Raw genomic sequence first — 72089 nt, 5'->3', positions numbered from 1 at the left:
TTAACATCTAATATTATATTGGATTTAATTCTCACTAACAGAGATGAAATGGTAGAAGATGTTGAAGTTACAGGAACCTTGGGGGCAAGTGATCATGGAATATTGGAATTCAATATTATGGAAACACAAGCCGTAGAACAAAGTAAAACTAGAGTCTTGGACTTTAAGAGAGCTAAATTCAATAAACTTAGAGAGTGCTTGGGAAGGATTCCACGGATGAGAATCCTCAAGGGGAAAACAACTCAAGAAGCTCAGGACATTTTGAAAAGCGAGATTATAAAAGCCCAGTCTAGCACAATACCAATGAAGAAGAAAAATACCAATGAAGAAGAAAATAATAGGTCCTGAAAGAAACCAGCATGGCTGCATAAAGAACTCTGTGACAAATTGAAAGACAAAAAGGACAAGTATAAAAAGTGGAAAGAAGGGGAAATAACTAAGACAGAATACCATCAAATAGCCCAAGCCTGTAATGATGAAGTGAGGAAAGCTAAGGCTCACAATGAACAAAAGTTTGTGACAAAATTTAAAAGTAATATGATGTTTTTTTTGTACTACCTACAAATCACAAGTGCCATTGTAATTCTATCACCACCACCACCACCACCATCATCATCATAATCATCATCTGAATTTATTTATTTATTTATTTATTTATTTATTTATTTATTTATTTATTTATTTATTTATTATTTGGATTTGTATGCCGCCCCTCTCCGAAGACTCAGGGCGGCTCACAACAAGTGAAACAATCATGATAATCCAATTAATTAAAAGATTTAAAGATTTAAGAAAAACCCCATATACTAACAGACACACACACAAGCATACCATGTATAAATTAAACGTGCCCAGGGGAGATTTTTAATTTCCCCATGCCTGATGGCAAAGGTGGGTCTTAAGGAGTTTACAGAAGGCAGGAAGAGTAGGGGCAGTTCTAATCTCTGGGGGGAGTTGGTTCCAGAGAGCCGGTGCTGCCACAGAGAAGGCTCTTCCCCTGGGGCCCGCCAACCAACATTGTTTAGTTGATGGGACCCGGAGAAGGCCCTCTCTGTGGGACCTAATCGGTCGCTGGGATTCGTGCGGCAGGAGGCGGTCTCGGAGATATTCTGGTCCGATGCCATGAAGGGCTTTAAAGGTCATAACCAATACTTTGAATTGTGACCGGAAATTGATCGGCAGCCAATGCAGACTGCGGAGTGATGGTGAAACATGGGCATACCTAGGTAAGCCCATGACTGCTCTCGCAGCTGCGTTCTGCACATTTGTTCCTAGCAAAATTATCAAATTGAATTCATGGTAGTAACAATAATAAATATTGATTGATTATTAAATGGTGTTTTATTCAATACTATATAAAGTAGTACCTCGTGATATGAATCCCTTGTCATACGAACTTTTCAAGATACGAACCCGGGGTTCAGAATTTTTTTGCCTCTTCTCACGAACTTTTTTCGCCTTACGAACCCGCCACCGCAAACACCGAATCTGGAAGTTTGGCAAAAGTTTGGGTTTGGGTTCGGGTTCGGGAGAACACTGAGAAGCACCGCCACCCGGCAGTCACCTTCACAGAAGAGTTGTGGAGCTGTCGGCCGGTCGGGAGGCTCAAACGGAGGTGAGGAATCCCAATAGGGAATTCCAGGGGCAGAGCTTTGACGTCACAGAGACGTACTTCCTGGCCGGCCAAAATGTGGACTCAAAACTCCACCCCTGGAATTCCCTATTGGGATTCCCCACCTCCATTTGAGCCTCCCGACCATCCGACAGCTCCACGGCTCTTCTGGGAAGGTGACAGCCGGGCAGCGGCACCTCTCGGTGTTCTCCTGAACCTGAACGCTGAACCCAAACTTTTGCCGAATTTCTGTGTTTGGCATTCGGGAGAATGCGGAGAAGGTGACAGCCGGGCAGCGGCGCCCAGCCGAGCGCCGTTTTTGCTATTTTTTGTGGGGGGCTTGCACGCATTAATCGGTTTTCCATTGTTTCCTATGGGAAACATTGTTTCGTGTTACAAACTTTTCACCTTATGAACCTCCTCCCGGAACCAATTAAGTTCGTAAGACAAGGTATCACTGTAGTTAGATCATCAAATGTTTAGGAATAACTTCTTATGCATAAAATGCTTTTCTATTTTTATTATTATTTATGTATTTACTGTATTACAAACATTATATATTAATGTATTTATTTTAACTCAAAATTACAGATTTGGGGATTTGTATGTCATTCAGAATCAGATGATTGTATTGGTTAATAGGGCCTGTAAATAAAATTTAAAATAACAAAATATAACAACACAATGTAATACATTTGAATATTGTGTTCAGTGAAAATCCTACATATTTGCAATTCCTTTGCTCTTTTTTTAAATAAAATTATACTACTGCAGCATCATGTGTCTCTTATTACTCCTTTCTTATATGTTTTTTAAACACTTCTTTTATACTTTTGCTGAGATAGAAACAAAAGATGTCCAACATCCTTTCAACCTTATTCTTTTCTGTACATTTTTGGCAGAATCTTTCTTTGTCTGAAATTATGCAAAATTCAGCTCCCTTTGTGCCTTTATAAGCACAAGTGCATAACCAATTTTAAATTATAAAAAATATCAAAATACCTATATCATAAATATTCAATTTCTTCTCCACATTTATAACATTATCAAAACTTTATAATTTGGTCTTAATTACGATGTTCTGCAAACCAATAACAACAAATTAGCAGGATTAAATAAGTTCCTTGGATGAGAAGTGAAACATTTTCAAAGAAAATGACCAAGAAAATTATGTTGTCTTTTTGAAAAAACATCTTGGGGTCAACCATTGCAGAAGAGACGGAGTAATGACACGGACACAAGAGCTGGATTTAAAACTGGGTCATTTTTATTAAAATAAATTAGCATAATTTATTCAACTAAATTAGCATAAATTAACATATTTAAATATGACCCAAACAATGGACCTGCAGGGTCAAACAATTGCTTCCGGGGCGGAAATGACGTAGCAATCAACATTCCTGGGCAACTATGGGCGTAGCTCGATGCTAGTCCAGGTGAGGGACCACTCCCTCACCTGAGACCCTGCCAAGCACTTGCATGAGGGGGGTCCCGCCGGCTAACCCCTACCCGGGGGCTTCAAGGTGCGGGACCCAAAGACAGGTTCCCCACAACTGCTCAGGTAGCACCCCACCATGAGCTTGGAGAGAACCTGTCAATCATCCCCAAAGATGCCCAAGGGAGAACGCGCAGTTGCTAAACCACCACCCAGTTTTCCGCCCCTAACCTGCCTACCCAAATGACCAAAGGTAAGCCAATTAGCCTAAAAAGGTGCAAGCACCCCCTAACCGCTTATCCCCTTCCCCAGTGTGGAATGGGCGAAAAAACGGCCCAGCTAAAAGGCCAAACCGCAAAAAATTCCCATTCGGCCCCTTAGGGCGACCCATAATAGCACACTGCAAACATAGGGAGGGCGAGCGGGTGTCTGCTCTTCTGACGTGGCCCGGGCGAACAGGCCGAACCTGGGCCTGCACGCCCTTTTATAGGGCTGGCAAGCCCCGCCCGGCCACGTCAGCAATCAGGCCACCCTGGCCTGACTCTCGGCCGAAGCCTCGCAATCTCGCGAGACTTCAGCTGAGATCCAAGATGGCGGCGGCCATGTGTCCGTGTCGTCCCGACCCTCCTGCAAAAGGCACCTGCCGGTAAGTCTGCTGGTGCTATTGCAGAAGAAATGGAGTAATGACACGGACACAAGAGCTGGATTTAAAACTGGGTCATTTTTATTAAAATAAATTAGCATAAATTAACATATTTAAATATGACCCAAACAATGGACCTGCAGGGTCAAACAATTGCTTCCGGGGCAGAAATGACGTAGCAATCAACATTCTTGGGCAACTATGGGCGTAGCTCGATGCTAGTCCAGGTGAGGGACCACTCCCTCACCTGAGACCCTGCCATGCACTTGCATGAGGGGGGTCCCGCCAGCTAACCCCTACCCGGGGGCTTCAAGGTGCGGGACCCAAAGACAGGTTCCCCACAACTGCTCAGGTAGCACCCCACCATGAGCTTGGAGAGAACCTGTCAATCATCCCCAAAGATGCCCAAGGGAGAACGCGCAGTTGCTAAACCAACACTCAGTTTTCCGCCCCTAACCTGCCACGGAGCGGGGGTCAGATCTCTATCTTGGCCCCCCGACTCCCCCCTCTAACTGCGCCAGCTCACGCAGAGACACTGCAGATCCTGTAAGAAAAATGGTGTTCCTCAGTTCTGACAGAGGAAGACCAGCAGCCAGGTAAAGCCACAGCTGCTCTATGGTGATGCGGGGATGGGCCACAACCACCCCGCCTAACCCTCTGACTACCGTACCCAGGGCCTTAACTCCCCGTCTAACCCGGTGAAGGGCCCTAAGGGAAATGGCGTCCCACCAAGCGATCCCCGTGAGGATCTCGACCACACCCCTTGCGTGGAGGGCCGCACAGTGCGAAGCCACCGCAGGCTTCGCGAGCCTGGCAGATCTAAAGTAGACCCCCAGGCCCACACAGGTCCTTGCCACCGAGGTGCAAGACCCACCACCTGGGCGCCGCAATGGGATGCAGCCCTCCCAGTACCATCTGGGCGCAGCAATGGGATGCCGCCCTCCCAGCACCAACTGGGCGCAGCAATGGGATGCCGCCCTCCCAGCACACATCCAGGCACAGCAATGGGATGCCGCCCCGGGCACTAACTGGGCGCAGCAATGGGATGCCGCCCTCCCAGCACCAACTGGGTGCAGCAATGGAATGCCGCCCTCCCAGCACACATCCAGGCGCAGCAATGGGATGCCGACCCCCGGCACCGACTGGGCGCAGCAATGGGATGCCGCCCTCCCAGCACCAACTGGGCGCAGCAATGGGATGCCGCCCTCCCAGCACACCTCTGAGCGCAACGATGGGATGCCGCCCCTGGCCACCGACTGGGTGCAGCAATGGGATGACGCCCTCCCAGCCCCACTGGGCACAGCAATGGGATGCCGCCCCCCACGACACCGACTGGGCGCAGCAATGGGATGCCGCCCTCCCAGCACCAACTGGGCGCAGCAATGGGATGCCGCCCTCCCAGCACACCTCTGAGCGCAACGATGGGATGCCGCCCCTGGCCACCGACTGGGTGCAGCAATGGGATGCCGCCCTCCCAGCCCCACTGGGCGCAGCAATGGGATGCCGCCCTCCCAGCACACATCCAGGCGCAGCAATGGGATGCCGACCCCCGGCACCGACTGGGCGCAGCAATGGGATGCCGCCCTCCCAGCACCAACTGGGCGCAGCAATGGGATGCCGCCCTCCCAGCACACCTCTGAGCGCAACGATGGGATGCCGCCCCTGGCCACCGACTGGGTGCAGCAATGGGATGCCGCCCTCCCAGCCCCACTGGGCGCAGCAATGGGATGCCACCCCCCCGACACCACCTGGGCGCAGCAATGGGATGCCGCCCTCCCAGGACCAACTGGGCGCAGCAACGTGATGTCGCCCTCCCAGCACCTCCTGGGCGCAGCAATGGGATGCCGCCCTCCCAGGACCACCTGGGCGCAGCAATGGGATGCCGCCCTCCCAGCAATAGCGGTAGAAACGCCCGTCCCACCGCACACCTGTCTCCCCAGCCAGACAACCAGGACCCAGCCGCCACGACGGCAGGGTCCCCACCCCCGATGGTAACTTGTTGCTGAGTGGTCTCGGAGCGCTCATGACCCCAAGCAACACCGTCGGTCGCGTCCTGGCGGGGTTGAATAGAAGGGGACCAAAGGAGGAACCTGGCCTAAGATCTTACCCGGACCCTCAACAGGCCGTTCGTACCCTAAAACAGGCCGTTGACCGCCGGCGAGCAACTTCCCGAATCCTCCATATCGAGAACGCCGTTACCGCACTAGTGGCAGCGCCTCTCGAGAACGAGCGTTCCCTAATGGCGGGATCCATACTTGGCCTGGCCAAACCCTACACACTAGCACCCACCTAACTGAAGTAATGAGATGGAAGGCACCAAATTGACCTGGCGGCCCGCGATGCGGCCCTGGCCCAACTTTCCCGCACTGTCACAATGCGGAAGTCACCATAAAACCAATAACCGCGCCCCCGCCTTAAACAAGGCGAAGCCGGCCAACCTGGACCTAATAGTCCTAACCGAAAGGCCACGCTGCCTAAGCTGGACACAAATATGGCCAGGTACACAACTGGGGCAGGCCAGTTATAGGGGTAACCCGTATACTGCCTGCAATCCCAAACAGTTCACCTGCCCGCTGCTAAGCCCCCCAGAGTGCCAGACACTCCCGAGAGTGCCGTAGCCCAGCAAGCCTCTACTCTCTACTGCCCAGGAGCCCCCCGGCCCCAAGGTGAACAGGAAAAGCCCCTGGCGACATACGTGCCCGCAGGGCCAGGGTCCAAAACCGGGACAACTGACCATGGGACAAGGCGTCAGCAACCCCGTTATCTAACCCGGGGACATGCCTAGCTAAAAACAATGTGGTCAGGGACAAGGACCTGTGCCCCAAAAAAAAAAATTGGCGGACAAGCCGCATGACCCTGTCCCTCTTGGAGGACAGGGCGTTCACAACATGGACAACCACTAGGCTGTCACACCAAAATGCACAGTCTTGCCCCCAAACTGCTCACCCCAAAGCTCTAGGGCCACTATCAAGGGGGAGAGCTCCCAAAAGGGTCAAATCCTTAACCAAAGAAGAGGCCCTCCATTCTGGAGGCCACGCAGACCAGCACCACTGGTCACCCAACACAACCCAAAGCCACGAGTACATGCAGTATCAGAACACAACTGCAATTCAGCTTCCAAAAGAAGCTCTTGCCTCCAAAAAGACAACCCATTAAAACGTTCTAAGAACTCCGCCACACGCAGAGGTCAACCCTGACCCCTGCACATAAGCGGGTACGATGATGGGGCAAACGGAGCCCCCTCATCGCAGTATATAACCTCCTAGAAAACCCTGCCCGTCACCACGACCCGGCAGGCAAAATCAAGTATCCCAGCTAGCTCCCGGAGCTGCCGAAGAGGACCTTCCTGCAGCCCCAGAACCATACCAAGGTCATCCCTGATTTGTGTCAACTTGTCCAGGAGCAAACTAGAAGATTGCACCTCTGAGTCCGATTCAATACCGAGGAAGGTAATCCCGGTGGCGGGGCCCCTGGTCCCCGTAGAGGCTAAAGGCACCCCCAACAGAGCGCAAAGGGCTTCAAAGACCCGCATTAGAGCAAAGCAGTGCTCTGCACGCGCAGTCCCCGCCATCAAGAAACCCTCCAGGTAGTGAACGCCGAGCCCAGACCGCTGCGCCTCCTGAGCGCCCACTCCGAGAAGGTGCTTGAGCTCTCCCAAAAGAGAGCATGAGACGGAGCCACCCGTGGGTAAAACCCCGACCACATAAAAACCACCTATGAAATGGAAGCCCAACAGCTCGAAGCCGTCCGGGTGTATGGGGAAGAGCCGGGATGCTGACTTAATGTCGCATTTATCCATAAGGGCTCCAACCCCACACTGCCTTACCATGGCCACGACCGCATCAAAGGATGCGAGCCGGACTAAATAAAGTTCGTCAGGAACGAAATCCTTCACTGACTCCCTTTTAAGAAAAGACAAGTGGTGAATCAACCTAAATTCATCACCCACCTTTCAGGGGACCCCCCTAATGGGGAGACCACAAGATTCGGGAAGGGCGGCTCTGGGAAGAGCCCAAGGCCCCTCCCCACGGCCACCTCTTATGCTATTCCGGACCGAACAATGCCGTCATGTCCTACAACCAACTTGAGGTTGTTGAACCCAAAGGCTTGCTCGAACCCCCCATGTAAGGGATCCTGAATCCCTTGGAGAAACCTAGGAAGAGAGCGGCCGCTCTCGAGCGAGGGTGGTCGTCCCTCAACCAACCCCCATGTTGTTGTTGTTGTTGTTGTTTTTGTAAATTAATTGGGCTGGGCCCAGTTTCCCCCCAGTAGGTGGGGTTTGTACCCTGGACCCCCTCCCCTCCTAACCGTCCCCTTTTAGGGGCAGGGGCACATTGAAGCGGCATGGGAGCCCCGCCTTCCCGCACGCATGGCTGTACATACAAAAGGGGGGAAACAAGCCCCTCTGCAGCAAACCCATGACATGCAGCGAACGGGTCCCACACTGTGGTGGCCCCCATGTCCAATCTCCCTGGCCCCGACGGGTAAGCTGTCAAAAGGGGCGGAGGCCCTATGGCCTGCGTTGGCGGGGTCAAACCCCCCACCCCCGACACACCAGGCCCTGGCAAAAGCTGCCCCAGGGGCCTGTGCTCCCGCACTAGGAGCCAGGGGGGGGAGGGGGCAAACCTGGTTACAGGTGTCCCCCCCCGAAAAAAACCCAAGAAACTGGGACCGAGTGGCAACAATATTTAAATAATTAAGTTAGACCATAACTGTACTGAAGTTTGGCCATGATTTTACTGAAATAGTAAAGGCTTGGAACAAACTTCCAGCAGACCTGGTATATCCGGTTCCGGGTGAGCAGTGGGGAGCATGGTGGGTCTGCTGCTCCTCTGAAACAACGGAATCATCAGGAAAAATGGGTCAATCCAGGCTCAAGTCGGTTGGAGACGGGTCAGAGTCCGCTGGCCACTTTGTCCCCCTATTTTTATGATCCTGAGGGCTGGGAAGGTTTTCCCGCCTGCTGGGGGGGCCGCTGAGAAAGACCGCGGCAATGAAAGGTGGCCAGCTGAGACGCGGAAATGGCGGCGGCGTTCGGTGGCGTTTGGCGTTTGGCGGAGCTCACAGAGAATACAGCATTTGGGAGTTGCAGCTTTGCTGGAGAGAGGAGAGAGGAGAGGACGAAGGAACACCATGTCACTGCCGAGGAGGTGTCGAGGATGCCGAGGGAGAGCTTATAGAGAGCGCGGCATCGGAGGAACATCTGGCCAGCGCGGAAAATGGCGGCGGGACCGGACAGAGGTCGGAGGCTCGCAGCACCGGCGGAGAGGTGTTGAGAGGAGCTATGGGGGGCTGTGGGGAGTGGAAACGGCAGAGGCAATATGGGGAAGAGAGTCAGCGGGGAAGAAACGGAGCCCCCGAGATGAACGAGGACACTTAAGAGCAATCAACTTAGCCTCCTCCCGTTGGCACCAGTGGGTGAGAGCTACTGGGGGCCAGGGGGAGTTAAAAACTGGAAATTATTCCATGAACTCTCTTCCCCTCCCTCCCCCCCCTCCCCCCCCTTTTCCTCCTCTCTTAATCCTTAATTTGTGATCTGTATTACTAAAAGACTATACCCCTTCCGGACTGTGGATAAATTGAAGAACTTCGCCCCCTTGTGGACTGTTTTAAAAAAGACATCAGGAAGAGAGAAATTAAGACCAAGACTCTCTTAAATTAGATTAAGACCTAAGACCGTTGAAGACCAGAAGAACATCATGCCTGGACTGACTAACTTCTGATGATTGAAGAGTTTTTAAAGATCTGTTTATACTACCATCGATATCAATTTTATAATTTTAGCGTATATTTTATATATTTATATTTTAATGTTTTTAGTGTTTAAATTGAACTGTCTTTTTATACTATTATTAATTTAATTGATTTTTAACGAAATTGGGGCTTTAAGTAATGGATGACTGGGATAAACATACTTGTGGTTACGAATGGAATGACTGGTACGATTGGATGGGCGGGGGTGGGGGGGGGTATGGTATGGATGAGTGTATCGATAGTAGTGTGAATGATATGTCTGGCCCACCTGACGCCCGGGAGACAGGAGAGGGAGGGGCACCGATCTCTGGGGTGGCAGGGGGTCGGAATATCCCTGTGTTGCTGGGGAGAGGCAGATATGGCGGGGGCCACAGAGTTAGCCGTTCCAGGGGAACGAGGGACCGTTGCTTAATAACGGTCCCCTGTTCTGGCTCTGTGAGCCCAACCTTGGGTACTGGTGATGAGTGTAACTCTGGCCCTGGGCTCAGGTTGCTGCTGTTGAATGCCAGGTCGGTGGTTAATAAAGCTCTCCTCATCCGGGATTTGATCCTGGATGAGGAGGCCGACCTGGCATGTATTACTGAAACCTGGCTGGGCCCGGAGGGAGGTGTTCCTCTCTCTGAAATTTGCCCAGCCGGGTTTCAGATATGGCATCAACCGCGACCCCAGGGGAGGGGGGGAGGAGTGGCTATTGTAGCCAGGGAGAGCCTTTGCCTGCGTGGACTCATTGCTCCGGAAATAGCGGGTTGCGAGTCTCTCTTGATGAAGTTGGACTTAGGAGTTCAGGTGGGCTTGTTTCTCACGTACCTGCCTCCCAGCTGCGTGTCAAAAGCCCTGCCTGTGCTACTCGAGGAGGTAGCCGGGTTGGCGGTAGAGTTCCCCAGACTTATTGTCTTGGGGGACTTCAATCTGCCGTCACTCGGCGAAACCTCTGGGTTGGCACAGGAGTTCATGGCCACCATGACAGCCGTGGACCTGACTCAAGTAGTTCAGGGTCCGACTCACGAGGGAGGGCACGCACCTGACATGGTATTCCTTTCCGAGCAATTGAGTAATGGTCTGAGACTAAGGGGCTTAGAAGTGTTGCCTTTGTCATGGTCAGACCATTTTCTACTACGGCTTGACTTCCTGGCTCCAATCCTCCCCCGCAGGGAGGCGGAACCAATGAAGATGTTCCGCCCCAGGCGCCTGATGGACCCAGAGGGCTTTCAGACGGCGCTTGGGGTTATTCCAGAGGCACTCGTCCACAGTTCGGCGGAGTCTCTCGCGGAGGCCTGGAACACGGCTGCAGCGGGGGCTCTTGACCGGATTGCGCCTTTGCGACCTCTCCGAGGCGTTAGACCCCGTAGAGCCCCATGGTTCAACGAGGAGCTCCGGGAGTTGAAACGCCAAAAGAGACGTCTAGAGAAGCGATGGAGGAAGAGTAGGTCTGAATCCGATCGAACACTTGTAAGAGCTTTTATTAAGACTTACAAAGTGGCGCTCAAGGCGGCAAGATGCGCGTACCATGCCGCCTTGATTGCATCAGCGGAATCCCGCCCGGCCGCTCTGTTTAGGGTGACCCGCTCCCTTCTCAACCAGGGGGGAGCTGGGGAGCCCTTGCAGAGTAGTGCCGAGGATTTTAACACGTTTTTCGCTGATAAAGTCGCTCGGATCCGGGCCGATCTCGACTCCAATTGTATAACAGAGTCGACTGACAATGAGTCAGTCGAGGTGACTGGGGCACGTACTTGTCCACCTGTCTGGGAAGAGTTTGATCTGGTGACACCTGATGAAGTGGACAAGGCCATCGGAGCTGTGAGTTCCGCCACCTGTTTACTGGATCCGTGTCCCTCCTGGTTGGTTTCGGCCAGCAGGGAGGTGACACGGAGCTGGGCCCAGGAGATTACCAACGCTTCCTTGGGGAGGGGAGTTTTTCCATCACTCTATAAAGAAGCGCTTGTGCGCCCCCTCCTCAAGAAGCCCTCCCTGGACCCAGCCGTACTTAACAACTATCGTCCAGTCTCCAACCTTCCCTTTATGGGGAAGGTTGTCGAGAAGGTGGTGGCACTCCAGCTCCAGCGGTCCTTGGAAGAAGCCGATTATCTAGGTCCCCGGCAGTCGGGTTTCAGGGCCGGTTACAGCACGGAAACCGCTTTGGTCGCGTTGATGGATGATCTCTGGCGGGCCCGGGACAGGGGTTTATCCTCTGTCCTGGTGCTCCTTGACCTCTCAGCGGCTTTCGATACCATCGACCATGGTATCCTTCTGCACCGGCTGGAGGGGTTGGGAGTGGGAGGCACTGTCCTTCAGTGGTTCTCCTCCTACCTCTCTGGCCGGTCGCAGTCGGTGTTAGTGGGGGGCCAGAGGTCGACTCCTAGGTTTCTCCCTTGTGGGGTGCCTCAGGGGTCGGTCCTCTCCCCCCTGCTATTCAACATCTACATGAAACCGCTGGGCGAGATCATCCAAGGACATGGGGTGAGGTATCATCAATATGCGGATGATACCCAGCTTTACATCTCCACCCCATGCCCAGTCAACGAAGCGGTGGAAGTGATGTGCCGGTGCCTGGAGGCTGTTGGGGCCTGGATGGGTGTCAACAGACTCAAGCTCAACCCGGATAAGACGGAGTGGCTGTGGGTTCTGCCTCCCAAGGACAATCCCATCTGTCCGTCCATCACCCTGGGGGGGGAATTATTGACCCCCTCAGAGAGGGTCCGCAACTTGGGCGTCCTCCTCGATCCACAGCTCACATTAGAACAACATCTCTCAGCTGTGGCGAGGGGGGCGTTTGCCCAGGTTCGCCTGGTGCACCAGTTGCGGCCCTATCTGGACCGGGACTCATTGCTCACAGTCACTCATGCCCTCATCACCTCGAGGTTCGACTACTGTAATGCTCTCTACATGGGGCTACCTTTGAAAAGTGTTCGGAAACTTCAGATCGTGCAAAATGCAGCTGCGAGAGCAGTCATGGGCCTACCCAGGTATGCCCATGTTTCACCATCACTCCGCAGTCTGCATTGGTTGCCGATCAATTTCCGGTCACAATTCAAAGTGTTGGTTATGACCTTTAAAGCCCTTCATGGCATCGGACCAGAATATCTCCGAGACCGTCTCCTGCCGCACGAATCCCAGCGACCGATTAGGTCCCACAGAGTGGGCCTTCTCCGGGTCCCGTCAACTAAACAATGTCGGTTGGCGGGCCCCAGGGGAAGAGCCTTCTCTGTGGCGGCACCGACTCTCTGGAACCAACTCCCCCCGGAGATTAGAACTGCCCCTACTCTTCCTGCCTTCCGTAAACTCCTTAAAACCCACCTTTGCCGTCAGGCATGGGGGAACTGAAACATCTCCCCTGGGCACGTTTAATTTATGCATGGTATGTCTGTGTGTGTGACTGTTAGCATATGGGGTTTTTTAAATATTTAAATATTTTAAATTGTCTGATTGCTTATGATTTGTTTTTTACATGTTGTGAGCCGCCCCGAGTCTTCGGAGAGGGGCGGCATACAAATCTAAGTAATAAATAAATAAATAAATAATAAATAAATGAATCCACAGCAACAGAATTCAAACATGCCTGGGATAAACATATATCCATCCCAAGATAAAATACAGAAACAGAACAAGGGCAGACTAGAGGGACCAATGGGTCTTTTCTTGCCGTTATATGTCCATGTTTCCATATAAATATATGAAATAATTTCAACCATCATCAGTCTCATTATTATTATTATTAATATGTTCTTGTGTACACCATGGTTCTTATTTTACACATGAAGGAACCGGGGCCACCCAGGCCCCAAGAGGGCAGCAAAAGGCCTCTGCCCAAACAGGCAGCGCAGCAGCAGGAAGCTGCCGCCAAGGGCCCAACTGTCCTCCGTTTTTATTTTATTTTATGTTTTATTTTATTTTTATTGTTTTTCGTGGGCCACGAACCGGGAGGGGCCGCACACGCGAGCCCTCCGCCCGAGCCCCCCACGTCCCCAAGGGGGCTACCAGAACGATCCCCCCCCAGAAATAGGGGGGGCAACAGCCAAACGGCACAAGGCCCGGCCTTCCCGCCGGACCCGAAGCCCCCAAACCATTCCCCGAGCCTCCGATGAGGCTCTCAAAATGGCGACCGCAACACGCGGCCGCCTTTTACCGAACGGGGTGGGGGCCTCACGCGGGACTCCTGCCGAAAGCCCGTTGCTGCCCAAGAGCTCCCATTGAAGATGGGCAGACCGCCAGCCTCGGATGGGCCGAAGCCTGCTGCCCGTGACGAGCAGTGCCACCTCAAGCCTCCAACGAGGCCTCCAAAGCGACGGCCGCCTCCACGCGGCCGCCGAAAGGCTCCAAGAGCAGACAGCCAAGTGTCTGCTCTTCTGACGTGGCCCGGGTGAACAGGCCGAACCTGGGCCTGCACGCCCTTTTATAGGGCTGGCAAGCCCCGCCTGGCCACGTCAGCAATCAGGCCACCCTGGCCTGACTCTCGGCCGAAGCCTCGCAATCTCGCGAGACTTCAGCCGAGATCCAAGATGGCGGCGGCCATGTGTCCGTGTCGTCCCGACCCTCCTGCAAAAGGCACCTGCCGGTAAGTCTGCTGGTGCTATTGTATGGATGATTTATAATCTCCTGACAACAAAAATAACAACAATATAATTTACTTTTCAGATGTGTGTGTGTGTGTGTGTGTGTGTGTGTGTGTGTGCAATGTGCTCTTTTTCTCCTTGTGTGATGTGGTGATCGAGAGTTTTCTTGCATTCCAGCTCTGAAAGGAAGTGGACATGAGGGCAAATTGTCCTTTGAGCTTGTTAGGAAGTTCTTGCAGGAAAGCTTAGCTATCTATAGGATAGATAGCTATCCTATCCCATTTAACCAAAGATTAGCACACTTTTTCTATCTAGGACAGTTGTTCTTTTTCACTGATCATGCAGCTTTGGGATAAATGCACATGTAATTGTGAGGGAATAAGTGTCCCATTTTATCATTCATAATCAATGTCATCAATGCTGGTGCTCAGTAGAATGATAGATATTATCCAGAAGTGTCTTACAATAAAGTTCTGAAATGAAAAAGACAGTAGAATAAGATTACACTTGTATAGATATTAGAATGCTCCAGAGGAGAACCATTGTTGAAATTAAGAGGACAGTCTTAAAAAAATTAAGTTGCTTGCAAGCAAGCCTTACCAAATTCATTCTATAGATTTTAAACAATTCTAAACAAATCTATAAATGCATGTTCTGTAAGATGTAATCCATAAATGGTGCTCCTTTATTAAGTTTGAGCTATTCGTTTTCATGAAGTAAAGGTTAAATGGGAGAAGCAGAAGAAGTTCAACTTCTTTGTGGAGGTATAATACTAGAAGTTCCTCTAATTGAAGCAAAAATGTAGAGACAAAAGGAACATATAGCCCATGTCCTACATTTTCTAACAAAGTGATGACTCGGGTTTTACACATATATTTTACTTAACCTTTTTAATTTCTAGGCCATTAGCCCCAGTGGCTTTTGTTCCAGCCAACTTCCTAAGTTCAAAGTTTTAAGTCACAATTGTAGCATGTTTAAGCAAAAATCATAGCTCCAGTCTTTTCTATTTTACCCTCTAACATTTTATTGTTAGAACACTGCTAACATTTTAGTGATGCTGACAAAGTTCAATTTCATCTTTTGAAAGGAAATAGAGATCCTGGGAGGGGGGGGGGATGTTTCTATGGAAAAAAAAAATCAGGGAATGGGTGAATCAAGAACTGAATAACATTCACTGTGCACTCATAACATGCAATTTTTTTGTCTTAGTGACAAGTGAAAGCTGTCAGAAGCCTTATGTGGAATCCCAATGGAGTATTCAGAATCAGACTGGAAGTATTCTGTCCCAGTGTGGAGCCCCCCCAAAATAAGATGCACACCACCAGATTTAGTTTTAAAAGTTTACTACTGATAAAAGTCTTAGCAGTTTTGAGTCTTTTCTAAAAGAAAGTAATACAGTCTTCACTACACTGCCAATAATGTCTTAGCAGCTGGCCAGAGTTCAAAGAATGGGTAAACACAATAGTAATTACTAGAAATTCCTTATCATAGATTTACAGAGGATGGCTAGAATCCTGGAGTGAATTAATACAGACAAGAATGTGGTTCTTTTAAAATCACAAGCGGAGACAAGAGATGCAGCAAGAATCTGGAACAAAATGGTTTTGTCCTCTGCACTGAAGCGTCACGTGCCTCTGCTTTAAATAGCCTGAGGGCATGACCCAGTAGCCAGCAGTGCAACTCATGAGTAAGCCTCATCCTGAGTAACCACTCTTGCCTCCCATAGGTCCTGTAAGTCCTAGCATCAAGAAGAGGCTCTTCCTGAGTCACTCATCTCAGGAAGTGCAGAAGCCCTGGTTGCTTTTCAGCCTCTGACATTACATCCTCTTCAATCTCAGGCTTGTGCGCCAGGAACACAGGTTATTTGTACTGTGCCTCCACTGTCTCTGAGTCCTCTGGATCCATTGCTATTTGTGCAGGACATAAATGGGCCACAACAGGACAGATCCTTTGAGGTTTTCTATTCCAGACACCTGCTCAAGCAGGAGATACTATACCATTTCAAAGAGATAGCTGTACAGCAGTGGTGGGATTCAATGAAATGTCTGCAGGAAAACAAAACCAGATCAGTGAGCACTAAGGACTCAACCCTGAGATACATATTTATTCTCTTTTATTAATAGCGTCTACATAAAAAATCTGGGAATATTCACAATCTCAACTAACCCCTTTAACTTCACCACTTGTATTATTTATCTGCAAATATATTAAAATATATTAAATATATTAAACCCCAGGGAGGATCTTTTAAAACAACAACAACAATATCTTACTGTCTTTTCCTGCTCATTATTGAACCAATTACTTACCACTGCATGTTACATACTTGTTTTCATTCCATTCAATTACCAACCTTAGACTATATTCATACTCAACATTTTTAGCACTCTCTTATTCATTTTTATAACATACTTTCTCTAAGACAACATTGAGATGAACTTTCTGTCTCACATTTGTATCACTTTTCATTGATCTCCTAAAGAGTAAAAATATAGTTCTCATGCTTACTGCTTAGAATAAAACATGACTGCACTTCCCAAACTCTGTCCATTTTTTCCTATTGCACACTTTTTCTTAAAATTGTGCCAAACACTACTTTAAGCACATTCATAAAACAATAATTAAATGTAGCTTTTGCATTTACTTCACTTCAGAATTCAAAATTTTGGAAAAAAGAATGAAGCAACTGCAATGACTTGTATAGCAAAAAGGAGAGGGAATTTATTATTTGTGTGTATTTTGTCTAAATATGTTTCTGAGTTCCATGTTTGGCAAAGCTAATACCACACAGCTGAAGATAGCTAATAACCAGCAGGAAATACAGTAATAGATAACGTGGTTCTGTATGCACTAAAGGCTGGAAAATAAGATTTCTGGTGCAAATGATGAGTGACAGAGGGAAAGAAAACAGCCATGTAATTTGATTTACAGACCTCATGTAATCTAATTGTAATTGGAAAAAAAAATGTGTACACTGAACAACCTCACACGTATTTGAATAAGCTATATTAACTTTAGATAAGAGACACTGCTATTCAATAGTTATATTTTCATTTATTGAAATGCTTCATTTTTCCTTCAAATCAACATTTCCCCCAGCTTGTTTGCTTTGTAGGAATAACTGTTGGAGTAGGACTTGTCAGAATGAAATAAATAAAATTAAATATTTGTTTTGATCATAGAACAGCAGAAGCAGGATGGGACACAGCCATTTAAACCAATACATGAGGATCTAAATGGGGTTTTAAATCTAAAAGAAGAAGGTAGGAATATTAAATAAATGTGGGGGATTATTAAAAATTAGTAATGTGGGAGACTATAACAAATTACAAATCATTCTGATATAGCAGACTAGTTACTCATTCAATCTCATTATCTGCGCAGAACCTGGCAACACTGTAAAGCAGCAGGGTGGTGTAAACTACTCCTGGGTACCCTGAGTACAAGCCTGTGCATGTATCCTCAGAAATATACCTTGTTACCAAGCACTGTAATGCTATATAAACTAATGATCCATGGAAGTTACGATTTTCTAATTTTTAAAAAGAGAACTTCTAACTGTGTGTGTGGCTTTTGAATAATGGATAAGGTAAATTAAAATGTTCTTGCTATATCTGGCCTGTAACCATAAAAGTTATAAAAAAGCTTTTTAAAAAGTTTTCATCTTTTTGCAGTTGTGTGATTGTCTGGATTTTTTTCAAGCCAGATATGATTGGATTAGATTACTCAGATTGAAATGTAAAATAGTATCCTGAATGTGAGCACAATGTGAGATTATTCCATGCAACCCTGCTATGACATATTTTGCTAATCTCCGCTATCTCTTATGCTATATTTCACAGTCTATGTCATTACAATGAAGTCTCACCTCTACCATTTCTCCGTATGTTGCTCACAGTACCCATGGTAGATTATTATCCCCAGGTTGTTTTGCAGCCATATGAACAATATTTCTAACCAGGGCTAAAAGTCCCTGTGTTGCATTTCTACACATCATCAGGTGTTGTCATTTACTTATTCTTGATTCTTTCCCATGCAATGGCATTCTTATGTATTTTGCATTGGTTTATACTGGATTCATTATAATTGATTACATAGGGAAGTATTTTCCCCCCATAGCTGGAGATAGGTTCCTACTAGTTGTAACTAGTTGTTTAGAACTGCTAGTAAACTGGTGGTGATGTCACAGAGCCGGTTTATCGGTGCCATTCCATGGGAGCTGCTGGCTAATTTTTGCATCTGCACATGAGCAGAAGCTGACTTGCCCGCATGGTGCAGGAGGAAGTAAACTAGCAGTGAGATAACTTATAACCCACCCTTGTCCATAGTCTCATTCTCTGATTTGATCCCCTTCATACATCACTCCCATTGTTCTGTTTCATTTTTCTTATGTGAAGTTTCAATCATCTTTGTAACTCCCTGTCTAAATTTCTATTTTTATTGATTTAATTGACCAAATATTACTCTGTTCTTACTTCTTCTTCCAACACTTTGACTAAGAGAGGATTAAATCCAAATGTCATTTTTTTCTCCCTTTGCTGCCACCAGCTATTTTGGGCTTAAAGTAAACTGAACGTTCACGGGAGTTGGAGACAGAAATCCATTTACATTTTTTTTCTGACAGTGATCTATTTGTCAGTCTATCTATGTACATAGGTATAGACATAGGCATCATAAGAAGGCTGTGGAGCTCTGGATTGGTCAATTTGGTAGAAATCAAAATGTAAGTTTCACTGGGACCTTGTATGGAGTGGCTAAGATATTAATGATTACACTGAATTAAATACCGATTACACCAAATAATAATCATAAACTGTTTTTTGAACTGTTGGAATCAGATGCACTTGAAAAAGATTGTGGTAAACTTCTGTTAATCAATATAACATATACTGCAATTTGTACATCAAATGCTAAATAGTATGGAAGGAACTCCTATTTTTCATCACTATTTTTTGTCCATCATGAAGAAAGAAGTCATATTGGAATTTGCAAATAGCAATATCAATATCAATAGCACTTAGACTTATATACCACTTTACAGTGCTTTACAGCAGTTTACCGAGTCAGCATATCATCCCCAACAATCTGAATTCTCATTTTACCCATCTCAGAAGATGGAAGGTTGAGTCAACCTTGATGCTGATGAGATTTGAACTGGTGAACTGCCAGCAGTCAGCAGGAGCAGCTTGCAGTGCTGCACTCTAACTACTGTGTTACCAAGACGCTTAGCCTTGAAATCTCTTGAAAGGATACAATATTATAATTGCTACATAATTTCATCTCATTGGGTTGATATTTCAATCCTTTCAGCTTGTTAAACTGTCCAGAAAGAAGCCCATTTTTTCTGTAACTGCTGTTTAGACCAGCTTTACCATCGCTTATTACATATAATAAGCGTTTAAGGCTAAGGTTATGGCTGCTCAGATAAAATTGAGAATATTAAAAAGGTCACAATAATTATAATCCAGGTTCATGTTCACAATAATAATCCAATTCATGTTCTAAATACCTGGCACTAAATTATAAGGGCAATGGACAATTGATATTCTATTTTCACATTGCAATTTAATAGCCCTTTCCTTTTCAGTATTATAAGTTGTTCCTTAAATATATATTCAAGAATGGTTCTAGAGCTTCAGATGTTGAATTCCTAAAGGTCATTTGAAACTTTGAAGTAACAGTGTGTAGAAAAACAGATTTTCTTCCTTTCTTTCTCTACACTTCAGTGTTAAAGAAAAGACTCTAAAAATAGCATTGGAATCATGGATGTATAGCCACATGAGCTCTCTACTTCCATTAATAAATGGGAAGACACAAGCAGCATCTGCAGGATTTGTCCATCATATTTGTAAAGCATGTGCGATGCAACAACCCTATTTTTGTTTGTTTCTTTGTTTGTTTTTGCCAAGCATGTATAAGATACAGATATAAGTATAAACATGTTTGTGAACACATGAAATGGATATAGGGATAGTAGGCATTATGGTGCACTTATGCCTGCCCTTACCGACCTTTTAGGAATGGGGTGAGATCAAAAGTAGATAGTCCAAGGTTAAAATAATGGGGATTTAGTGAAGAAACCACAGAGCCAAGTAGTGCATTCCAGGCATTGACCATTCTGTTGTTGAAGTTGTATTTTCTGCAATTTAGATTGGAGTGGTTTGTCTTAAGTTTATATCTATAGTGTGCTTGTGTATTGATGTGGTTGAAGCTGAAGTAGTCATTGACAGGTAGGACATTGTAGCAGATAATTTTATGTACTACACTTAGGTCAGATTGAAGACAGCATAATTCTAAATTGTCTAAATCCCAATTTTCAAGCTTGGTGGCATAAGATCTTCTATTGCAAGCAGAGGAGTGGAGGACTCTGCTCATGAAATATCTCTGGACGTGTTCAATTATATCAATATCTGAAATTCAGTGTCGGTTCCAGATAGATGAGCTGTATTTGAGAATTGGTCTAACAAATATTTTGTATGCTCTAGTTAGTAGTATAATATTACCTGAGAAGAAGCTACCCAAGATTAGGTTAACAACTCTTAATGCCTTTTTGGCAATGCTGTTAAAGTGGGCTCTGACACTAAGTAGAAGGTAATGGATTGGTTTATGATCGATTCCATTACTTTTAAAGTGATGCAACATAAAGAGATTGGTCTATAATTTTCAACTAGGCTGGGGTTTCCCTTTTTGAAGATAGGGATGACCATGGCTAGTGACCAGAGTTTGGGCAAGATTTTTCAAAGATTATGCTTAAATGTTCTGCTATGGCAATGGAAAGCTTTTTTAAAAAAGTAGGCACATAATCCATCAGGTCCAATAGATAGAGATGGTTTTAGGCTGCATAGTGCCTTTTCAACATTCTGTAAAATTTCTATGTATTAGATCATCGTAATTAGTTGTGGAACAACCTGGAAATATAGGGCATGAGCCATTGCCGTTTACAAAGACTGAGCAAAAGAATGTGTTTTAAAGAGGCATGCTTTAATGATTTCATCATTACAGTCTTTACCATTAGGTCCTTTTAGGAGTGGGATGCATCTTGATTCTTTAAGATTGTTGTTTATAAAATTATAGAAGACATAGGTGGATTTCATGCACAGAAGGTTTTTCTGTTGTTTGATGTGATGATTGGTGTATTCTATCTTTATCTAGTGGCATAAGGTTTTGTAGTGGCTTTTAAAGTTAGCTATGTAGCCATTTTTAAAAAAAAAATTGCTGAAGAGGATTTTTTTGGATTGGAGCTCCTTTATCGTTATGGGTAATTTGTTTTTTCCCCCTGATTTTGGGGGTTATTAGTAGTATGTATAGTTTTATGACTCTTGACTTCAAGCATAAAAATGTTATAATGGTCTTCAGCAGTATTACAGCCAGTGAATAGAGTTTGCCAATCAGGAGTTGAGATGTTGGCATTTATGAGATGACCACATTTGCTCTCTCGACAAAGTGGTAAGCAGGAGTTCAGATCCTAACTTTAAAATGTAAATACAAATTCATAAATACCATATTTTTCAGAGTATAAGAAAAAAAGAGGGTGAAAATCTGTGTGGATCTTATACTATGAATGTAGCCAAAACTAGTCTCTGAAATGGAGATACAGAAAAGAAGCCTTTCAAACGGAGCTTCGGAAAAGAAGCATCTCAAACGGAGCTTCGGAAAAGAAGCCTCTGAAAAAGAGCTTCAGGAAAGAATCCTCTGAAATAAAGGTTTCAGAGGCAGAAAAATAAAGCAAGGAACAGAGCTCACAACCAACAAATCTGTTGCTAAAATTCATCTCTGAGAACATTTGATTAGGGGTACTCTGGGAGTACCTGCCAATCAGCTAAGGTATGTCTTACACGGTAAATAAAATTCAGAGGGGAAAAAACCTATTGAGTGTTGTATTTCAGGAGGATAGATGAATTATCTCCATTTAATGTCCTCTGCCTCAGTATTGTGAAATGGTAGCTGTGAACCTGAGTGACAAATATGGATATGGTATGAATGGATAGATCAATGGGACCTGGCCTGGGACAGTATTTTGCTGGATGCTGAAGTTTGAACAAATCATTAGAACATGCTTCCCCTAATACAAAGCATAGCTTCATACCAATAAGAACATCTCAAGCTCCAGCTAGATAAAGTTCATTCATAATGGTCATTTGCAAAACATAACACTTTAAAATATGGATTTTAAATCTTTTTTCCCATATACAACTAAGGCAGCGAACATACCTAATATTATTATTATTATTATTATTATTATTATTATTATTATTATTATTATTATTATTTAGATTTGTATGCTGCCTCTCTCTGAAGACTCGGGGCGGCTCACAACAGTAATAAAAACAATATAGCAGTGGAACAAATCTAATATTAAAAAACATATAAAACCCTATCATTATTTTTAAAAAACCAAACAGCACATTCATACCAAACATTAAAAAAAGTATACAGTGATCCCTCGATTTTCGCGATCTCAATCTTCGCGAAACGCTATATCGCGATTTTTCCACCCGATGACGTCACTCCTTTCTTTTCTCATCTTTCTTTCTCTTTCTCTTTCTCTATCTTGCTTCTTCCTCTCTCACACTCTCTTCCTCTCTCTCTCATCTCTTTCTTTCCTTCTCTCTCTTTCTCTATCTCTTCCCCTCTTGCTCTCGAGCGGCAAGCGAGCAGCCGGGCGGGCGGGTGAACGGGCAAGCGGCAAGCGAGCGGCTGGGTAGGCGGGTGACAGGCAAGCGGCAAGCGAGCAGCCAGGCGGGCGGGTGAACGGGCAAGCGGCAAGCGAGCAGCCGGGCGGGCGGGTGAACGGGCAAGCGGCAAGCAGCAAGCGAGCAGCCGGGTGGGCGGGTGAACGGGCAAGTGGCAAGCGGCAAGCGAGCGGCCGGGCGGGCGGGTGAACGGGCAAGCGGCAAGCGGCAAGTGAGCGGCCGGGCGGGCAGGTGACAGGCAAGCGACAAGCGATCTTGGGGTTTCCCCTTTGCCTGGGTGGCGGGAAGACCCAGGGAAGGTTCCTTCGGCCGCCCAGCAGCTGATCTGCTCTGCAGCGCGGCAGCAGCGAGGAGCCGAAGATGGGGTTTCCCCTTTGCCTGGGCAACGGGGAAACCCCATCTTCGGCTCCTCGCTGCTGCCGCGCTGCGGAGCAGATCAGCTGCTGGGCGGCCGAAGGAACCTTCCCTGGGTGCCACCCGCTGCCCACGCAAACTCCACCATCTGCGTATGTGCGGCCATGAAAAAAAGGGTGTGCATGTGCAGATGGTGTTTTTACTTCCGCAACCCTAAATCGCGAAAAATCGATTATCGCGAGGGGTCTTGGAACGGAACCCTCGCGATACTCGAGGGATCACTGTATAAAAAAAAGCCTGGGGGAAAGGTGTCTCAACTCCCCCATGCCTGGCGGTATAAGTGAGTCTTGAGTAAATTGCGAAAGACAAGGAGGGTGGGGGCAGTTCTAATCTCTGGGAGGGAGTTAGTTCCAGAGGGCCGGGGCCACCACAGAGAAGGCTCTTCCCCTGGGGCCTGCCAAACAACATTGTTTAGTCAACGGATTCGTGCGGTAGTAGGCGGTTCCGGAGGTACTCTGGTCCAATGCCATGTAGGGCTTTAAATGTCATGACCAACACTTTGAATTGTGACCGGAAACTGATCGGCAGCCACTGCAAGCCGCGGAGTGTTGAAGAAACATGGGTGAATCTTGGAAGCCCCACGATGGCTCTTGGCTGTGTTCTGCACAATCTGAAGTTTCCGAACACTTTTCAAAGGTAGCCCCATGTAGAGAGTGTTGCAGTAATCGAACCTCGAGGTGATGAGGGCATGAGTGACTGTGAGCAATGACTCCCTGTCCAAATAGGGCCGCAACTATTTTCCTCATCACAACAATCTTGGGAGGTGAAGGATTAGTCAAAATTCCGTCCAGTGGTTTTTCATGCTTAAGACAGGGCTAAAACTCCTTATTTCTAAGTCAACATATAGGTATGTTTCTGTCCATTGCATAGCAATAGCACTTAAACTAATATACAACTTCATAGTGCTTTACAGCCCTCTCTAAGTAGTTTATAGAATCAGCATATTGCCCCCCAAGAATCTAAGTCGTCATTTATTTACCAATGTCAGAAGGCGGGAAGGCTGAGTCAACCTTGACCTGGTGAGAATCAAACTCTTGGAATGAGGAGTAAGTTAGCCTGTAGTTAGCATTCTAAGCACTGTGCTACCTTGGATACATTCACCATCGGTTTTCAGGAGCAAGGTCTTCATTACAATGTGGAAGAGAATACCAGCAGGTTAATCTTCTCTTCTTACTGCCAGCAGAGGGAGGAAGTTCACTAGACACAGGTTGTTCTCCCTCCCTCTCTTAAAACAGCAATTGGTTTTGCTGTTTTGCTGCTCTTCTTTCAGTCATATAAAATTGCACTGAATACCAGTAGTATATTTAGCATTATATACATTGATGTGGGTAAAATTGTTGAAAGCATATTTTGAAATACTTAGCACTATGAACAATTGCATGTAATAGCATAAAATTATTTATTATTTATTTATTTATTTATTTATCAGATTTGTAGGCCGCCCCTCTCCGCAGACTCGGGGCGGCTCACAGCAACAATGATACAATGTAACAAATCTAATATTTAATTAATTAATAACCCCAATTTAGAAACCAATCATACACACTAGCGTACCATACATAAATTTTATAAGCCTAGGGGGGGAGGGAAATTGTCAATTCCCCCATGCCTGACGACAGAGGTGGGTTTTAAGGAGCTTACGAAAGGCTAGGAGGGTGGGGGCAACTCTGATATCTGGGGGGAGTTGGTTCCAAAGGGTCGGGGCCGCCACAGAGAAGGCTCTTCCCCTGGGTCCCGCCAAACGACATTGTTTAGTTGACGGGACCCGGAGAAGGCCCACTCTGTGGGACCTAACTGGTCGCTGGGATTCGTGCGGCAGAAGGCGGTCCCGGAGATATTCTGGTCCGGTGCCATGAAGGGCTTTATAGGTCATAACCAACACTTTGAATTGTGACCGGAAACTGATCGGCAACCAATGCAGACTGCGGAGTGTTGGTGTGACATGGGCATATTTAGGGAAGCCCATGATAGCTCTCGCAGCTGCATTCTGCACGATCTGAAGTTTCCGAACACTTTTCAAAGGTAGCCCCATGTAGAGAGCATTACAGTAGTCGAGCCTCGAGGTGATGAGGGCATGAGTGACTGTGAGCAATGAGTCCCGGTCCAAATAGGGCCGCAACTGGTGCACCAGGCGAACCTGGGCAAACGCCCCCCTCGCCACAGCTGAAAGATGTTTCTCTAATGTAAGCTGTGGATCGAGGAGGACGCCCAAGTTGCGAACCCTCTCTGAGGGGGTCAATAATTCCCCCCCCAGGGTAATGGAAGGACAGATGGAATTGTCCTTGGGAGGCAAAACCCACAGCCACTCCGTCTTATCCGGGTTGAGCTTGAGTCTGTTGACACCCATCCAGACCCCAACAGCCTCCAAGCACCGGCACATCACTTCCACTGCTTCGCTGACTGGACAAGGGGTGGAGATGTAAAGCTGGGTATCATCTGCATATTGATGATACCTCACCCCATGCCCTTGGATGATCTCACCCAGCGGTTTCATGTAGATATTAAATAGTAGGGGGGAGAGGACCGACCCCTGAGGCACCCCACAAGGGAGTAACCTAGAGGTCGACCTCTGGCCCCCCACTAACACCGACTGCGACCGACCAGAGAGGTAGGAGGAGAACCACTGAAGAACAGTGCCTCCCACTCCCAACCCCTCCAGCCGGTGCAGAAGGATACCATGGTCGATGGTATCGAAAGCCGCTGAGAGGTCAAGAAGCACCAGGACAGAGGATAAACCCCTGTCCCGGGCCCGCCAGAGATCATCCATCAGTGCGACCAAAGCAGTTTCCGTGCTGTAGCCGGGCCTGAATCCTGACTGTTGAGGACCTAGATAATCGGCTTCTTCCAAGGACCGCTGGAGCTGGAGCGCCACCACCTTCTCAACAACCTTCCCCATAAAGGGAAGGTTGGAGACTGGTCGATAGTTGTTGAGAATGGCTGGGTCCAGGGAAGGCTTCTTGAGGAGGGGGCGCACAAGTGCCTCCTTGTAGGGATCCGGGAAGGACCCCCTCCCCAAAGAAGCGTTGACAATCTCCTGGACCCAGCTCCGTGTCACCTCCTTGCTGGCCGAAACCAGCCAGGAGGGACACGGATCCAGTAAACAGGTGGCGGAACTCACAGCTCCAATGGCCTTGTCCACTTCATCAGGTGTCACCAGATCAAACTCTTCCCAGACAGGTGGACAAGTACGTGCCCCAGTCACCTCGACTGACTCATTGTCAGTCGACTCTGCATTCCAATTGGAGTCGAGGTCCGCTCGGATCCGAGTGATTTTATCAGCGAAAAACGTGTTAAAATCCTCGGCACTACTCTGCAAGGGCTCCCCAACTCCCCCCTGATTAAGAAGGGAGCGGGTCACCCTAAACAGAGCGGCCGGGCGGGATTCCGCTGATGCAATCAAGGCGGAATGATACGCGCATCTTGCCGCCTTGAGTGCCACTTTGTAAGTCTTAACATGTGCTCTTACAAGTGTTCGATCGGATTCGGACTTACTCTTCCTCCATCGCTTCTCTAGACGTCTCTTCTGGCGTTTCAACTCCCGGAGCTCCTCGTTGAACCATGGAGCTCTACGGGGTCTAGTGCCGCGGAGAGGTCGCAACGGCGCAATCCGGTCAAGAGCCTCTGCTGCAGCCTTGTTCCAGGCCTCTGCGAGAGACTCCGCCGAACTGTGTACGAGTGTATCTGGAATAACCCCAAGCGCCTTCTGAAAGCCCTCTGGGTCCATCAGGCGTCTGGGGCGGAACAGCTTAATCGGTTCCGCCTCCCTGCGGGGAAGGATTGGAGCCAGGAAGTCAAGCCGCAGTAGAAAATGGTCCGACCATGACAAAGGCAGCACTTCTAAGCCCCTTAATCTCAGACCATTACTCAGTTGCTCAGAGAGGAATACCATGTCGGGTGCATGCCCCCCCTCGTGAGTCGGACCCTGTACTACTTGGGTCAGGTCCATGGCTGTCATGGTGGCCATGAACTCCTGTGCCAGTCCAGAGGTTTCGCCGAGCGACGGCAGGTTAAAGTCCCCCAAGACAATAAGTCTGGGGAACCCCACCGCCAACCCGGCTACCTCCTCAAGTAGCACAGGCAGGGCTTGTGACACGCAGCTGGGAGGCAGGTACGTGAGAAACAAGCCCACCTGAACCCCTAAGTCCAACTTCACCAGGAGGGACTCACAACCCGCAATCTCTGGAGCAACGAGTCTACGCAAGCCAAGGCTCTCCCTGGCTATAATAGCCACTCCTCCCCCCCTTCCCCGGGGTCGAGACTGATGCCATATCTGAAACCCGGATTTATGGGTTTATGGCTGTTTGTTTAACCTTACACAATCAAGCTCCAGTATTTGTGTTATTTTTCTTTCCTCTGCAATTTGGTATATTCATTTCATTTGAAACAAATCTAGTGCTCTTGTTCAGAATATGTAGCCATCGATCAAAAGCACATACAAAATTATCTTCTAAAGAGTTTGAGGTTGCTGATATCGCAATGCACCTGAAATGTAATCCGAGTTTACATTATATCTATCTAGCTATCCGCTTTCTGACTGTCTATCGTCTATCATCATTTTCTAACTTATCTATATATCATAATTTTTTCAGCATAAAAAAGTTGATTTCTTTCACAAAAAATATGGATAAGGAAATACGAAAATATTTCTCATAGATTCCAGAAAGTTGCAAAATAAACATAACAACAAATATTCTAAAATTACATTTTGGCAAAAAATGGTTGGATATACGTATAAACTATTGCCAGTGAATACAACTTCATTTGAAACATCTGTTTATAACTAATGTACAGAGTAGATATTTTCTTGAGATATTATAAATAAACATATTTAGAGAAAAGCCTGTCTTTATACACAATTAATTTTATTGTAGATGGATGATACTGAAATATAAAGCAAACATTTGGAACCATGTTGTAAACACAACATATCTACTTGGAAGAATTATACATGGGTACATATCCACACACAACCATTATTTGGGGGATGAAGCACAAGTAATCGAAATATAATAGAGGCAGTCCTTGACTTAGGACTATTCATTTTATTCATTCTTAGGATCACCCTTTGCGAACTTCTGACAAGCAAAATCACTGGGGAAATCAGATTCCCTTAACAACTCTGTTGCTAATTTAACTGCAGAGATTCACTTAACAACTCTGACAAGAAAGATAATAAAATGAGGTAAAACACATTTAACAACTGTCTTGTTTAGCGATTGACATTTTGGGCTCAAGGACTACCTGTACATGTATTCAGTTTTTTGTATGTTGATGATATAATAACTATATACACCATGTTTTTCGGAGTATAAGACGCACCAGGAATATAAGACACACCTTAGTTTTTGTTGTGATTCCGTCTGAGGCCACTCAGGGAACGGCTGATCCTCTGCCGGCTTCCTACTCAGAGGGGGAGGATGAGGAACAGGAGGTTCAGGCAGACGGGGAGGAGGAATCTCAGGCTGAGGGAGAGGGAGGACAGCCAGAGTCCCCCGAGAGGGAGCTCTCCCCAGCAAGCAGCCTGGATTCCTTAGATGAAAATGCACAAGCAATAATCGATCTCCGGCAGAGAAGAGCAACACAACGAAGGGGACAATTAGCCAGGTACTTTCAGCACTAAAGAGGCAACAGCTGGGTTTGGGTGTGGTGCTCTCTGGAAAGGCTGAAAAGGCAGACCAACCCTTCCTGGCTTGTGGAGTATTATCTTTGGGAGTCCTGGGACCTGGCTGTGATCTTTGGCGTCTTGGAATTCTGGTTTGTGACTTTGAATACTGAAACCTTGGGGGGAAAAGGTGTGGGTCTTATTCTCTACAGTGGTGGGTGTGCCAGCAAGAAGTCTGCTGTATTGTCTGGCCATCAGGACTCTGCTGTGAAGTCTCATAGCCTGCCTGTTGGGAAGAACAGGTTTTTCTCTGTGTTTATTTTTCAAACTATAAAGTGCTTTTGCTTTTACCAGCGTGTCTGGCTGCTTTTTTCAGTTGGTGTTGAAGTCTGGGGGCACCCAGACAGAACAGTTTTTGGGGAGGAAAATAGGGAAAAGAATCTGCTTACCAGGTATTCATCTGGCTAGTGTCCTTAGTCTGGTCAGCTGCAGCACATTATCTTACTCCTGGTTAAGGGCTTAAAAAAATTATTCTGAGAGACTAGCAATTAAAGCTTGCAGGCCAGTAAGAGCTGGGAACATCATTAGCACCTGGAAAGAAACAGTCTGAGCAAGTAGAGCTATGGAAAAAGCCCTGCAAAGGCTTAGGGCTTGGAAAGCATTCTTCATTGCAGAGAGTAGCCATGAAAGATCTTGCAAGCGGGTAAGAGCTGGGAACATCTTTAGCACCTGGTTTGGGCTGGAAAGAAACATTTGGAGCAAATAGAGAATGAAAAAAATAATAATCAAAGACAGGGTTTGGAAAACATTCTTTCCAGAGAGTAACAATGAAAGAGCTTGCAAGGTGGTAAGGGCTGGGAACATTGTTAGCACCTGGTTATGGCTGGAAAGAAACTTACTCAGAGCAAGTTAGAGTAATGGAATAACCCCTGCAAACACTTAGGGCTTGGAAATCATCCTTCACAGAGAGTAATAATGAAAGAGCTTGGATTATTATTTTTTATTATTATTTATTACATTTGTATGCTGCCCCTCTCCGTAGACTTGGGGCGGCTCACAACAATAACAAAGAGAATGTAAGAACAAATCTAATAATTTAAAAAACACTAAAAACCCCATTATTAAAAGCAAGCATACACACAAACATACCATGTATAAACTGTATAGGCCTGGGGGAGATGTCTCAGTTCCCCCATGCCTGACGGCAGATATGGGTCTTATAAACTTTACGAAAGGCAAGGAGGGTGGGGGCAGTTTTGATCTCCGGGGGGAGCTGGTTCCAGAGGGTCGGGTTATTATCAGCCTCTTTTAGGGAGGAAAAAGGTGCATCTTATACACTGAAAAATACGGTAATTTCTTTGATGGATTTATTTTTCTAATTTGCTCAATGAATATATTTAAAAAATCTCTAATTTTGGTTTTAGCCAATTTAGATAGAATTTAATATTATTTATTATAATTCTGATCTTATTGCCAAGGCTTTTTGACTATCGTCATTACAATCTCAGATATTTAAAAGCATGGTGAGAGTAAATCCAGCCACCCCAAACACCATTGTTCTCTTCCACTTCCTAAAACTGTTAGCAGAGGGTGATGTTGTAAACTGCCTAATTGATAAAGCATATTTACCTAAACCAACAGTCAGTTCCACAAGTAGCTCTTAATAATTGGAAATATTATTCCTCAAATAGATTGATCCTTGCTCAGCCTGTACAGCGAGAGAGCGAGAAGCAGGAAATGAGGAAAAACATCAGTCAGGAGGAATACAGATTAATCATGAGCTGATTCTCAATCTCAGAGAGGTTTGATCGAGTTTGTTTGAACATTGGATACATCATTGATAAATTCTGGATAAGGTAATTTTCAAGATGCTACACCAGCAACCGAAAGACTAAGGTTCTGGTTCACCATCAATCATGAAATATCACTGGATGATTTTAGTTTTTGTTGTAGGGAAAACTATAGGAGGTAGTACCTCAATATTATTATCCATCCATCCGTTTATCTGTCTGTCTATCACCTAATAAATGCATAATATTAATAATTAATTAATAATTAAACCTGCCTTCCATTGAGGACCTGTATACTGCACGAGTCAAAAAGAGGGCGGGGAAAATATTTACTGACCCCTCACATCCTGGACACAAATTGTTTCAACTCCTACCCTCAAAACATTGCTACAGAGCACTGCACACCGAGACAACTAGACACAATAACAGTTTTTTTTCCGAACGCCATCACTCTACTAAACAAATAATTCTCTCAACACCGTCAGACTTTCTACTAAATCTGCACTTCTATTCTACTAGTTTTTCTCATCATTCCTATCACCCATTTCCTCCCATGTTGACTGTATGACTGTAACTTGTTGCTTATGTCCTAAGATTTTTATTAATATTGCTTCTTCATTGCTTATTTCACCCCTATGACAATCATTAAGTGTTGTACCACATGATTCTTGACAAATGTATATTTTATTTTACGCTGAGAGCATATGCATCAAGACAAATTCCTTGTGTGTCCAATCACACTTGGCCAATAAAAAAATCTATCTATATTTCAAGAAGTCTATTTAATCTTAGAAGAGTGTCATTCTAGTATCTTTGTCTTCATCGTTAAGCATAAAAACAAATTTATTCAAGACAAATAATGGAAAGATAAAGGATTTAGAGATTTGTTAAAAGAAAGCATTACTGCTGAGTGGATTTTGCAGAAGGATTTAAGTTTCAATTTACCAAGAGAAGATAATATTTGTAGCTCAGGGTTGAACTGTTAGTCCTTGGTGTTCTCTGAGCTTAGATGTTTTTCTTGCGATTGTTTCATTCCCCAACTAGGTAGTATAATCTTTACTGAATCATTATACTTTACACTAGTTGAGTAATGAAACATGTTGAGGAAAACAACCAAGCTCAGAGAGCCAAAGAGGTCTCAAATGAGTAAAATTCAAGAATTTCTTTGTTACTCATTTATATTTTATTTATTAAGATTATGAAAAAATATTTAAAGAATGATGTGCATTTATTCCCTTTAAAAGCTAGGATTATAACCAATATGTTATAAAGCTCTTATAAATATTTCAAGTTTTCCTTGAAAGCTCAAAGGGGAGAAAATATGGGATCCATACCTAATGAATCTTATTGACTGTTTACTGCATACAATTCCTTTTAAAACCACCACACCACTCAATAAAATTAAATTATAAAAACTGTAACTTTTAAAGTTTATGTTAGTTGGGTAACAAGGTGATTTACACATATTACTGTTGTTGCTGGCAATGGTGATGATAATCAATTCTTTTCACTGAAAGTTTCTGCAGAAATTGGGAGAGTCACTGAATAATTTTTCACTAAGAGTCAGGTATATTGTTATATTTCCAAATGACTATAAACTGCTACAGCTTAAGAAATTGATGTGATTCATTTTAGCCATTATACTTGCAAGTGAAAATAGAGAATATATCCAATCTGCACTCATAAGCCATTTCCGTCCTTTACTCATACACTCTAACTCTAAGTTAGACCTAAGAATAACCTGCTCTGAATGAGATACTTTTGTCAAAAGTTTGAAAAGATTGTACAATATTTCCATGACTACCCCCTTCAACTTTCCATTCTTTAAATAGAAAGAAAACAATCTAGCTCAGAGACTATCAAGACTTATTTATTTATTGGATTTGTATGCCGCTCCTCTCCGTAGACTCAGGGCGGCTAACAACAGTAATAAAAACAGCATATAAACAATCCAATATTAAAACAGTTAAGAACTCTTATTATAAAACCAAACATACATACAGATATACCATGCATAAAATTGTAAAGGCTTAGGGGGAAAGATTATCTCAGTTCCCCCATGCCTGGCGGCAGAGGTGGGTTTTAAAAAGCTTACCAAAGGCAAGGAGGGTGGGGGCAATTCTAATCTCCGGGGGGAGTTGGTTCCATAGGGCCGGGGCCACCACAGAGAAGGCTCTTCCCCTGGGTCCGGCCAAGCGACATTGTTTAGTTGACGGGACCCGGAGAAGACCCACTCTGTGGGACCTAACTGGTCTCTGGGATTCATGCGGCAGAAGGCGGTTCCTGAGATAGTCTGGTCTGGTGCCATAAAGGGCTTTATAGGTCATAACCAACACTTTGAATTGTGACCGGAAACTGATCGTCAACCAATGCAGACTGCAGACTGTTGGTGTAACATGGGCATATTTGGGAAAGCCCATGATTGCTCTCGCAGCTCCATTCTGCACGACCTGAAGTTTCCGAACACTTTTCAAAGGTAGCCCCATGTAGAGAGCATTACAGTAGTCGAGCCTCAAGGTGATGAGGGCATGAGTGACTGTGAGCAGTGACTCCCGGTCCAAATAGGGCCACAACTGGTGCACCAGGTGAACCTGGGCAAACGTCCCCCTCGCCACAGCTGAAAGATGTTTCTCTAATGTGAGCTGTGGATCGAGGAGGACGCCCAAGTTGCGGACCCTCTCTGAGAGGGTCAATAATTCCCCTCCCAGGGTGATGGACGGACGGATGGAATTGTCCTTGGGAGGCAAAACCCACAGCCACTCCGTTTTGCAATTTTGATCTACAAATATTCTGTTCTATCAGACGTATCGCCCAATAGTTCTTGGGGTACTTTGCATATCAATCAAGAGTTACAATCACTATACTAATTAAACAAATATTTTATTAACTATTTTATTAATTTATCTTTGTTAATTTTTAAAAGTTAAATAAAAAACTATTTATTTATTTATTTATTCAATTTTTATGCCGCCCTTCTCCTTAGATTCAGGGTGGTTTACAACATATTAGCAATAGTATTTTTTAACAGAGCCATCATATTACCCCCACAAACTGGGTCCTCCTTTTACCCACCTCAGAAGGATGGAAGGCTGAGTCAACCTTGAGCCGGTGATGAGATTTGAACCGCTGACCTACAGATCTACAGTCAGCTTCAGTGGCCTGCAGTACAGCACTCTACCTGCTGTGCCATCCCGGGCAGTGTTGCCTCTAATTTTTTTTCGGGGTGAGCGGAAAAGTATAGTGTCTGAGCGGCAGTCCCTTTGGCACTGGGCGGCATATAAGTATAAATAAATAAATAAATAAAGTAAGTAAGTAAGTAAGTGTGGGCGTGCGCTATCACACATGAGCAAGTTCTTGCATCCATAATTCTATCCTTTCTATGTCTTCCTCCCTCTTTCCTCCCTCCCACTTTCCTTTCTATCTATCTCTCCCTCCCTCTTTTCTTTCTATCTTTCCCTCCCTCTTTCCTTTCTATCTCTCCCTCCCTCTTTCCTTTCTATCTCTCCCTCCCTCTTTCCTCCCTCCCCTTTTCCTTTCTATCTCTCCCTCCCTCTTTCCTCCCTCCCTTTTTCCTTTCTATCACTCCCTCCCTCTTTCCTTTCTATCTTTCTTTCCCCCTGCCTTTCTCCAAGCCCTTCCTTTTCCCTCTCCCTAACTACCCCCTTCTCCCTCCTTTCTATCTCTTCCTCCCCCTTTCTCTCTCCCTTCCTTCATCTTTCATTCCCTCTCTCTCCATCCCTCTTCCTTTCTCTCTTCCTTCTTCCCTCTCTTTTTTGTTCTTTCTCTCTCCCTCCTTCCCTCCCTCTATGTCTTTCCCTCCCCCTTCTTCCCCCCTCTCTTTCTCTCTCTCTTGCTTTCTTTCCCTGTCTTTCTCTCTTGCTTACTTTCTCGCTTTCTTTCTCATTCTCTCTCCCCTCCTTTCTCTCTCTCTCTCTTTCTCTCTCGTTCACCACGCCGGCAACAGAGAGAAAAAGAGAGAGAGAGAGAGAGAGAGATGGAGAGAGAGTGGAGGGCGCCGTTGTCTTCGCCTCTGCCCGGCGGCTCTGCAGCGAAGAGGAAACAGTCGCGCACTGCCTCCCGGGAGCCCGGCCGACTTTTGGAGCCGTTTTGTTTTCGGCCGGGCGGAGGCAGCGCGCGGAGGCGAAGACACAGTGCCCGGCCACGCTCCGCCTCCCGGGAGCCCAGCTGAAAACAAAACGGCTCCAAAAATCATCCGGGCTCCCGGGAGGCGGAGCGTGGCCGGGCACCGTGTCTTCGCCTCCGTGCGGCTCTGCAGCGAAGAGGAAACAGTCGCGCACTGCCTCCCGGGAGCCCGGCCGACTTTTGGAGCCATTTTGTTTTCAGCCGGGCGGACTGCAGCGCAAAACAAGAAGAAAAGATCAGCTGTGAGGCGTGCCTCCCCCCCGCCTTTCCACGGGATCTTTTCTTCTTATTTTGCGGTGCGCTCCGTCCGGCTGGAGCTTCTCTTGTGGCGGCCGCGTGTGAGCTTTGGGGCCCGGAGGGAGGAAGGGTGGACGGCGGCAGCGGGAGGACGGTGGCGGCAGCGGGCAATAGCGGCGGCCAGAACAGAGGCACCGACGTGGCGTCTGGACATGTTAGACAGCGTACATGCTGGCGTTGCGTTGGGCATGGGGCTGGAGCCTCCGTCCCAGCCCAGCCAGGAGGCAAGTGCCAGCCAGGCAACGCCAGCATGTACGGCGTATAGCAACACGTCCAAACGCTGCATCGGTGCCTCTGTCCTGGAGTTTGCAGCCGACCACCGTACCGCCGTCTCATGGCTACTGCCCGCCCTGGTGCCGGTGCCGCCACCCTCCCGCTGCCGCCCTCCTCCGGGCCCCAAAGCTCACACGCGGCCGCCGCAAGGGAAGCTCGAGCCGGGCGGAGTGCAGCGCAAAACAAGAAGAAAAGGTCAGCTGTGAGGCGCGCCTTCCCCCCGCCTTTCCGTGGGACCTTTTGTTCTTATTTTGCGGTGCGCTCTGCCAGGCTGGAGCTTCCCTTGTGGCGGGCGCGTATGAGCTTTGGGGCCCGGAGGGAGGAAGGGTGGCCGGCGGCAGCAGCGGCACTGTGACTAGCTGTGGGGCAGCGGCAAGGTGGTCAGCTGTGAGGCAGCTACTCCTGGTGCTGCTGCTGCCGGCCATCCACCCTTCCTCCCTCCGGGCCCCAAAGCTCATACGCGGCCCCCGCAAGGGAAACTCCAGCCAGGCGGAGCGCTGCAGCTGCCGGAAAAGTCGGAAGGCACAAGTAAGAGGGCCCCATGGAAAGGTAACACGCCCGGTCGTCGGCACCCCCCCAGGCTTAGAGGCCTAGAACACTCACACACACACACACCGAGGCACCCGGTCGGCGGCAACCTCCCCCCTCCACACACACACCGAGGCTTAGAGGCCTAGCGGTGGGCTGCGCCACCTGCCCTCTTACTTTGCTGCGTCACTCTCGGCAGTCGGCGGGTGGCGGCAACCCCACACACGCACACCGACGAGGCACCCGGTCGGCAGCAACCCACACACACACACACACCGAGGCTTAGAGGCCTAGCGGTGGGCTGCGCCACCAGCCCTGCCTCACCCGTCTCAGCAGTCCGGCGGCAACCCCCACCCCACCGAGGCTTAGAGGCCCGATTTTCTTACCTTATCCGACATCAGCTAAACAACCGTTTGGCTGCCGGAGGGCGGGGAGGAGAAAATCCAGGATTTAAGGGGCGGGGAAGAAAGCAGGCCTGCTGTGATTGGCCACTTTGCACTTTGTTTCCCGCCTTTGCTTAAGGAACTGTTGCTGCCCTATGTTGTAGAGCAGCAACCGTTCTGATTTCAAATTCCAGCACGGAGGTCGGTCCTCCGCGCTAAATTTGAAATTCCCGGGCCGACGAGTAGAAACCTCTGCGCTATAGCCGACTGCGCAGCTTACAGGGAACTATGTCTTTAAGGTTTCCTTGAATATCGAGATGCTATATGTGTCATGGCTCTTCACATATCCTCAATGTGGCTCAGTTGAAATTTTCTAAGAAGCCCAGTTTCTGATTTAGGTTGTCTGGCTTATTTGAATCCTATGACAATCACTAAGTGTTGTACCTCATGATTCTTGACAAATGTATCTTTTATTTTACGTACACTGAGAGCATTTGTACCGAAGACAAATTCCTTGTGTGTCCAATCACACTTGGCCAATAAAGAATTCTATCCACCTGTCTGTTAATACAATGTACCGTATTTTTCGCTCTATAAGACGCACCTGCTGATAAGACGCACCTAGATTTTAGAGGAGGAAAATAGAAAAAAAATATTTTAAGCCAAAAAGGGGAGAGGAAGAGAGGAAGGAATGAAAGAAGGGAGTGAGGGAGGAAAGAAGGGAGGAAGGAAAAGGAAAGCAAGAAATGGAGGGAGGAAAGGAAGGAAGGAAGGAAAGAAAGAAAGGGGGAAGGGACAGGAACAGAGGAAGGAAGCAAGGAAACTTATGAAAGGGGAGAGTAAGAGAGGAAGGACTGAAGGGAGGGAGGGAGGGAAGAAGGTAGGAAGGAGAAAGAAAAGAAGAAATAGAGGAAGGGAAGGTAAAAGAGAGAAAGAAAAAGAGCAAGAAAGAAAGCAAAAAAGAGAGAAAGAAAGAAAATGAAAGAGAAATAAAAATAGAGAGGGGGAATGAAAGAAATGGAAGGAGGGAAGGAAGGAGAGAAAGCAAGAGAAAGAAAGAAAGCAAGAGAAAGAAAAAAGAATGAAAGAGCAAGAGAGCAAGAGAGAAAAAGAAAGAAAGAAAGAAAGAAAGAAAGGCAACTTCAAAGAAAGGCTCACTGAGCATCTCTCACTCTATCTCTCTTTCTATCCCTCTTTCTTTCTTTCTCTTCCTTTCTCTCTCCTCTTCCTTTATCTCCTCTCTCTCCCTCCCTCTCTCTTTCTCTCTCTCCCTCTCTTGCTATCTCTCCCCCCTCTCCCTCTCTCTTTCTCTCCCCCCTCTCCCCCCTCTCCCTCTCTCTTTCTCCCTCTCCCTCTCTTTCTCTCTCTCCCCCTCTTTCTCTCTCTTCTTCTCACTTTCTCTCTCTTGTTTTCTTTCTGTCTCTTTTGCTTTCTCTCTCTCTCTCACTCTTTCTCTCTTTTTTTCTTTCTCACGCTCTTTCTTTCTCTTGTTCTCTCTCTCTTGCTATCTCTTTCTCTCCCCCCCTTTCTCTCACTCTCTCTTTCTCACTTTCTCTCTATCTTGCTGTCTGTTGCTCTCACTCACTCTCGTTCTCTCTCCGTTCTTCTCAGCGGTGACGGGGCCGGTGAAGGTGATATTCAATGTCGGGGGCGCTCGGGCGGTTGCGCGCGCTCCCTATCTCCCTGCTAGCCCACTCGGAATATTCAAAATAAGAAAAACCTTTGCCGGCAAAGGCTTTTCTTATTTTGAATATTCCGAGTGGGCTAGCAGGGAGATAGGGAGCACGCGCAACCGCCCATGCGCCCCCGACATTGAAGACCTCCGCTGAGAAAAGCCGAGAGGAAATGCCGGCAAAGGCTTTTCTCAGCGGAGGTCTTCAATGTCGGGGGCGCACAGGCGGTTGCGCGCGCTCCCTATCTCCCTGCTAGCCCACTCGGAATATTCAAAATAAGAAAAACCTTTGCCGGCAAAGGCTTTTCTTATTTTGAATATTCTGAGTGGGCTAGCAGGGAGATAGGGAGCGCGCGCAACCGCCCGTGCGCCCCCGACATTGAAGACCTCCGCTGAGAAAAGCCTTTGCCGGCATTTCCTCTCGGCGTCAAGGAGGCTCAGCGGCGGGCGGAGAGAGGGAAGGGGGGCAGCGGGGTCCCTCCTGGCCTTGGCGGGCCGCCCGACCCTTCCCACCTCCTGCAAATGCGGCAGGCGGCGGGGGAAGAGCGAGGAGCAGGTTCTGGCGGGCGCGGGGCTTGGCTGGCTGGCTGGCGGGGGGAGCACCGCTGGTGGTGCGGAGGGGGCCAGGCAGCAGCTAGCCAGCCAGCCGGCGGGATGGCGCTTCCGAGTTCGCAGCCTCCCCCCCTCCCTGCCTGCATCTTCGCTCCATAAGACGGGGCTGATTTTTCTTCCTACTTTGGGAGGAAAAAAACTGTGTCTTATGGAGCGAAAAATACGGTATATAACTATTTTGGTTATAATGCAATACACATATACCAACAATGTATGTTTGAAAAATGTTCTTTTAAGGGCAATGAGGCAATTGGCCATTAGAGGAAGCCAGCAGAGTTCCTCTTGGGGGAGTATTATTGCTTAGATACTGTGTGTATAGGAATTGTATGCTGATACCTGGTTTGTATATGATAGTTTGATTTATATGTGTATGATTTGGACTGTACAAAGACTACTCTACTGAATAACTAAATAATACACATAGTCTAGTTGTATTAGTCTTGTTTATTGGCTGAATATTCCATAGCTGCCACATATACTATGTAAATATTTTCCACGTACATACCTGAACCTCTGAAACTGTAACCAAAAAGGCAGGGAGAAGCCTCTGTGGGGCCTCTCTAGGAATCTCCTGGGAGGAAACAAGCCCTCCACCCTCCCTGTGTTTTCCCCAATCTCACACATTATTTGCTTTTACATTGATTCCTACAGAAATCACAAATGGGAACCCAACTAATGGGAACATCTGCAATTCCTACAGTTAAAATAAAATGCTGCTTCGTCTGAAACAAAAAAAACCAAAACTCTTGGGGAGACAGCACCAGATTCCAGGCTCATTCCCAGCATGATACACTTCCTTAATGAAAATTGTGCTGATCAACTTTTGCTACCAGATTATATTTCACATGGAGCCTAGTTTCTTGATTCTCCTAGACTAGATCAGCACTTTTCAACTCGGAACCTTAAGCTATGCGGACTTAACTCCTGGAATTCTGGGAGTTCAAGTCCACACGAAGGATGGGTTTCTCCCAGTTCAGATTGTCTCTCCCGACCCGGTAGTGACTTGCGAGTGACCACTGAACTGGATTGGCTGGTGTACCAGTCCATGGGCACCACCATCATTTTGGGGGATTTTTTTTGTGATTTTCTTATTCTTTGAAGGTTTTTCCTGTTCTGCTGCTTGTAAAAGCACCTGCCCCCCAGGGTTTAAGCTGACCTTTATTCCTTAGTCCAAAGCACAGCTGATCATCTCCTCAGCTGTGTTTTGGGCCAATTCCAGCTACTGAGCATGCGTGGAAGCCAAATTGCATGAGGGAACATGCGTGCACATTAAGTTAGCATGTTAAATGTTAAAGTTCATGACAGTTTTCTACAATTAGAAAAAGGCTGAACAAGTATGATTTCTTTGAAAGGGTTGCAGAAGAAAGTCTCTTCTCTCTCAAAAGAAAATGGCAGCAAGGTTAGATTTGCAGAGTTGCATCTGAACAAATCAGCAGACTCCAGGGCCATTTTCTTTTTGACAGATGAGACAAAGTAGAGAGACCTGTCCATAATGCCATGTTTGGTGAAAACCAAATACAGAATATCAGCAGAAACAATATGTGCTGGTTAGAGTCCTGATCTGGACCCTTCAAATTTTCTCGTGTACTCTGTTATTTGTTCAATGTGTATAAGAAGATTGTCTTTGTATGTAAGGATGGGAAGAACTAAAGATCTATAAGGACATTAGTTTTTGTCATACGATAAGAATTTCATTTATTTGTTTATTATCTGTTTAATTGGTTATCATGATTTTTGCAGTCATAATTAGGAATCTTTAGCTATGGTGCTGAGTTGCAATAAATTCAAAAATAGACAAAGAGCATTTTCACTGCAGTGAACAAGTCAAACTTTATTGGTGGAAAAACCCAAAACCAAAGGAAGAAAACTTATTTCAGGAAAGCTCTGAGAAAACCTTGACAGCTAGGCAAAGGAATTTTTTTAATGGTACCAGCTAGCATGCTTATCCCTTTGATGATCTCATACAATACTGTCTGTTCCTGAGAACATGAACTTTCCCTGAGCTTTCCCCAGGCCTAGAAATGTAGGCCTAGAAATCCTGTACTGCAAAGCCTGTGCAAAAAGCTTATGCTAGCATAATGTGAACTAAGCACCAATGTGCGGCTTGCCATGTCTGGGCATGCTCAACCATACGGCCTTTGACCTGCGCAAGGAATACTACATGTCCATTCTTTTTATTTATTAAAATGTTGAAGTGGCTTTGCAATCATGGGTACTTGGTAGTGTGGAAAAGTGAAGGAACTGATTTAGAAGCGCGTAGCTGGTTCCATAAAGCAGGATTACAATGAATAAAACAACAGCCTGCTATTGATATAGCTAAAGTAAAAATAAGATACATAATGATTTGGTGAAAATAAGGCCAATCAGGAAGCCTAAAAATCCAGGCCTACCTGTACTGCAAAGCCTGTGCAAAAAGCTCATGCTAGCATAATGTTAACTAAGTACCCATGTGCGGCTTCTGGCCATATCTGTGCATGCCCAACCACATGGACTTTGACCTACACAAGGAATACTACAAAAAGGACCAGCTATTTAATATGTAGAGATGGAAAAAGAATATAATATATCTGTAATTAACCAAGACTTTGAGTCTGCAATTTTGTCTTAAATATTTAACAGGAAGGGCAACATTATTTTTTCCCTAGAATAATTTGAAAGTGGTTTCTTTTCTTCCACTCAACTTCTTGGAAACCAGCTTTGCGAAGAAGCACATTAAACTCAGATGGTGATCGTTCTCTCCCTTCAGTGTAGAGCAACATTATCAGGGAATACATGTGGGCTGCTAATGACCCTCTTCTATCTTCATCAAGGAACATTTCCAATATTAGGACACCACCACCTGTTTTGAAATATATTTCAAAATATATATTTGGAGATGAGAAAATACTGCTATAATACTTATTTCAACATCCCAATGAATATTACATAATATTTTGAAAATACCCAAATTTTATGTTATGAATCTTTCTTTCAAATATGTTATATTTATTCTTGCCAACAGACAATACAAACCAATTTGTTGTTGTTATTGTTCTTCTTGGATAGGTTGTCAATTTGCAGATATTTTAAGTACAGTGGTCTCCAAGGCTTTCCTCAGTTTTTTTCTAGACCATGTAAAGCTTTTCCTTGCTAAAATTCTGTTTGTGTTTCATTACATTATATTATAAAGGTAAAGGTTCCCCGTGTCCAGTTATGTTTGATTCTGGAGTGGTATTCATCTGTTTCCTAGCCAAGGAAACCAGCATTGTGGAAAGATACTTCCATGGTCAAATGGCCAACTGCAAATAATGCTGTTACATTCCCATTGATGTGGTATCTAATTACCCAGTTGCATTTGCATGCTTTTGAACTGCTGGGTTGGCAGGAGCTGGAGCAAGTAACAGGAGCTCACACCATTGTGTGACACTCGGGTTTCAAACTCTGGCTGTCAGTTTTCCAAGTAATTTTTAATTTTATTTTTATTTTTAAATATACATCAATATCAATGCATGAACATTGTGACTTCTGGGTATAATTGTTTTTGATACAAACAACAACATTAATCAAAATTATATAATCTTAGCATTGATATACAGTGGTACCTCGACATACGAATTTAATTCATGCCAGAGCCGACCTCGTATGTCAATCAATTCGTATCTCGAACGAATGCATTTAGATTTGGCTTTTCGTGCCGAGATAACTGGAAAAAATGGAATTCTTGCGCCACCTAGTGGACTATCGGCTTGTATCCCGAATTTGAGCTCAGGTGTCGAACAGAAATTTTACTTGCGTCTCAGCTCATAACTTGGAATACTCGCATGTGGAGCAGCTCGTATCTAGAGATACTACTGTACATGTTTGTTTTAGAGTAGTTAATTCAATATTTCAATGTTCCATTTAAATGCCAATAACTGTATTAAGCATATGCAGTGGTACCTCTACTTACGAACTTAATTCGTTCCGTGAGCAGGTTCATAAGTAGAAAAGTTCATAAGAAGAAGCAATTTTTCCCATAGGAATCAATGTAAAAGCAAATAGTGCATGTAAACCCATTAGCAAAATCCAAAACTTTAGAAGCAAGGCGAATGGAGGGTGGGGAGAGGCAGAGAAAGTGGACATATAGAGGGAGAAATAGGAATGGGTGGTTGGACAAGCTCTAAAAGGTAAAAGGGGACGTATAGAGGGAGAAATAGAAGGGGGGCTTGGACAAGCACCAAAAAGGAACGTATTGAGGGAGAAATAGGAATGGGTGGTTGGACAAGCAGCAAATAGAAGGGGGGGGCTTGAACAAGAACCAAAGGGGGACGTATTGCCTCAGGCTTTAGCCATAAAAGGCTTTAGCCATACGTCCTTTTTACAGAGACAAAACTTTTGGTGCTTGACAATTGCAATGTATAACTATGAAAGATGGTCCATAAGGAAGGCTGAGCACCAAAGAATCAAGCCTTTGAACTATGGTGCTGGAGGAGACTCCTACAAATCCCTTGGACTGCAAGATGATCAAACCGGACAGTCTTAGAAGAGATCAACCCTGACTTCTCTTTAGAAGGCCAGATCTTGAAGATGAAACCCAAATACATTGGCCACCTAATGAGAAGAACACCCTAATGCTGGTAAGGATTGAAGGCAAAAGAAGGGGATGATAGAAAATGAGCTGGCTGAAACAGTCAATGTAAGATTTAATGGACAGGAAGGCCTGGAGGAATGTTGTCCCTGGGTTTGCGATGGATTAGACATAAATTCACAGATATTTTTTGAACCATCTTTCAACCTCCAAGAAAAAGAAGATATAGCTGGAAGAATCACTCTGGACCCACATTTTTTCAGTATTGCAGCTGAATAAAATATGCTAAGATGCTAGTTGAAGGCCCAGGAGCACTGGATGCAGAAATGACACTAAATTTAGGGGAGTTCAAAATGTGAGCCATGTATGAACTTTGTGAGTTCCTTACCAGATTTAACTTTCTGTGTGTAACTGGGTGGAGGAGGGAATAAAAGGAGGGCTTGGGAGCAAGTGGCGGAGACAGAGGAAAAAGAGGATAAGAGAAGCTTTTGAAAGCAGAATCTAAAAAGAGTTTAAGTTTTGTCTCTGTAAACTAAATTGGGATGGAATTCAAGCCCATCAGAAAATGCTGAGATGTTGTTTTGTGAGAATGTGAGAACATATTGCAGCCTTGAGAGGCTGTTACAATTAGAAATGTAGCTAAGTAACGTTTGAATGCTGACTCCTTTTGAAGATAACTTTTGTTTCTTTAAACTCATCGAAATTCATAGCGTTAGATGAAAATGTAACACTATGGAAAGGAATGTCTCTGCTGTGTTTGCTTAGAAACAGCCGGCCGGTTAGAGCCGTGCGATTGGCGTCCCTATCCAAGGTTCTGATAGGGCGCTTTCCATAGTTACTTTGTAAGCGGGAAAGTTACTGTGTATTGATTGGTTCCTGCCTCAGCCTGCAGTGCTATATAACTCTGTATGTATTTGAATGTTCTCTCTAAGCCTGTACCTGCCTGGCTGGCATGCATTCCATATTAAATCTATCAGTTACCTAAGGCCTCCTCTGTTTTACTGGCGACGAGGATTCTAGCCATTTCTTCGGAGAATTCTATGCTTGGACTCTGTAAGTAAGTGAAGATGTCAGTGCAGCTTACTTTCGCCCCCTTCAATCCCCAAGGGGAGATGTGGGACTCCTATGTCGCCCGTTTCGATTGCTTCTTAATCTCCAATGGGTACACGGAGATTTCCGGGGATAGGAAAAGATCGTATTTCCTGGGGTTTTGTGGCCCCGAGATGTTTGAAACTGCCCGCGCATTGTTTGCCCCTACTTCGATCCACGACGTTTCGTGGGATGACTTTTTAAAAACATTGCAGGACCATTATGCCCCAGCTCCCTCACGGTGTGCACGGCGCTATAAATTTTATCAGCGGAACCAAGCCGAGGGGGAATCTATAAACGACTATGTGGCCGCCCTTCGCCGAGCGGCATTGTATTGCGAATTCGCTGACCTGAACGATTACCTCCTTGACAGGCTTGTAATTGGGGTGAGAGATGGTCGTCTTAAGCGGCGTCTCCTGGCCATTAGGGATCTGACATTCCAAGCGGCGCTAGCGGAGGCTCGTGCGTTTGAGCTGTCAACGCAGTCGCTTGCAGCCATGGACAGCGCCGTGAATGTCACCCACAAGAGTGCTGTTTCCATGGATAAGGCCGCCGTTCTTCCTGAAGAGGAAGGCATTCTTGGGGCAGAGGAGGAGGAGGTGTGCAAATTGGCAGTGAATAGGAACCGAGATGCTCCTTCCACACGACCCCGGCCGCCCCAGTCACCTTGTCGGGGGTGTGGGGGTAATCATCTGAGGTCCTCCTGCCCTTCCCGTGATTCAGTGTGTTGGCACTGCGGTGCCAAGGGGCACCTTTCCAGGGTCTGCCGTTCTCGCAGAGTTTCCACAGCCACGACCCGGGAGCAACGAGAGCCCCAAAGTTTCACTCCCCGATGGCAGAGGAAATTCCCTCCAAACCGGCGGGAGGATTGCAACGCTATCTATAGCCGGCCACGTTTGGCTACCACTTTTGTAAAGGAGATATCTAATTCGGCGGAGAAGATTTCGTTGGAGGTCCAGTTGGGAAGCTCGAGGTGCCCAATGCAAGTGGACACTGGATTTGCTCACTCCCTAGTTTCGTGGGCAACATTGAAGCGCTGTTTCCCAACTATCAGCAGAGGTCGCCTGTTTCCATGTGCTGTGCAACTGAAGGACTACCAAGGGGCACCAATTCCTGTCCTGGGGGAGGGTCGTTTTCCAGTCCGTTTCAAAACTTTTGTGGGCAAATTGCCTCTGATTGTAATTAATGGGCCGTTCTCTAACCTTTTAGGATTGGACTGGTTCAAGGCATTGGGACTCTCTGTCATTGGGGTAAATGCTGTCAGTGATATGGGGAGGTTTGAGGTTCTAGCACAGGAATTTCCGACAGTATTTGATGGCCAGTTGGGCTGTTATACGGGAACCCCGATTTCATTTGGGTTAAATCCACAAGTACCGGCGGTTCGTTTAAAAGCCCGCCGGGTGCCCATTCCTCTTCGGCCGAAAGTGGATGAGGAGCTGGATAGGCTAATTGCCCAGGGGGTGCTAGAGCCGGTGGATCAGGCCAAATGGGAAACCCCGGTGGTTATTGCTTTTAAGGGGGATGGGGGAATTAGGCTGTGTGGGGACTACAAATGTTCCATTAACAAAGCATTGGCACATCACTCATATCCGCTGCCAGTGGTGCAACAGCTGCTGCATACCCTGGGAAAGGGTCGGGTGTTCGCGAAGCTTGATCTCTCTCAGGCTTATCAGCAGCTCCCCGTCGACCCCCTAGCTGCGGAAGCGCAGTCAATCATCACCCACCGGGGGGTCTTCAAGTGTCACCGTTTACAATTTGGGGTCTCCATTGCCCCAGGGATATTCCAGGGCCTGATTTCATTTCATTTATTTCATTTATTGGATTTATATGCCGCCCCTCTCCGAAAACTCGGGGCGGCTGATGGAAAGGTTGCTATATGGGCTCGAAGGAACTGTGCCATATTTTGACGATGTCCTGGTGTCGGGGAGTTCCACAGACGAGTTGATGGCACGAGTAAGGATGGTTTTGTCCAAGTTTAGGGACGCGGGACTTAAACTGAAGGAAAAGAAGTGTGTCTTCGGAGTCCCGAGGGTGGAATTCCTGGGTTTTATTGTGGATGGAGAGGGAATTCACCCTACCCCTGAGAAGACACGGGCGATTAGGGACGCCCCCAGGCCACAATCCAAGGCAGAGCTGCAAGCCTTTTTAGGACTCTTAAATTTTTACACGGTTTTTATTCCGCATAAAGCTTCGGTGGCCGAACCATTGCACCGTCTTTTGGACAAGCATTCAAACTGGCACTGGGGGGACAGGGAGGAACTGGCATTCAACGGGGTCAAAGCAATACTATTGTCCAACAATGTGCTGGCCCAATACTCACCGGGATTACCTTTAGTATTGACCTGTGACGCTTCACAGCACGGGGTGGGCGCTGTTCTCAGCCACAGACTGCCCAATGGAACTGAAGCCCCTCTGGCATTTTTCTCTCGCACGTTGGCAAGGGCGGAGAGGAATTATGGGCATATAGACAAGGAGGCACTGGCACTCATTGCAGGGGTCAAGCGGTTCCACGATTACCTATATGGCCGGCATTTCGAGCTGGTTACTGACCACCAACCATTGCTGGGGCTTTTGTCTGGCAACCGTCAAAGTCCAGTGGTCCTATCACCCAGAATGTCACGCTGGATCGTCTGTTTAGCGAATTACAATTACACACTGACCTATAAGCCAGGACGCCACATAGCACACGCTGATGCCCTGAGCAGATGTCCGCTGCCAGATGTTCTAGTCGACCCCGCTCCGGCGTGCTCTGTGTTCGCGCTATCTGAGAGTGCTATCCCTATTTCTGCAACCGAGGTAGCTGGAGTAACTGGACGGGATGCTATACTATCCCAAGTGAGGCAATGGGTGTTAAGGGGATGGCCATCTGCAGCCCCCGCAGACATATTTGTTCCATTTTTTAGATGCCAATCGGAGCTCTCTGCAGAGAAGGGGGTGGTGCTGCGAGGCAGCAGGGTGGTGGTTCCAGAAACCTTGCGCAGCCAGGTGTTGGCACTATTGCACAGGGGTCACCCGGGCATAGTGCGCACGAAGAGCTTAGCTCGTGACTATGTTTGGTGGCCAGGAGTGGACAAGGCGGTAGAGCTGAGGGTGGCAGGTTGTGCTGCGTGCCAAGAAAGTCGTCCTTTCCCTCCCCGGGCTGAGCCGCTGGTTTGGGAACCACCAGCAGGACCTTGGGCTCGCATACACATTGATTTAGCCGGTCCCTTTATGGGACAGACCTTCCTAATAATCGTGGATGCCCATTCGAAATGGGTGGAGGTCGTCCAGCTTAGGTCTACCTGTGCTCAGGCAATCATAGATGCTCTAATGACCTTATTTGCTACGCATGGATTCCCCGACCTCCTCATCTCAGACAACGGTCCACAGTTTACAGCAGTGCAGTTTGAGTCATTCTTGGCATCTGCTGGCATCAGACATGCGTTGAGCTCGCCGTGGCATCCGACTAGTAATGGCCAGGCGGAATGGGCAGTTCGGTCTGCAAAAGACGCCCTAAAAAGGATGCCGCAAGGTTCTTGGCAGGAAAGGTTAGCAGATTTGTTGCTAGCGCAACATTCCACCCCCTGTGTGGCCACGGGCAAAACCCCGGCTGAATTATTGATGGGTCGCAAGCTCCGAATCATCTTAGACAGACTGCACCCGTGGTATTCCCAAACTGTCCAGTGGCCAGTAACCCTGGCCAGACAGGTAAGGGTAGGAAATGCCGTTTTCGTTCGCTCATACTCTGGGGGACGAAGTTGGGAAAAAGGAAGAGTAAGCAGGGAACTGGGGCCTCGGTCTTTCGAAATCGAACTATTGGATGGTAGGATTTGGAAGAGGCATTTGGACCAGATCCGAATTGACAGGGCGGGCGACCTCCGAGGAGAAAGGGATCCTGGGCAGACAGAATCTGCTCACAGTGAGTTATTGTTGCCCGGAAGGATTTTGGGGGAAAACGCCTCCACGGAGTCATTGAGGGGTGAGGCATTTCCGGATACTGAAGAGGGAGTACAAGAACCTAATTTGGGAAAGGTTTTAGAGCCGGCGGTCATGCTTCGGCGCTCTGAGAGAGTGCGCTACAAACCGGCATATTTAGAGGACTATGTATGTGTCAATCAAGGGGTTAGGAGTGCTGTGTTTGCTTAGAAACAGCCGGCCGGTTAGAGCCGTGCGATTGGCGTCCCTATCCAAGGTTCTGATAGGGCGCTTTCCATAGTTACTTTGTAAGCGGGAAAGTTACTGTGTATTGATTGGTTCCTGCCTCAGCCTGCGGTGCTATATAACTCTGTATGTATTTGAATGTTCTCTCTAAGCCTGTACCTGCCTGGCTGGCATGCATTCCGTATTAAATCTATCAGTTACCTAAGGCCTCCTCTGTTTTAGCCTCTGTAGTTTGTTACCCACCTTGTCAGAATAGCTGACAAGGAAGGGGAGGGTTACTTTATAATCAAGGTATATTAACAAGCATCTCGCTTTTGTAGGATGTTGCCTCATGAGGGGGGTCAACAATGCCTTTGGCCAAAAACATTTAAATACACAAAGAGAATAAAACTTTTCCATTCTCTTTGCCCAAACATCTTGTCTGGATTCTTTTGTAAAAATTCAGCAATCACTTTTATGGGGAAAGCCTGAGAGAAACAAAGGGATAGGATAGCAGAGGCTTTTGTAGGCCAAGCCTGATAGAAGAGGGTAGGATAGACATCTGTGATGCAAGCCTGAGAAAGAGAAGAGTTTGAGTGAAAGGAGACAAGTAGAGGAAACAAGGACGGAGCAGAGGCCATGGAAGGAGCACCCAGTGGGCTGTTCAAAAGAGAAGGAAGAGCGAATAATAGGAAGAAGCTCTAATCAGCCAACTGATTACCACCCCATTGTAAGACCTGCCTGCTGAGAGAAGGCATGGCCCTGGAAAGTACAGGTGTATCAGAGAAGGAGCAGGATGAACTGACAGCCATACAAAGCGGGATAGGAGAACCCAGACTTCAGTGACCCTTGCGAGGGTAAGTGCTACATATAATTAAAGAACACCTACCAGGTTTGCAGGCCTGATACACTTTATGTAGCAGCTGCAAACATCTTTCCTCTGTCCAGTCATGAAGAATCCTGGCAAAAATGTACAAGTCCGCTTTGGGAAAGGGATCTTTTAAAAAATCACCTACAAAAGTAAAATCTCATTGAGTACCATGTCTTCCAATAATCTGTTCTCCCTTTAAAAAACACAGAATCCAGTCTGCCTATGAAAGCTTCTTGTGCTTAGCAAGACATGAGTTCAACCCGCAAGGATCATTGCATCTTTTACCTGCATGGAAAGTGATTTTGGTCTCTTCTGAAGACAAACAATGGTTCTTGGAGGCTTCCACTACTTCAGGGAGGTCAAAAATGGTCATAGTGCATTTTGGGTAGAGTGAAATTAATCCCTTAGCTAAGCCACCAGTGCCTCCTTAAATACAAACAAAGTGTAATTAAATAACGGCAAAACAAAATTTTGTACATGTCCAGCTTTTCCCCCTGAAGCTACCAGACTATTATTTCTCTACAACTGCATATCAGATTAATTGGAATTTAACAATTTCAAAAATGTGGCAAGTGTCTTTCAAATTTGCTTTACATATCATGGAAAACAAATATTAATAGGGAAAAAGAGATTGAGTCAATTTGTTTTCAATTTTCTTATTTTTATAATTTTTTATTGTTTTTCAATTTTAAACCTCTATATATTATATTATAATTTCAATTTTAAACACCATTATATTATAACACAGATCTACACCTGTTTTCATACATCTTTTTGTTGATAAAGTTCATACATTGTTTCTTATATTTATAAAGCATGTCCATTTTGGCACATTTATAAATGTTATCCATTAGTACATTATCGGGTAGCATTTGATTGTCCTTCCAATATTGTGCATAAGTGATTCTTGCCGCTGTTCTTATATGTAATATTAAATATTGAATGTTTTTGGGGTGTTGTTTTCTTATTATTCCAAGTAAAAAGAATTTTGGAGTATATTCTATTGCCCTTCCTTTGATATCTTGTAGCCAATTATGTACTTTCTAATAATAACCTCTTGCTTCAGAACATGTCCACCAGTATTGGATCCCAACCTGGATGAGGGGCAAAATCTCACGAGAGGACACTTGGGCATGCAAGATTTCAGTGATTTAATACCTCCATTTATTTGTATGATTAAAATTTAGCCCTCCTCATCTGGAAATAAGAGTTTTGGATTTAATTGTACTTTAATATAAGTGGCTATTCCCCTCTTTTTCTTTTTTTACTGAAGCTGAAGTGAAAAAACATTTTCCAGAATATGGTGATGGAATTTTTTAATGTGGGTTTCTTGGATACAGGTGATATTGTGGTCTTTCTTTAATAGTTTATGAAATATTATTTTTCTTTTCTTAGGGTAGTTTAAACCATTTATGTTTATTGATAATAATCTTACATTATCCTTTATTGCTTTTATTTGTAAGTCTTTTTCATTTCTGTCCTTTGGCAACTAATTGCGATCTGGTTGTAGCTCCTTTTTTGTCATTATAATCTTGTCTTTCCTTGGTCTTATTATCAATAAGGTTTTCTTCAGAACTTATGTCCTCTCTGCTTTCTGTTTCTTCTACTTCTTCACCACCTTGCTCCTCTGCCCTCTTAATGTTTTCCTCAAAAATTCCTTGACTTCTTTTGTTCTGCTAATTCTATATTTTCTTTCCATAAAAGTAATTATCAAGCCTTTGGGTATTAACCATTGAAATGGCCCTCTATGTCTATTTAGTTTAGAGGTAAGAAAGTGTAGGGTCGCCACTATTCCCTTACACTTCTTGGAATTTGCTTCAAGATGATAAGCTCTTTATATGTGATTGCATTGTTCCTTGCTAAATTGTAAACTTTGTCACTCGCTATCTTTTTAGAGAACCGGACATGAACCTCTCTCAGCAGTGTGTTTCTATAAGCATAGCTGGTGTAAACTCTGTAGATTTCATCCAATTCCTTGAGTGCTCTTTGAGGTGTCGAGTTTATAATACTTGCAATGGTTTCTGCCATTGTTTCTGGGAGATTTTCTTCTTTTGATGCGGGTACATTTTGAAATCTTTTAAAAAATGCTGCTTTCTCTAATTCGAGATTGTGGATGGCTTCCTCTAAGTCGCATTTAGTTTACTTCATTTGGGTTTATGTCTGTTGGAGCTTAGTTTCTATTTTGTCAGTTTTCTCCTCAATGGTCTTTATCCTTTGTTTTGTTTAGAATTTCTTATATGGATTCCATCTTTTCATCCAAGCTGCATACCCTTTCATCGATCCTTTTAATGTCTTACCTCATTTCTCCCATATTCCTGGTCATTGCTTTGTAATTCCTATATATCAATACCTGCATTTTAATCATCATCTCCTCAAGAGATAACTATGTTACTGAGGATGATTGTGTAGATGTCATTTTTTTCTCTGATTGATCCTTCTGCCCTATGCTGACCTTGTGGTGTTGAGGGTAGAGGGAGTGTAGTGGTCTTTTTTTCCATGTTGAATTGTATGGTTGTAGTTATTGTAAACATTTATTTATTTATTCATTAATTAATTCATTTATTTATTGGATTTATTTGCCGCCCCTCTTTGAGGACTTGGGGCGGCTTACAGCATATTAAAAAAAACAACCCATTAACAATATCCTAAATCCAACATTAATACAAATTAACTAGTCTAAAACTCAAATTCATTAAAAATCAATCACTCTCATTCATATGATCAAGCATGCATTCCATGCATCAGCCAGGGGCTAATTATCCAGTGGCCCAAAGCCTATCAGTACGAATGGGTCTTCATGTTCTTGCAGAAGGCAAGGGAGATGGGGGCAGTATGAATCTCTGATTCCAGAGGGCCAAGGCTCCCACAGAGAAGGCTCTTCCCCTAGGCTCCGCCAAAGGACATTGCCTAGTTGTCGGGACCCAGAGAAGGCCCACTCTGTGGGACATGGCCAGTGGACTAGGGCTTATATCACTGAAGGTGGTCCAATAAGTAATCTGATCCGATGCCATGTAGGTCTTAATAGATATAACCAATACTTTGAATTGCATTTGGAAACCAATTGGAAGCCGATGCAGCCCACGGAGTGCTGGAGAAACATGGGTGTACCTTAGGAGGCCCATGACCATTCACACGGCTGCATTTTGCATGATTGGTAGTCTCTGAACACTCTTCAAAGGCAGCCCAATGTAGAGAACATCGAACTAGTCAAACCTCAAGGTGATAAGGGCATGAGTGACTGTGAGTAGAGACTCCCTGTCCAGGTAGGGCTGCAGCTGGCATACCAGGAGAACTTGGGTGGATGCACCAACAAAAGCCAGAGCACATTGTGAGCCATCTAGCCTGTTGCCAGTGCCTACGCTGGCTCTGAAGGCACCCTTATGGGATTCCCAACCGTCGGCATCATCTCGACCCACCACTGGGACATCATTGAGCTCCATGCCTCTACAAACATCGCACCAGTCTCCTCCAACTCTTTCCCCAGTCAGGGAGCTCCAATCGACAGCCATCTCACCTGCCCTACCTGCTCTGGTAGTTGCCTTTGAGGAACTGCGCTACTCTGGAAGGCCGCACAAATGGCCATCTTATCTTGATTACTATGTGTGTACTTGCCAGGTGAGGAGGGGTATTATGTCCTGGCTACAACTGGGTCGGCCCCTATTGGCTGAATTTTCAGTGGGAGTTTCAAATCCTGGGATTGGCTGCCACACTCCATATATATAAGCCAGTTGGAGCCATCATTCCCCATTCTTATTTCCTTTTGTTTACTACTAGTGTTACTGTATCAATAAGCACCTATTTATCCATCCTGCCTCATAATTGAGCCATTTAACAGGCACCAAATCCCACCTCATCTTCAGTCATGAACTCTTTCATCCCCCAAATGTCCCCAAGCAAATTCAGTTTAAGGGTCCTTTACTCAACCGCCTGCCATTCTCTGATTTCAGTTCCTTCCTATCTTAGTTCTGCACTGAAAAGGGGGAGAAGGAGATGACTGTTTTCTTTTCAGAAGCATCTCATCCTTTCAAACACCTCTGCCAATTTAGCCACTGACTGTTATACCATTTCAGTTCAGAGTGTCAGTAATCATCTTTAAAACAGGACTATTTCTCAACATCTGCTATGGACATCCCAAACTGGTTTTTTTTGTTTTTTTGATCTCCTAAAGATTTCTCCTTTTTCAAATGCAGATGAAAAGTTTTGTAAGAGAAGCTAAAAAGCCATCCAGCCCAACATGTGAAGAAGATGGCAAAGTGCTGGCTGTACTTACCGCCCAGATCGCAAATGAGTTGGAACTGGGACAGGTCAAAGGCAGAAAGCACTTCTCTTCCTACTAGAGGCCAGAGCTCATACATGCAATTGGAGAAGGTTTGTAACTCTTCCTTTGATCTAGAATTGGAATAAACATCTCTAAATATAACTTTATAAATTGCTATTGTATTTACATATCTATGTTTGAATTAAAGGGATTCTTTTTTACAGCATCACTCAGTGTTCCCTTTTTTGGGTGTGGGCGGAATAGTGTAGTGTATGAGCGGCAGTCCCTTTGGGACTGGGCAACATAGAAGTCTAAAATGAATAAATAAATAAATAAATAAATAAATAAATAAATAAATAAATAAATAAATAAATAAATAAATAAATAAATATATACAGTGATCCCCCGCTCGTTGCGATGGTTCCGTTCCAGGAGCCCCCGCAACGAGCGGGTTTTCGCGAAGTAGCGATGCGGAAGTAAAAACACCATCTGCGCATGTGCAGACGGTGTTTTTACTCCCACAGCGCTAGCGAGGAGCCGAAGATTGGGGGCGGCGCGGCTGTTTGCCGCCGGCAAGGGGGGCTTCCTAGCAGCCCCCCAAACCCGGGTTGGGGGTCCGGGGGGCGCTGTCTCTCGGCGCTTTCGTGCTGAGTTCGGGAGCGAACTCGCTCCCCGACTCAGCTGGAAAGCGCCGAGAGACAGCGTGGACAGGCCCGTTCCTTGGCGCTGTCTCTCGGGGCTTTCGTGCTGAGTCCGGGAGCGAACTCGCTCCCCGACTCAGCTGGAAAGCGCCGAGAGACAGCGTGGACAGGCCCGTTCCTTGGCGCTGTCTCTCGGGGCTTTCGTGCTGAGTCCGGGAGCAAACTCGCTCCCCGACTCGGCTGGAAAGCGCCGAGAGACAGCGTGGACAGGCCCGTTCCTTGGCGCTGTCTCTCGGGGCTTTCGTGCTGAGTCCGGGAGCGAACTCGCTCCCCGACTCAGCTGGAAAGCGCCGAGAGACAGCGTGGACAGGCCCGTTCCTTGGCGCTGTCTCTCGGGGCTTTCGTGCTGAGTCCGGGAGCGAACTCGCTCCCCGACTCGGCTGGAAAGCGCCGAGAGAGAGCGTGGACATCGCCCGTATCTAGAAGAAGTTGCCACCCGAGCGCTCTTGCCCGGCGGGAGGCGAAGCATATGGGTGGGGGGGCTGTCAGGACACCCTCCCACCCCAGCACTTTGCATCCCGCCGGCAAAGAGCAATAAGGCAGCAGCTTCTGCCGGACACGGGCAATGGGCGGGACAGAGAAGCGGGAAGAATCAGGAGGTTCCTTTGGCGGCTGGAGGCTGCCTGGCACCCGCTGCAGCCAAAACAACAAAGCCAGGCAGCCCCCAGCTGCCAAAGGAGCCTCCTGATTCTCCCCGCTTCTCTGTCCCGCCCATTGCCCATGTCCGGCAGAAGCTGCCTCCCGTGCCGATGTTCCCCGCCAAGCCCAGTTCGGCTTCCCTGGCTGCTTGGCCGGAGGGGGGGGGCTCGGCCAAAAGGGGCTGGAGACGCAGCGATTTGCCTCCCGCTCCTCGCCCCTGTGCCACCGGCACATCATCTTCCCTCCCAGACAAAAAGGCCGGCCTTTGGGGATGAAGGGGTGTGTTCAGCTCTGCGTCTCCAGCTCCTTTCGGCCGAGCCCCCCCCCCCCCGGCCAAGCAGCCAGGGAATCCGAGCCAGGCTTGGCAGGGAACATCGGCACGGGAGGCAGGAGACGATCGGGCGACCGGAGCAGCAGCCAGGGAAGCCGAGCCGCGGGCGGGACCAGGTGGGGGCTGGAATTTCTCCGCCAGGGCGAAGGGCGGGCGAGCGGGTGCTGGGGAGGGCTTCTCGCCCTCCCGACAGCAAGAGGGGGGAGCGAACGGCGTGGGCAGGCGAAGGGCGGGCGAGCGGCAGCGAGGAGTTTGCGTGGGCGGTGGGGAAACTCCTCGCTGACGCCAGCAAGAGGGGGAAGACCCAGGGAAGCCGCTGCCATCTACGCATGCGTGCCCGGCACGCATGCGTAGATGGTATTTTTGACTTCCGGGTTGAAAAATAGCGAAGTACCCTGTTCGCAATGGTTGGGGACGCAATAAACGGGGGATCACTGTATATATATATGTAGATTGTTCTGAGTTCGGGTTTTGCCCTGTGTAATATTTTGAGTGTCTATGCGACGTTTCGGTGAAATCACATTCACCATCATCAGGCTGAAGTTTTAAGCTTCGTGTTGCTGTAAATATGAAAATGACACATAGACACTCAAAATATTACACGGGGCAAAACCCGAACTCAGAACAATCTACATACACATTCATATACCCATGAAAATCTACGAAAACATATATATATATATATATATATATATAAATTCCCTTCTTTTTATTAAAATTAATTAATAATGAAACAAAACCAAAATCTATTACTATTAAAACTAAAAAACCCAGCAAAACTAAAAACACAACTATTAATAAATCCATGCTTTAAAATCTTCATTTCTTAAATATTTATCATAGTAATTTAGTAATACTATGCAATACTATGAAAATCTATCTGAACACCAATGCATCAATTAATACATTTCCATATTTACTTTTCTATAATTTCATTCAATATTTCCAAGCTCAATTACTTTTCAGGCACTTAGCATTTACTATTATTAACTTTCATCAATCCTCTACATTTCCAAGTATATTTTAAATTCATAATGCAAACTCATAAAACCACACAATACATATCATAACCCCCTTTTTTATTCTATGTATCTTCCATTAATTTTACCTATGTAATTCTACATAGTTCTAAAACTGTAATTCAATTTTACAAATTAATACATCCTAATATTAAACAACAAAATTAAATTAAAAACAAAACATAAACATATATGAATTTCAGACTTCTTCCCCCCTCTAAATAGTACATTCCAATTTTGCTTTTTACTTTAAAATAATGTATGTGAAGTGTGCATAGGGATTTGTTCATAGTTTTTTTTATAGCCTGAGGGACAGTGAACTGGCCCCTGTGTAAAAGGTTTGGGGACCCCTGCCTAAATATATCTTTTACCATCAAGAAACCATGTTAACCATGATAAAACCTTGTGTTTTATCTTCTTTGTTAATTAAACTAATTTATGAGTGGAAATACAAAAGTATATTTGCTCCCAACTAGTATATTATGTTCACAGAAGGCTTCATTTTAACAGAAGGCTACAATTGTTTGCATATTTCTTTGGCTATAAATGCCAACCAGCAGTGGAATTTATTAAATATCTTGCTAAATATCTGTCCAGTCACTAAAGTATCATAGATTTGCTGATTCCTCTAGTTCAAAGTTTCGAAATGTATATTAGGATATTACTTAATGTTCAATTTTATAAGAATTCTGATTTAAGAGAACTGTCTGAGACAGCTTATTTACAATGTAAATAAGAGGCTGCCACGAGGAAGGGGGAGTCAAGTTATTCTCCAGAGCACCTGTAGGACAAGAAGCAGTGGGTGGAAACTAATCAAGGAGAGAAGCAACTTAGAAGCAAGGAGTGAATGTGAGAACAATCAATCCATGTAACTACTTGCCTCTAGAAGTTGTGAAGGCTCAAACATTGGAAGTTTTAAAGAAGATGTTGGATACCCACTTGTCTGTAGGGTTTTCTGCCTAAGCAGGGGGTTGGACTAGAAGACATCCAAGGTCCCTTCCATCTTGGTTGTTAGAAAATGTTTCACATTTTAAAATATCTGTACAAGCCACAAGAGACATCTCTTTAGAGGAACTTCTTCCCACCTTGTATACAATACTTCCAGAAACTGGGAATAACCATAAACAACTTCTACATCTAGTATCCAATATCCAGTATCTAGTTCAGGAAACACAGATCAGTTTGACATGCCTTGATTGTTAATGAATTATCTACCTTCAGTCTCTCTAGGACTTTCAGCTGACTTGCACCTAAGGAGGTTGTTTTAATTTATTTTTTTTTGCAAAAGCAAAACCAACATCATTTAGAAGCAATTACAAATGCCTTCAATGAGAATTAAAAAAAATACAATATCCAATTAGAAAAAGCCATACTTTTCTCTCTTTCTTTCTTCCCCGCTCCTTCCCCATGGTGGAAATCCAATCCAGTCAGTTTTAAAATCACGCCGCATTTTGGAGTCGGAGGGAGAGGGGAAATTAGCCGGCTGGGCTTTTCTCTCTTTCTCTCGAGGGTGGAAATCCAATCCAGTCAGTTTTAAAGTCATGCCACAAATGATCAAGGTCTGGTAACCTTATTCTAATTGCCAATTCCAGCGCAGAGGTCAGACCTCCGTGCTGGAATTGGAAACTCGTGGGCAGACATATCAAATCTCCTGCGCTACAGCGCACAACTCACATTAGAGAGAATACTGGCATCACTTAGATCAGTGATGGTGAATCTATGGCACGGGTGCCACAGATGGCATGCGGAGCCATATCTGCTGGCACGTGAGCCATTGCCCTAGCTCAGCTCCAATGTGCATGTGTGAGCCAGCCAGTTTATTTTTGGCTCACAGAGAGGCTCTGGGAGGGCATTTTTGGCTTCCAGAGAGCCTCTGGGAGGATGGGAGAGGGCAGTTTCACCCTCCCAAGGCTTCAGAGAAGCCTTTAGAGCCTGGGAAAGGCAAAACACGAGCCTACTGGGCCCACCAGAAATTGGATACATGATGTTTCCGGCCTCCAGAGGGCCTCTGGGGGTATGGGGGAAGTGGTTTTCACCTTCCCTAGGCATTGAATTATGGGTGAACTTGTGTGATAGTGCGCGCACATGCTCCTTCGGCACCCGAGGAAAAAAAAGGCTCGCCATCATTGATTTAGATGATGCTGATCAGCATTTGGAAAAATCTGTGTGTGAAACATGAAATAGTCCTAGTGGACAATGTTTGTTCCTGAAACAGAACAAACTCATATAGGTACTCTAACTGCAAATCATGCTTTGTACATTAAAAAGAAATGTCTGGTTAATTAGATGGGCCATCCCATTGAATATGGTGATAATGATGGGTCAAGAACATATGATAAAGAAAATAATGACAATGTTAAGATTAATCATATTGATTAGTTGCCCACAAAAATATTCTATTTCATGACCATTCTCTAAATATTAAAATGTTACCTGGAAATAGCCTCAAAAGGGTTGTCTGAGGGAAAGCCATATATTTTTGGAAGCTGCTTTTTTCCTTCCCTAAAAGAATGTTAAAAAGTTTTTAAAATTCCAAGTGAATAATTGTGGTATTTTCTTCTGCACAGAAGTATGTCCTAAATGTCTTACAGAAAAAGACCAGCTCACTTCCACACTTCTTCCTTTTTAAAGGAAATCACAGTTAAAAATCTTTTGTTTTTTGTTTTTATTTTTTAATTTTATTTTTTGGAGAAATTATTTTAATATTTTTGGTTTAAAAGATTTGGGGGCATTCCCAATTCAAGGTTTATGATGAATGCACTGTTGATGGATTTGTAGGGGAAAAACCCAAACTTTTTGTCTTAAGATTTACATTGGACAGATTAGTTCAAAATTCAATCACTAGGTTTTGTCTGATTTTTTGCAACCCCATGGACACTGGTCTCATGTCCTCCATTCTGTCCGAGACTTAATCCAAACTCATATTCATTGTGTCAATGACACTACCTATCTCATTCTTTGCCATCCCCTTCTCCTTTTTTCCTCCAATCTTTCCCAATATCAGGGTTATGTTGTGAACAAGGATCAACCTTCTAGCAGCTAACAAATAAGATGAAGATTGGAGTAATTGACAAGGACTAGAGGACTTGGAGTAGTCCTCAGGTTAAGACCATTTGTTTAGTGAACATTCAAAGTATGGATTGAATGAATGGTACTTATGATTGGTCATTGGAGTTCTAGACAATGTCTAATCTACATAATGATCATGATTTCTGATGTTTTCTGTCAGCTTCCTACAAGTAAAGTCAATGAGAAATGTGGCATGAAGCTGGAAGTCGCGATCACAAGAGGCTTTTGCTTAATGATCTACACAGTCCTCATAGATAATGATGGCAATTCAAAGTACTAGAATTGCAGTTACTAAGCAACATGATGACATGAAATCACACTTTATGATTACATCACTTAGTGATGTGAATTCCAGTTGTAATTGTTGCCAGCACTTGAATATGTTGGCATTTTCCTATTTTAAGAACTGTGCAACACACAAAAATGTTTTATGTTTATTCTGATTTCTGCTGTTTTTTTCCTTTGAATTTTTTACTTTTCAATTACTGCTTTCCATTTTACTTTAACTTCAACATGTCTCTTATGAGCTAAATTACTTTTAAAAGGAAAAAATAATTTTATTTTGATTGGCAGACATCTAATAATTATTGTTTTCATTTATTTTTGTTAAAGTTGTCTACAGAATAAATATATAAACAATAAAAAATCTGGAGAAATCTCAAAGTTAAAAAACCAATATGGAAAAGTATCATTTTTAAAAAGTAAAAAAACCCCAGTTATTAAAACACACCAGTATTTTCATTGTTTATCTTCTGACTTTTGTTAAATCCCATAGCAAATATCTTCAAATATCATTCAAACCAGTAAATTCTCTTATTTGGAAACTTTATAAACTTTAATCTCAGGTAATCATTTTAATGAAATGACTGTATGGCATAAGTTGAAATGTTTATTTTTATAATTAGGGTTTGCGTTTTGTTTCAGTTTGTCTCATGAAGTTTTTTGGCAATTGTTATAAAATAAATTGTTATGTTATCAATTCTCTTCTGAGATTTTCATTTTTTCTCACTGTTTGGGTAACTGTTCTCTATAGATCTGGGAGTTGTGACAGCCTCCCACCCAAGGAATAATCAGATAGAGCTCACTATAGTTTTTATAAGATTATTCATGATCAATCTGATTCTGCTAATGCTGGTATTGAATAATTAACACCAATTAATTGAGGTTTGATTAAAGATTTGGATGTGCTTATGTAGAATCTTACAACAATAGTGTACATTCCATGTTTTGAAATTAGAGAAAATAATCTCTAAAACAATCCAGATAGGCAGAAAATGGTCCTACTGCTTGACTTTCTAAAAGAAGGGAAATAATAAAAAATATCCTTTGATTTCAACGGGTAAATTCAGTGATGATGATCCAGTGCCATTGCAATTAAGGAAGAAAATGTGGTAATCTCACATTCAACATCCAAAATGTGAAATGCCTTAGTTTACTGTGGACAATGGTCTAATAATTCTGCTACTGCACGAATCCCAGCGGCCGATAAGGTCCCACAGAGTTGGCCTTCTCCGGGTCCCGTCGACTAAACAATGTCGTCTGGCGGGCCCCAGGGGAAGAGCCTTCTCTGTGGCGGCCCCGACCCTCTGGAATCAACTCCCCCCGGAGATTAGAACTGCTCCCACCCTCCTTGTCTTCTGTAAACTACTTAAGACCCACTTATACCGCCAGGCATGGGGGATTTGAGACACCTTTCCCCCAGGCTTATTACAATTTATGTTTGGTATGTATGTGCTGTTTGGTTTTTAATTATGATAGGGTTTTTAGGGGTTTTTTTAATATTAGATTTGTGCCAGTATAATATTGTTTTTATCGTTGTTGTGAGCCGCCCCGAGTCTTCGGAGAGGGGCGGCATACAAATCTAATAAATTATTATTATTATTATTATTATTATTATTATTATTATTATTATTATTATTATTATTAATTATTATTATTAAGATGACTTTTCCTGCTCTTTATTTATTCTAGTTTATTAGTCTCCTGCTGGATTTGTTTACCTCACGGCCTCAGGCAAATATTGCATTGATGGATACAACGACTCAGAAAAGAATTTCATGGAATAATACTGAGACTTTGGGCTGGATTTGACCAGGTAGAGATTGGTAAAGTCCGTGTTTTCATAAAGATCTAAAAAGGAAACAAAAATTACAGGTATCATTGTATATACCCATATATACTCGAGTATAAGCCGACCCGATTATAAGCCGAGGCACCTACTTTTGCCACAAAAACTGGGAAAACTTATTGACTCGAGTATACGGTGAGATTGGAAAATGCAGTGGCTACTGGTCACTTATAAAAATGGAAACCAAAAAAAATTACATTAATTGAGGTATCAGTAGATTAAATAGATAGATAGATGATAGATAGATGATCTATTCTGACTAGCTGATGAGGCCAGAACAAGGCCGAAATGGTGCCATCCTAGTCTCCCTTAATTTTAAAAATATTCAGCAAAAAACATGTGATACATACAGAATATAGTTGTCGGTTATGAATAAATTAACTGCCTTGAAATGGCCCTGGGTTGGGCCTAGAGGCAAAAAAGAGCTGTGACGTTCCTTCAATATACCAGGGTGATACGACATAAAAAACATATAGCCCCTCCCTGGTACAGAGCTGAAGGGATCAGGTCTGGTGGCACAGGGGCAGCACAGGGTGTATGTGCATGCATGCATGTGGGTGAAGGAATGGGTGTGGGCACAGGCGTGTGCGCTAGCACACACACACTTTTTGCATATGAACCAAAAAAAGTTCGCCATTACTGATCTAGGCAGACACAATTGTATGCAAGGGGGGAAAATAATAATAATATAATCACTGGTGCAAATAATGCAGATTTTTTAGGGTAATAAAACTGATCCTTAAAACAGTGTTTCCCAACCTTGGCAACTTGAAGAGATCTGGATTTCAACTGGCTGGGGAATTCTGGGAGTTGAAGTCCAGATCTCTTCAAGTTGCCAAGGTTGGAAAACACTGCCTTCAAACAAAGAAGGCTCCACACAATATGAAATTCCATTTGGTCTGTTGCATTGTTAAAAAACACTTATTGTCCAGTGGAGTATTTCTAAATTATGTTTTTATTGACAAACATGTATATATATTGTTGATTAAATTAGTGTTAGCATTATGTATGATGCTAACAAACGCATGCACAAACCAAGTTACTACACATCATAACAGCTTTCTGGCCTATGATTTCTGAAAAAAAAACACCTTCTACAAACTCTTGGATCTGTCAACATCCACAGGTGCAGTCACGTATTGCCCACCGTTATTGTTAACCATTCCAATTGCTTCCTGCTTCTCACAGGATTACCTTTGCCATCCTTCCATTCCAGTGTCAGGAGCTTTAATCCCACACAAGCCTCCAGCAGCCTCTGCATTCCAATGGGGCTGGTGCTCAACCGCTCAGCAACAGTTGTGGATGACAGTGGTTGCCCTGATTCCCTCAGGAGATCAAAGACACCCAGTTCACTAGCACTTGAAATTATCTAAGAAAAAGCAGAGAGCAAGAAGAAAAGCCGTGGGCAGTTCACTCAGTTCACATCCGAACAGTTCCAAAATCTATTTATGTTTTTGACTGAGGAAGAAACCAGGCAGGCCTACACATGTTAACCAGCCCCACCCGCTATTGAACAAGAGAGAAAATGCATTAAGTAGAGATCAATTAGTTTGTGGAGTCAAATCCTTTCTGTGCTGAATAAAACAAATATTCCTTTCTTGTACAGATTTGGACTTTGCTCAATTTATTTATGAACGTATTCCCATAGACACAGAGAAAGAGGGGAAGCATCCTTAGCATGGACAAGAGACTGGATGAGCCTAACAAATACTAGACTTCTTAACTTAGAAGGCCACGACCTCCATTCAGGGTGGCACTATTATCTTTGGGACGAAAAGCCGATAACCCACAAATACTTCTCCAACCACTTGATTAGGAAATCGCTTATCTACACCTGGAAAAAAATCAAAACTAAACTTTACAAAGGAATTCCCATGTGGTACGCCCCCCTAGAAGCCTATGTACACCCTAATTTACACAAAAGAAACAACATAATAAGATATAAAGATATTCTAAACCCAAATGGGGCAATCAAAACAAGGCTAGAACTTGAAAATCTGGGGCAAAAAGTGGAATGGTGGGAATACCTCCAGATTCAATCTAAACTTAACAAAGATTAAAAAAAATTCGGGATAAGGAAAAATGCCCCGTTAGATAAGCTTTGTATAGGATAAGCTAATTAAAATTTTTTACTGTTACTTAAATTACAATGAATTGGACAACTTTAACACAAAAATTAATGTCAAGAAATGGAATTTGGACCTTAAAAATGAAATTAAAGAGGAGGAATGGCAATCACTTTGGACTAGGAACTATACATTGACTATTGCCACTTCCTATAAAGAAAATTTGGTCAAAATGTTTTACCGATGGCATATTACTCCAATTAAGTTAACCAAATTGAATAATAAACTCTCACCAAATTGCTGGAAATGTCAACAAGAATTGGGCACTTACTTCCACCTATGGTGGCAATGTACTAAGGCTAAATTATTCTGGAATAAGATTGGAATTTGGATCGATGAAATTTTAAATTTGTCACTAGACAAAACTCCTGAATGCTTTTTATTGGGTATAATTAGACAAAATCTATTGAAATCCCAAGTTCACTTAATCATTCACATAACAACGGCAGCAAGACTATCTTATGCGCAGTGGTGGAAAAACGATGAGCTACCCCCAAATGAAGTAATAATTAAAAAAATAGTATACTGCGCAGAAATGTCGAAATTGACTTTATTAGTTAGAAATGAATCGCTGGATACTTTTAACAAATGTTGGGACCCTTTCTATAATTGGCTAGGAAGCAAAAGCGAGAATATTAGGCTCTAAGAGTGAAAAGTAAAATACATTCTTGAACTGTTACAAATCTGGTATAAAGTAATTAATTATCTTATAGAATAACTTGAGACTTTATATATATTTAAAGATGAAATTTTATTATTATTTGTTAATTTCTCTACAATATGTTTATTTCAATTCTGGCATTTAACATTCTGGATAATCTATTCGAAACATGGTATTAAGCAAACATAATTGGATCAAATTTTCGTTTTCAATACAGCTCCCCTGTTTATTCGCCGACACTTTTATCTTTGTTTATTTGTTTTGTTTTCTCTTTATTTCGTAATGTGTGTTTCTTGTTTTGTAATGTCTCATATGTTGTATTATACGATGTATATGTTTATATTTTAATAATAAAAAATTTAAAAAAAAAAAAAAAAAAGAGGGGAAGGAGAGAAAGAGGGAGATGGGGACGGGCAGGGGAGATAGCGATAGAAGATGCTCTCCACGAACTGAGGAAACCAGGTGTATTTATTTGGACCCCACTTCAGCCTTGAAGGCTTCTAGAACCATGACTGGTTATGTGTTCAACCACCAGAAAAGAACACATGTGTGTGCTGTGTTTAATATACATGGCATATATATATGGAATTAAATAGTATATTTTGGATGTTCAGTAGTAGTAAATAGATTGGGAAATTGTATCTCATTGAGGACTTTGAGGCGAGAGAGACCAGGCACCCTAACCTTAAACCTAATCCTTGATGTGAATGAGGTCAAGTTGGCCATGCCAACCCAGTCAAATTATCATGAAGCCACCCACACCCAGTCACACGACTGCAAAGCCACTCCTGCCCAGTCACATGACTGTCAAACCATTCCTACCCAGTCACATGACCATCAAGCCACACCTAACATCACATGACCATCAAACCACACCAGAAAATAAGCCATGCCCACAGCACTGGTGATTAAAAAATTTGGAACCATCCCTACTTAGATGCAATATTAGATATAGGACAGATATCGATTTTGTTGCCAGATTAAATTTAAAGCATGCAGGAAAGTATACAGTCACTAATTATTTAATAAATTGGCTGGGAGATATATTCATGGAAATCAACATTAGTCCCTACGACATGGAAACTCTATAAGCCTATAATCATTTGGTAATAAAAAAGATATTATGAATAACTACTAAGGAATTTACCTTATTATTATCATGGCATAATAAAATTGTATAAACTTAATTTTGATTTCTTATTGGCAAAAGAAGAGCATATTTGAAGAAGGATATCCAATGAAGCAAGTCTGTTCAAAAGGCACAGAAAAGATTACAATATAATTTTTGGTGCTTTTAGTTTTTTAAACCATTAAGAAGCTGAGAAATGGAAAGTCTTTTAGAAACATAGAAACATAGAAGACTGAGGGCAGAAAAAGACCTCATGGTCCATCTAGTCTGCCCTTATACTATTCCCTGTAATTTACGGTATCTTAGAATGGATATATGTTTATCCCAGGCATGTTTAAATTCAGTTACTGTGGATTTACCAAACACATCTGCTGGAAGTTTGTTCCAAGGATCTACTACTCTTTCAGTAAAATAATCAGTAATAGTAAATAGATTGGGAAATTGTATCTCATTGAGGACTTTGAGGTGAGGAGAGGCCAGAATCCTTGATGTGAGTGAAGTCAAGTTGGCCATTCTAACCCAGTCAAATGATCATGAAGCCACCCCCACCCAGTCACACGACTGCAAAGCCACTCCTGCCCAGTCACATGACTGTCAAACCACTCCTATCCGGTCCTATCCGGTTTTGTAGTTTCAAAGTTGAGAGTTCATATTTAGAAATATTAAGCCACTTTACCTTGAAAGTTATAAATGAATGCTGGTAGTTAAACAATGTTTGAATATTTTCAATTTCTTCTGGTGAACTCATTGTTCTTAACTTCTGTTGTTGACCAAAAGGACCTTTCTTCAGCCAAAATACCTGGTATTCCTGAGTGTAAAAATAGCAAAATAAAGGTGCCCATAAGATATCCCAGTATATAGTATGGGAAGCATTGTTAAAGAGAGAACAGTGCCACATTTAGAAAGTTTTCAAGAGTCCTTCAGCAAAGGCTCTTGAATAACATGAGCTGCCCTGAAAATTAGGAAAACCCTGAAAACCAGGAAACCAGGAATAGGAGTAAATGAGGAACGTCTGTGCTTATGTGCAGGTCTGGCTGACACACCTTAAGAAAAATGTGACATAGCTTTAAAAAATATAAATTTGCAGGATGGAGTAGTCTTTCTAAGATGGAAGTTTTCAATCTGAATGGAAAGCAATATATACAATCCAGAGAGAATATGAGGCCATTCTCTCAAGCAAAACAAACACAATGAAAGAAACGGAAATCCAGAAAGGGATTTGTTAAGTCAGCTTCTTTTCCAGCCAAGCATCTTAAACCTTCCTTTATATACAGTGTTCCCTCGATTTTTGCAGGGGATGCGTTCCGAGACCACCCGCGAAAGTCGAATTTCCGTGAAGTAGAGATGCGGAAGTAAATACACTATTTTTGGCTATGAACAGTATCCCAAGCCTTCCCTTAACCCTTTAAACCCCTAAATTACAATTTCCCATTCCCTTAGCAACCATTTAGATTATTATTCACCATGTTTATTTATTAAAGTTGATTAAAAAAAAGGTTTTTTAAAGGCAGACGAAAGTTTGGCAATGACATATGACATCATCGGGCGGGAAAAACCGTGGTATAGGGGGAAAAACCACAAAGTATTTTTTAATTAATATTTTTGAAAAACTGTGGTATAGACATTCTGCGAAGTTGGAACCCGCGAAAATCGAGGGAACACTGTACATTCACGTTAAACTACTCCTTTAATACCTGCCACCCATAAATTCCATGCCTGCCAGATCTTATTTATCTTGAGAATATAGGAGGTTGGGCTTTTTTCTTTTCTTTCTTTCTTCCTTCCTTCCTTTCTCTTTCTTTCTTTTTGTTCTTTCCTTCAGGGTGTCTGTTCCCTGATTCTCCATATCCGACTTGGAAAAAATAGTATCAAAAGTGTTTAGACAATTTCCCTTAAATTATTTGAGAAAATGGGAAAAGGCAGAAAGTGGAGAACTGGCTTTTTGTCTCATAAAAATACGTAGGGATTAAGTCTGTGTGTTCAAATAAGATGCAACATCTTTTAGAATATGGAAATTGTGGACATAGTAAAAAGAATGCATTTCTCCAAGAAAGATATAGGGAGTGAACATCAAAGAATTAGAAAACTTTAATATGCTAATATCTATGTTTAGAGAGTTATTAGGACAAAGAAAGATGGGGAGAGGTTGAGAATAGCATGAAACCAAACACCTAGGTTCAGAACAAATACCTGTACTTAAAAGTAGAGCCTTAAAGCTCTAAAGGGAGATTTAAAACATGCTGTACCCAATATGTCAAACCAAACTTAAAATATTATTATTGCAATAATTATATGCACACTGGAGAAAATCTAAAAATCAGAATTATTTTTCATTTTAAATATTTATCTACACAAATCTAGACAGGGAAATTCTAGAAATTATGTTAGTAGAAATAATAGCTTATTTGCTACCTGCTTTTTTCCACATACTTTTTCTTGATTAGAGCCTTTCTCTAAAGACTTTGGCAAAGTTGGGGAAATTCCATACAAAGGAAAAGCCATAGAATTCTGGATAGAAAACCTGAGGTTAGTAGCCTCTTACAGATACTACCATCCATACATCACACGCATGAAGTGCTGAGTTTAGTGAATGAAGTCTTACCCAAAGCTGAGCAGAAGATATTCCAAATCAGTCTTCCTTGAGATGTTCAGGATAAACCTCAGTTCCAAGCAAAGGAAAATAAATCAGAGAAAGATATATATATCTGCAGAGCACTAGTGTGTCTCCAGGAATTGCTTAATCAACCTGGCAAGCTAGTTTGTTCCTCCTCTGAAGTTTTTTTTAAAAAAATTACATATACAGTATATAGCAATGTGTGAACAGTGTGGCACCTGGGTGTCATACATTCTGATACAAACAAAGCTAGCAGTATTAATCATAACTACTACATTCAACCAATGTATATATTTCTAATAATAATGCACATTTATATTGGGTTATAGTCTATCATTGTTTAATTATTCAATTTTTTCCCTTGTTATTACTTTTATTTTATTTTATAAATATATATACATATTATCTTATTTCTATGTCTTATTCTAACTTTTAATCATGCCACCCTTTTATTAAAAGACATTTTCTTTCTATCCTACTTAATTATAATCATGTCAGCTACCTAAAAAAGGGGAGGATGAAAGAGAGAGATAGCAAATCAGATCAAAGCAACAACAAAAGAGAAAAGTCATCTATCCATCGTCTCTTGTCCACTTGACTACTTTAATAACTGTGGGTTGTTTTTTGTTTTCTTTACTTGCCTCCCATATTTCTCTCTTACATCTACTTCTGTCTGTATCTACTTCTTGGCTATTCACTCTAAGTATTTTTCCCATTTTACCCTTTTCCACTGCCTAGTTTTGAAAATTTCTGCCCAGACCCCTATTTCCCTTTCAAAAGTATCTTCTTGTATCTCCAATTTTTCTTTAAGTATTACCCCTCTGGTTAATAATAATAATAATAATAATAATAATAATAATAATTTATTAGATTTGTATGCCGCCCCTCTCCGAGGACTCGGAGCGGCTCACAAGTAAAAACATCATATACAAATCCAATATTAAAACAGTTTTAAAAACCCTTATTAAAAAACAATCATACAACCCAAACAAAACACACATAAACCAAGACAGCTAAGGATATATCAATTCTTCCATGCCTGGCGACATAGGTAAGTTTTCAAGATTTTACGAAAGGTAAGGCAGGTAGGGGCAGTCCTAATCTCTGTGGAGAGTTGATTCCAGAGGGCCGGGGCCGCCACAGAGAAGGCTCTTCCCCTGGGTCTTGCCAGACGACATTGTTTTGTCAATGGGACCCGGAGAAGGCCAACTCTGTGGGACCTAATCGGTCGCTGGGATTCGTGTGGCAACAGGCAGTCCCAGAGGTATTCTGGTCTGATGCCATGTAGGGCTTTATAGGTCATAACCAACACTTTGAATTGTGATCAGAAACTGATCGGCAGCCAGTGCAGGCTGCAGAGTGTTGACAAAACATGAGCATATCTGGGAAAGCCCATGATTGCTGTCTTAGCCGCATTCTGCAAGATCGGATGTTTCCGAACACTTTTCAAAGGTAGCCCCATGTAGAGAGCGTAGCAGTAGTCGACCCTCGAGGTGATGAGGGCATGAGTGACTGTGAGCAATGACTCCCTGTCCAAATAGGGCTGCAACTGGTGCACCAGTTGAACCGGGGCAAATGCCACCTTGCCACAGCTGAAAGATGGTGCTCTAATGTAAGTGGTGGATCGAGGAGGATGCCCAAGTTGCAGACCCTCTCTGAGAGGGTCATTAATTCCCCCCACAGGGTGATGGACAGAAAAATGGAATTGTCCTTGGGAGGCAGAACCCACAGCCATTTCATCTTGTCAGGGTTGAGTTTGAGCCTGTTGACACCCATCCAGACCCCAACAGCCTCCAGGAACTGGCACATCACTTCCACTGTTTCGCTGACTGGACAGCAGTCACTGTTATTTTTAATATATCTCATCCTTGTCATTTTCTTTTCTTCTATGGTTCTTCAGTTCAATCCTTCCCTCCATTTCTTCTGATAGCTCCTCCTTTTCCTGAGCATCTTGGTCTTTACTCATTATCCCTTGTGTAACATTTTCCATTTTTTCCATAATCTTCTTAAATCCTTTCTCCATAATGTCCGTCGTATTTTGGAAAAACAACACCATCTCCTTCATGGTTCCACTTTTTTTTTCCTTATGAAGCATCTTATTTTCTTTTAAAAAGTCCAAGAACCATATATTCCGTCTTAAAGTTTCCCTTCAAGGAGTAATTAATCACAGTTCTTAATATCCCATAGGATCTATTAAATAGTCCCAGAAGTTATCACAAATCTCTTTACATCCCGTTTACAGATTTAATCTTCTAGTATAAAATTTGGGGGTTCCTTGTTATTGTATTTGAGTCTCCAGTAGTCATAGGGTAGTTAGGCATAACCCAGTAAATATTTTCAGTCCATCATATAAGTTGTCCCAGACTTTTATATTTCCCTTTCATCAGCAGATGGCAATCTCCACCAAAATTTCAGTATCATCACTAGTAAATAATTATTTTAAGTTATAATTAAGTTATAAAAGTAGGGTAAGTTTTTTTTATGATTCCAGCATTTTAAAATGCCTTCCCATCACCATCTCTTCCCAGTTTAAGAGTCCAATTTTCTGTATATTAAAAAAAAATTATTATTTTTTACTTTACATCTTTCCCTTCTGTTCTGGTATTATCCACAAAATGTTCAGTTGCTACTTGATAGTTCCGAGCAAAATATTCAAAATTCTTTCTTGGAGTTATAAGCAAAAAGAAATCCTCTTCCCCAGTTCCAGTCACTCTTCACCTACTTTGCTCTAGCACCAGTCTTAGTTGTTCCCCAGTTGTCCCAGCGTTGTGGCAGCCATCTTTAGACTGCCTCTTCTCCTCATCATTTTGAGAGGGAAATAGAGCCTCAGGTCAGACAGGAGAGCTGCAACTCTTTGTAACCTCTCAGGGCTCCCCTCTTCAATCCACCGTTCCTACAGGGGAGCTTTGGCTCAGTTTGGAGCCCACCAACAGGAAGAACGTAGCACAGGAGTCATGATGTGATATTAGTTTGTGTTCTGACCCAGCCTTAAGAGCCTTAACAGAACTAAGAAACAGACTCCTTGTCCTGAAAAAACCCTCTTTACTTAACAACTGTGAATTCATGGCATTCACACAAAGAAAATTCCAGGGAATTATCCTTCCAAGGTTTAATTGCAATAACATACTTTATCAGTCCTTGGATAATTGCCACGCCAAGAGCTTCCAGCTGTAAATTAAATCTCTGTGGCATGAATTATGATTAGGAAATCTTTCTAATGAAATATGAACTGTTGTCTCCTGAAACCATCCCTCTTTTGCTTCTATTTGTTTCCCAGCCAAGGAGGGGCTATTCAGCATCCATATGTGGTTTTCTTACTAAGTTAGCCTTTGTATCCCTGCTGTTCTCCTCTCCTAACAGCTCTGTGCATATCTGCATCTGGAACAGGCCCCAGCTGTTCTTCTTCCCCACTTATCTCCAACTCCAAAGGCAGGTGGGAAATGTTGGCTCTATCTCTGCTTCTGATGCAGAACATCCCTAAGAGCCTTCCCCCAAATCCAGGACTGGCTCAAGATCCTCCCCAACCTTCTCCTCTTCCAAGTCTGCTGCTAGATCCACTGCCAGCTGGTGGGCACAACAGTTTGTTATTTAAAGTATATTGGCTGGTTTTCTTTTATTTTCTGCTTACTAATTAGCTTTCTGGGTTCCATCTATATGTTGTTTTCCATCTAGGATTTCCCTTACATTTTCTCCTTTATTGTTTATTGTCCTTTATTGTCCTTTATGTTTAGTATCTTCTTCCCTTCCAATATTTTATTACAATCTCAATCCAGAAAATATCATTAGTCCATAAGATATATATACATTCCTACATGGAATTCCCTCCCCCCACCTTTTAAGCAGGTAAATTGTATTTCATATACATGATGTACATCAAACATTAAAAAATAAATTCAGAGTTTACAAGGCTATCTGCGCTCCCCTACAGTCCCCTAGGCTTTCATGCATACATTTGCTTTTCTTGGTCATACATCAGCCGTGAGAATAGTCTAGATTCCAGAATTATTGTGTGAGAAAAGAATAGACATTCCTATGTGGAAACAATTTATATGCAAAATTACATCATACAAAACTGGATGGCAAAATACTTGGCATGAGAAACAAATGGCAAGACGGGACTGGCACCTCGACCCTACTTTTTATCAGATCTGAAGAATTTAAAAAAAATGTATATATAAAAGTCTGAGTCAGGATCCACCACGCCATAAAAGGCATCTGTGTATGGTCACAGAAACTTCTGTCCCAGAGCAGTATTTCTTGTTTTTATATTCTTATCAGGTATGGAATAATTTTTCTATCATCAAATTTAAAACAAAAAACAGAATCATTATCGAACACACACAAAAAATCACAATCCAACAAACAATAAGAAATGCTCCAGTGTGTTG

General features: G+C 44.2%; 1 protein-coding gene across 1 annotated transcript; it reads right to left on the bottom strand.

Annotated features, from left to right (window-relative positions):
- Positions 1–41031: 41031 nt before the first annotated feature.
- On the bottom strand, positions 41032–65850 carry LOC139167362 (acetylserotonin O-methyltransferase-like). Its single transcript, XM_070751831.1, has 8 exons — positions 65764–65850; positions 62366–62540; positions 61044–61173; positions 58408–58476; positions 53297–53415; positions 49312–49452; positions 49045–49167; positions 41032–41240 (listed from the first exon to the last, which is right to left on the bottom strand). Exons 1-8 carry the CDS (start codon positions 65833–65835, stop codon positions 41032–41034), a joined length of 1038 nt encoding a protein of 345 aa, XP_070607932.1. The 5' UTR covers positions 65836–65850.
- Positions 65851–72089: the final 6239 nt, after the last annotated feature.

Source organism: Erythrolamprus reginae, chromosome 4 (genome assembly GCF_031021105.1).
Source record: "Erythrolamprus reginae isolate rEryReg1 chromosome 4, rEryReg1.hap1, whole genome shotgun sequence".
Classification (NCBI taxonomy): Eukaryota; Metazoa; Chordata; class Lepidosauria; order Squamata; family Dipsadidae; genus Erythrolamprus; species Erythrolamprus reginae.
Note: the sequence above shows the minus strand (reverse complement) of the source record. Positions and strands in the feature narration are given on the sequence as shown.

Excerpts from the sequence above, each read along its gene's own strand:
- LOC139167362 (XM_070751831.1), bottom strand. The coding sequence starts at position 65,835 with ATGAGTTCACCAGAAGAAATTGAAAATATTCAAACATTGTTTAACTAC. Across the intron at positions 58,477-61,043 it reads TATTTGCCTGAGGCCGTGAG|GGAAGGAAAAAAGCAGCTTC; the intron begins GTAAACAAATCC and ends ACATTCTTTTAG. Across the intron at positions 49,168-49,311 it reads CAAAATCACTTTCCATGCAG|GTGATTTTTTAAAAGATCCC; the intron begins GTAAAAGATGCA and ends TTACTTTTGTAG.